Source organism: Bufo gargarizans, chromosome 3 (assembly GCF_014858855.1).
Source record: "Bufo gargarizans isolate SCDJY-AF-19 chromosome 3, ASM1485885v1, whole genome shotgun sequence".
NCBI lineage: Eukaryota > Metazoa > Chordata > Amphibia > Anura > Bufonidae > Bufo > Bufo gargarizans.
Genome location: NC_058082.1, coordinates 412,669,791 through 412,741,879, shown reverse-complemented (window position 1 = coordinate 412,741,879; position 72,089 = coordinate 412,669,791). Strand labels below are relative to the sequence as shown.

At 43.5% G+C, this 72,089-nt stretch overlaps 1 protein-coding gene across 1 annotated transcript; it reads right to left on the bottom strand.

Annotated features, from left to right (window-relative positions):
• Positions 1-17,888: 17,888 nt before the first annotated feature.
• On the bottom strand, positions 17,889-69,566 carry LOC122932234 (transcription factor ETV7-like). The gene is made up of 8 exons (XM_044286528.1): positions 69,305-69,566; positions 49,976-50,105; positions 46,865-47,029; positions 30,795-30,920; positions 28,106-28,255; positions 25,354-25,496; positions 21,136-21,236; positions 17,889-18,395 (listed from the first exon to the last, which is right to left on the bottom strand). Exons 1-8 carry the CDS (start codon positions 69,533-69,535, stop codon positions 18,314-18,316), a joined length of 1,128 nt encoding a protein of 375 aa, XP_044142463.1. The 5' UTR covers positions 69,536-69,566; the 3' UTR covers positions 17,889-18,313.
• Between the last annotated feature and the right edge of the window lie 2,523 nt (positions 69,567-72,089).

Genomic DNA, 72,089 nt, shown 5'->3' with positions numbered 1-72,089 from the left:
GCTAAGTTGGCGCGCATGTGCAAAATCTCAGCACAGCTGAAGAGACGGGAGCAATGGTATTACGGGCGGTAAGATGGGCGGCGCATGTGCATGCGCAGATCGGTAAAAATGAGAAAAAATGTACAAGACTGATCCGTCGGTCCGCATGACAAGCGGAGAGACGGATCCGTCCTTGCAATGCATTTGTGAGACGGATCCGGATCCGTCTCACAAATGCTTTCAGTCAGCTGCAGATCGGTGGATCCGGCGGCCAGTTCCGACAACGGAACTGCCTGCCGGATCACACTGCCGCAAGTGTGAAAGTAGCCTTATTGCTCTATTACTAATGTTGTTGAGAAACAAACAGCAACCAACTTGTCATCATATGTATCAGATTCAACAAGAGGCACAAGGCTGTCACCTATTGAGAGTTTTAATTTTAAAACATGACAGGAGGCTTCCTATTTTGCATTAACTCTCTTTACTAACTCCACAGCAGTAAAGAAAAATGTAAAGAGTAACAAGTAGATCACTGCGCAGCATAGTATATAAGGGTCATGCTGCCTGTACACTTCCTCTTTCTTTACTGCTCCATCACAGACAGGTCAGACTTTTTGCTCCCCTGGAGCTATATTACTTCTTGTACATTTATTCTTACTATATCGTATTATTATCATTTACCTCGGGTTCCTCAGGTCCCCCTCTAGCCTGGAGTGCCTCCTGGCTTCCTCCTTTTAGCGCCATTTTCGCGTCCGTTTTCCCGTCGTTTTCGCGGCCGTTTTTCGTGCCGGCCCACTTCCAAATCATGGCTGGCCTCAAAAATTTTGTCCCCGGCTTACGGCTATCTTAATTTTACCTCATAACATCTCATTGGGGATTCAGTGTGACTGTACTAATTAGCTGTACTCCCTCATTACTGGTTTTCACCCCTGTGCCTATCTCAGACTACTATTCAGTTCTCTCTGTGCCTCATGTGGCTGGGTCAGTCAGGTCAGTGCTGCTGCCTGTTTATTATTGTGACCTGCATTTAAGGGTTTCAACCCTGTGCGACCGGGGTGAGCCCCCACTATTAATACGCTGCTTATTGGGAGACTAGCTGTTGCAGTTCTCTCTAACTGGGTGAGCCCCAGTTTATAAGGTCACTACTTTACCCTGCTGGGGTTTATACTGGGCTTTGTTCCCATACTATTAAAACTGACCATACACCTGTTCTCAAGACCTGGGTGCCCGTTTATTACTGTACCTTTCAGTGACATACCAGCCGACCCTTATCATGGAGAATTCCCAGAATGTCCCTGTAGACTTCCAGGCTATGATTAATGCAGCTGTCGCTGCCTCTGTGGAGAAGGCACTCTCCAAGGCCCGAGCTTCGGCTCCTGACGTACCTAAAACTCGCAGACGTCCACGGCACGAGTCGGACTCCGACCTGTCCGACTATCAGACAGGGGATGAATCCCGCCCTACGAAACGCCATGACAAAGGCGAGGACTATACACCCAAAACACCCAAGGGTAAGGCACCTGCCAAGCGTAACCTGCCAAACTTCACACTCCGGCCCCGCGTCAGGAGTACTCTTCAGAAGAAGAACAGGACCCTACCCACTCCATGTCAGTGCTAGATGAGTGGCAAGCTGACGCTTCAGAGTCGGATTACGACGCATGGGGCTCGGACGAGAAGTCTGTTTCCGCTTTCATGCAGGAGACCCTCCTGGGTGCGGCCCAGGCAAGAGGTATCGAAGACACTGCTGACGCAGAACCTCCTCTTGACTCAGACACCATTATGGACCCCTCAGGTCAGGCGATGTTCGATCCTCGCAACATACGACACCCCAGATCGGGTGAATGGTCGCCTCCAGAACACCTTTCCAGGTTCATGCACCTGTGGCTCCGCAAACCTCTGGAGAAAGAGGTCCGCAACCGACTCAGGTCTGAATGCCCACGCCCTTCCCTGCCGGATAAGGTCGCTCAGACCCCAGAATTTGACAAAGTTATGACGACCTTTATGATGCGCAGTGGCAGAGACCCTCGACGGGGGGTAGAGAAAGGCCTATGGGGCGCCCAAGATAACCTACTGGATTCCGTAGGCCCCCTGGCTCGCATTATGTATCTGGCGGATGATGCCTACGCCAAAGCCGATTCCTTCTCCACCGAGGACTTCAGGGAATGGGCACATGACATTCGTGAGTGGGCACAACGTTGTTTTTGTTTCATCGGAAACGCCAATGTTACGCTCTCTTCGGAGAGACGAAAAGCAGCGTTATTCCGTATTAACGGTAAATTGGCAGACCTTGGCACAAAAGAGATTGGGCCCCAGGCACAAGGAAAACTTTTCGGTGAACCATTCCTCAAGGAATTAAACAAACATGTCAACGTGTTCACCTCCCTTAATAAGGCGCAATCCTCAATGCGCAGTGTCTTCAGGAGCAACCCTACCAGAGGGGTTTTTTGGAAGGGCTGGCCGGCAACGGGGCCGTGCCGCCAGCCGATTTTGGCCTTCAGGCCCCCGTACTCAACCAACACCATTTTATCCGACAAGGGACTATCAGCAACGACCCTTTTCCAGAGGCTCGGATAGAGGCCGTGGAATCCGCGGACGCGGACGTTCCCGCTTTACTGCAGGTAAGGACCCATATTCCTCCGTTGTTACCATGTACCCGCACTGCGGGCCGTATTTCCCTTTCTTTCCACAATTGGGCCGCCCTTTGCTCAGACGCATGGATTCTACAAACAGTGCAGGGATATATCATAGACCTAGTGGGAACCCCCTTTCAGGTTCAGCCCCCTCACCCCATCCACATGTCGTCTTTCGACCACAACCTCGTCAACGCGGAGCTATGCGAGCTTCGGGACAAAGGGGCTATTCAACCAGTCCACAAACAGGGAGGTTACTTCAGCAACATCTTCCTCGTGCGGAAGAAGTCGGGAGAATACCGCCCAGTTATCAATCTTCGCGCCCTCAACGCATACGTGGTCTACCGCCACTTCAAGATGGAGGGCATCCACCTTCTGCGGGACCTACTTCGGAGCAATGACTGGTTCGCCAGGCTCGATCTAAAAGATGCATACCTGTCAGTCCTGGTGCACCCGGACTGTCAAGCACTCCTACGTTTCCTCTGGCATGGTCGCCCTTGGCAATTCACTTGCCTCCCTTTCGGGCTCAGCTCAGCCCCATGGTGTTTCACCAAACTCCTAAAACCGGTGGTGGCCCACCTGAGGTCCAGGGGCATTCGATGCATCATCTACTTGGACGACCTCCTCCTGTTCTGCTCCGACGAACGCAGACTACGCCAACACACTCACCTGGCAGTATCCCTACTGGAATCTCTGGGCTTCGTGGTGAACCAACAGAAATCGGAGCTGACCCCTACCCAGACGATGCAATTCCTCGGCTTCGAGATCGACTCGACGACGTGCACTCTGAGGCTACCAACCTCAAAGATCGCAACCATTCGCAAGGAGATTCGCAGAGTTCTCCGACTCGATTCCATCCCTCTACGCAACCTGGCCAGGATTGTGGGACTCCTCTCAGCTTCCATTCAAGCCATATTTCCGGGTCCTCTCCATTACAGGGCCATGCAACGACTCAAGGCAAAATACCTTCGCCACAGACCTACCTACGATCAACCCGTCCCGGTGACGACAAAAGTTCGCGAAGAGCTGTCATGGTGGCTGGACAGCATGCAAGCCTGGAACGGCAAGGCAATATTCGGAGACACTCCAGATTTCATTTTAGAATCAGACGCCAGTTTGTGGGGATGGGGTGCCACTAACGTAACCATCTCCACGGGAGGAGCATGGACTACGCAGGAGTTCTCCATGCACATCAATTGCCTCGAACTCCTAGCAGGATCCTTCGCGATTCGCAGCCTGGCTCGGGAGAGCTCGAATTGTTGCATCCTCCTTCGCATGGACATTGGACAACATCTCCGCAGTCCAGTACATCAACCGCCTAGGAGGCGCTCGCTCACGCCTATTGTCGGATATCACGAGGGACATCTTCGACTACTGCCTCCCTTGCAACATCACGTTACAAGCGGAATACTTGCCGGGAGAAATCAACCTCGCAGCCGACTGGTTCTCTCGCCACTGGAGAGACGTCAGCGACTGGAAGCTGAACACGAGAATCTTCAGGGCCCTGGCAGCCCGAAGGGGTCCCTTTCACCTGGATCTGTTCGCCTCTCGCAACAATCACCAGACCCCGGAGTTCTTCAGCTGGCTCCCGGACCCGGAGAGCAAGGCGACAGACGCATTTCTCCAACAATGGCTGGCGACAGGAGCCTATGCTTTTCCCCCATTCTCCATGATTGCGAGAACATTACACCAGATGCGGACACAGCAAATCAAACTGGTTCTCATAACGCCCTTGTGGCAGAGTCAACCATGGTTCCCGGACCTCCTGGCCTCCTCCTACATGGATCCTCTCCTCCTTCCATCCTTCCAGGACCTGCTCACAGATCCCAAAGGATGTCTCCACCCGCTCATCCTGGAAGATCGACTACCCCTGGTGGCTTAGGTCTCTTTCTGGGGTTCCTGGCGAGTCAGCGGACTATCGCAGACTGCTAGGGACCTCTTATGGGACTCATGGGCCCCGGGAACTAGACGCTGCTACCTTTCAGCTTGGGCCTCCTGGTCTACTTGGTGCATGGAACGGGACTCCGATCCATTTACGGCACCTGTTCCCATGATTCTCAATTTTCTTTCCTCCTTGTTTTCTTCTGGCCGCTCTTATCGCTCTATTAACGTTGTTCGCTCTGCGATTTCGGCAGCCCATTCTCCCGTCGGGGACCTCCCGGTCGGCAAAGATCCTCTGGTCTGTCGCCTACTCCGCGGCATGCGGCTCTGCCGCCCCCCAACCCCCAAATACCATCACCTATGGGACGTGGGACTGGTTCTCTGTTTTTTCAGGGATTGGCCTCCGAATGACCGCCTCTCCCTTCACCAACTATCCGCTAAGTGCGCTTTTCTCCTTTGTCTTGTGTCTTTCCGACGGGTGTCGGACGTTCGGGCCTTCGATGTCGATGCCTTTGAGGTGACCCCTGAAGGAGTCACATTCCATATCTCTCGTCGCACTAAATCAGGTTCGACGTCGGTCTCATCCCTTTTTTCCAGACGACCCGCAGCTCTGTGTTGTGCCACCCTTCGCAGTTATGTTTCGGTTACCTCCTCACTCCGTTCCTCTACGTTGGGTCAACTCCTAGTTTCCTACGTGCGCCCTTACGCCCCAGTCTCTGTCACCACGCTGGCCCGTTGGATCCGCTGGATCCTTTCCCTCACAGGTATAGACCCCGCTTTCGGCGCCCACTCCGTTCGCGGAGCGGCGGCTTCATCAGCCCTAATGGCAGGGGCGTCCATTTCGGATATTCTCCGAATGGCGGACTGGTCTAGGGAATCTACTTTCCGTACCTTTTATTTTCGCACTCCCCCTTCTGCTGGGACATCTCTTCTTCAGCGTTAAAATTTCAAAATAGGAAGCCTCATGTCATGTTTTAAAATTGAAGATTATGCTAGCTTTAGTGTACTAATAATCTTAATTTTAATAAAGACAGGAGGCGAGTATTTTCCCTCCCTTCTATTCCCTACCCTGACTCTTTGGGGGAGTGAATCTCAAGGTGTCGGATATGGGGCTTGATTTTAATAATCTCTCTGTTTTGGGACCTATTCGGAATTTCTCACCCTAAGTATTGCCTCCCTGACGGACAGTTCTTAGTTGTATTACATACTTACACCTACCATACATTTAGCCACTAGATAATTTGCACGCTATTTGTAATGATTTACCTTTACACTATTCCGTTAAAGCCCATAAGCGTGAATAGTTACGATTCTATACCTAACCTATTTTATACTCTCCTTTCAGTGTAACCCTCTTCAGGTCCTCCACTGGTCGCTGGTTTGTTAATCTTACGACCCCATAGGATGAGATGAGAGCTTCGTTCGGTCTTACCTCCAACCTCATTTACCAGATGTCTCCTCAAGTTCTGCTCGCCAGAAACCGCTGTTACAGTTTTCGTTGAATTTCTGGATGTTCGAGCTCAACCTGGACTTTGATCTACTTGTTACTCTTTACATTTTTCTTTACTGCTGTGGAGTTAGTAAAGAGAGTTAATGCAAAATACTCGCCTCCTGTCTTTATTAAAATTAAGATTATTAGTACACTAAAGCTAGCATAATCTTCAATTTGTTTCTCATAGTGTGTTTGTTAAGGTTTAAAGGAAATTCAAAAATAAAAGTTAAGTCTTTATTATTCAAGTGTATAAAGATGTTCTATAATCAAGGAGGGACTAAGTGGAATTAAACTAAATAATATTGCAAAAGTCATACACTTTGCTGAGAGGTCCCTATATTTGTGTTAGTATGTCTTAATAATTGTGGCACATCTCAGGGTCAGTTTACAGAGCAGAGCAACTAAAATAACGGAAGTGATGGATTCGGCAGATTCATTGACTATATTGGGGTTCTTTCTCCAATGTTAGTGGTGAAAAATGTCCTGCATGCAGGACTTTTGTCTCTGCTGTTTTTTGGTGGCTGACATACATTTTGAAGCATTGCATGTTAAAATGCGATATCATGGGGTCAGAGAAGCAGTATTACTCTAAAAATGTTGACCATTTAGCTTAGCGCTATGGAGGATGTACAAATCCAATTTAACAGTTTTACACAGGAGACTGAAAAGGATAGCGTTTTAGCACTTTTGCTTAATGCCTTCCCAACCACACCACTTAAATTGATAGGCTGAAGAACTGCCCCTGTGACTTCAGACCATTACTTTACTTGGTCAGCTTGATGGCACTGTGCAGTTGTCACGGACGTACCGAGACATACGGACATCCCCGCGACGACCCGTGGGTGACAGAAGATCTGTGAGACTGGCAACACGTGACTTGATCAGACAGGTTTCCATGTGGATCAATAGACTTCTGTGTTGTTTCTGATACTGGCCAGACCTCTTACCTCCAGGTGTTGCTATTGTGGTCATTTAACTTTCCTTATTTATTGTTTCTTCTCCCACAATGCTGTGCGGTTTATAGCTTTAGTGGTATCTGTGGTCTGCTGGTTTTTGGTTCTTGGCTGAGTCCCTTTTGCTGCCATAGCTACTGAAAAGTTAAGTGTTTCCTTTCCCTTTTGCATTTTGTTTTGGTTTATCTGTATGTTCTTTTTCCCTTGCCCTTTGTTGTAGAACTGAAGGAGACTCCTGGCCGTCCTTCCGTTCTGGAGGAACAGGTAGTCTCAGTCCTGTGACTGTCGCCAGGGTATTATAGGATGAGTCAGGACTGTGACTAGGGCTGCAAACATGGTGGAGGAGTTGGTCTTCTCCTATCAGACACCTGCTCCTACAGCCCAACTCCACTGCCACCCTCCATTACGCTCACCTTATTTGAAGTACACTCTGTTCGCATCTACTCTCCCTCCAACCTTCAAGTAGCAGTCATTTACCGCCCCCCCAGGCCCAGCCACCATCTTTCTTGACCACTTTAACACCTGGCTACTACGCTTTCTTTCTGCCGACATCCCCACTATCATCATGGGTGACTTCAACATCCCTATTGACACCTGCCACTCAGCCGCCTCTAAACTCCTATCACTCTCTTCCTCCTTTGGCCTATCACAGTGGTCTTCAGCTCCCACCCACAGAGATGGTCACACTCTGGATCTTATCTTTACCCGCCTCTGCTCCCTCTCTAACCTTTCTAATTCGCCATTCCCCCTATCTGACCACAACCTACTCACCTTCTCTTCATTGGTCTCTTCTGCTGCTCCCCGGTCCACACACTAGCACCCCCCCTCCCCCCCTGCAGGAACCTTAAACATCTCGACTTTCGCTTGCTTTCTGACTCTCATCTCCCACTCTTTACCATCTGTTCCCTCCAAGACCCAGATGCTGCTACCACCCTATATAACACCACAATAAGTACAGCTCTGGACACTGTTGCCCCCCTCTCACACAACAAAACCCAAAAAATGTACAGACAACCCTGGCACACCAACCTGACCAAAAAACTCAGACAAGCTTCCAGGGCTGCAGAGCAGTGATGAAAGAAATCCCATTCTAAAGATCATTTCGCCACATACAAGCAATCCCTTCTCATATTCAAATCCTCACTTGCTGATGCAAAACAGGCTTACTTCTCATCTCTCATATCTTCCCTGTCCCACAGCCCTAAACAACTTTTTAACACTTTTAACTCCCTTCTCCATCCCCCAGTGCCCCCACCCTCTCCTCTCTTCTCAGCTGAGGACTTTGCCAAATATTTCAAACAAAAGATAGTCAACAACAGAGAGAGCTTCACAACACAGTCCCCATGGACCCTCTACACAACTGCTCGGTCCTCTTCTCCCAAAACCCGCTTCTCCACCATTACAGAAGAAAAACTTTCCACTCTACTATCCAAATCTCATCTGACCACCTGTGCACTTAACCCAATCCCATCCTACCTCATCCCTAACCTCACCACAGTGTTTATCCCAGCCCTAACTCATGTCTTCAACCTATCACTAACCTCTGGTGTCTTTCCCTCTGCTTTTAAACATGCTACCATTACACCCATCCTCAAAAAGCCTTCATTTGACCCATCTTATTTGTCCAGTTATCGCCCCATATCACTTCTTCCGTATGCCTCAAAGCTACTTGAACAACATGTCCATTCTGAACTGTCCTCTCACCTCTCCTCCTGCTCCCTCTTTGACCGCCTACAATCTGGCTTCCAACCCCACCACTCGACTAAGACTGCCCTTACCAAAGTCACAAATGACCTACTAACAGCCAAAACCAAGAAAAAATACTCTGTCCTCCTTTTCCTTGACCTGTCCTCTGCTTTCGACACTGTTGACCACTCCCTTCTGTTGCAAACTCTCTCATTTCTTGGCATCACTAACCTCGCCCTCTCCTGGATCACATCATACCTCACAGACCAGACGTTTAGTGACTTCCACTCCTGCACCACCTCCTCGTCTCACTCCCTCTCTATTGGTGTCCTACAAGGCTCTGTCCTAGGACCCCTGCTCTTCTCTATCTACACTTTTGGCCTGGGACAGCTCATAGAGTCCCATGGCTTTCAGTATCACTCCTATGCTGATGACACACAAATCTACCTCTCTGGTTCAGACATTACCACCTTACTATCAAGAATCCCACAATAGTCTATCTACTATATCATCCTTCTTTGCCTTTCGCTTTCTAAAACTTAACATGGATAAAACATAATTCATCATCTTTCCTCCATTTTGCTCAACCCCCCCAACAGACCTATCTATCAAGATCAATGGCTGGATACGCTCCCCGGTCAACCAAGTCCGCTGCTTTGGAGTGACCTTGGATTCTGCCCTTTCCTTCAGACTACACATCCAAGCCCTTTCCACCACCTGCCGCCTCCAACTCAAAAACATCTCCCGTATCTGCGCTTTCCTTAACTTTGAATCTGCAAAAATGGTTGTACATGCCCTCATCATCTCCCTCCTAGACTACTGCAACACTCTCCTCTGTGGCCTTCCATCTAGCACTCTCGCACCCATCCAATCTATCCTCAACTCTGCTGCCCAACTAATCCACCTCTCACCCTATTACTTCTCTGCTTGTCCCCTCTGCCAATCTCTTCACTGACTACTCATTGCCCAGCGAATTCACTTCAAAGTACTAACAAATACATACAAGGCCGTCCATAACCTGTCCCCTCCCTAAATCTCTGAGCTACTTTCCCGATACATCCCCACACGCACTCTCCGATCCTCACAATACCTCCCTTTCTCCTCTCATTGCCTCTTCCCACAATCGACTCCAAGATTTCTCCTGTGCCTCCCCCATACTCTGGAACTCGCTACCCCAGCATATTAGACTTTCACCTACAGTGAAATCCTTCAAAAGAAACCTGAAAACCCACCTCTTCAGACAAGCCTACAACCAGTGACCCTGCTGCCTCTACCGCCATGACCAACTTCACCCGCACCTACTGTGTCCTTCTCCCATACCATGTAGATTGTAAGCCCTCACGGGCAGGGCCCTCTCTCCTTCTGTACCAGTTTTTAACTTGTCTTGTTTATTATTAGTGCATGTCTTGTTAATGATGATGTATGTATACCTCTTCTCATATGTACAGCTGTATGGAATGAATGGCGCTTTAATAATAAATAATAATAATTTGACTAGGAGGTGTCCTTCTCTCTTCCCAAGCTTTCGGGCCTTGTTCCTTGTTACCTCTCCTTCTTCGTCCAGTGTGGTTTCTCCCTCCCACACATGGGCGTGACAGCAGTGCCCCAGAATAGGGTACTTGAAAATTGCTTATTGATATTTAAAGCTATTTGTTTTTATGTAATATTCTGTTGTATTACATCTTTAAACTCTTGTATGGATCAGTCGGGGTTAGGAGGCTAGGAAATGGACCCATGCCCCCCTCTTTCCCTCCAGTTCAGTCTGTGTTAGCTGCGGAAGAGGGAGTAGATTCAAGTTCAGTGCCCCAGAGATGTTGATTGATGTTTGCCATGTTGTGGAAGATTGACACAGCACCTACAGGAAGTTTGATGTGGATCCTGGATCTGCCCCTGTGCAGTATAGAGATTTCTAGTCTGGAGTTAGCATGGAGAGGAAACAACTCCATGTGCTCCATTCCTCACAGGACTGGAGAAAAGCTACAGAGACTCACTGATCTTTGCATGATCAGTAAGGTAATCCGTAGGCTATTTGCTGCATTGAGGGGAACAGTGTTAAGACACCCTTCACACCTGGATATGACTTCAAGTTGTATCTTGAAAGAGACGAGAGGAAAGAGTGTGATAATATCCATCTTTGCTCAAATCAATACAAAACCATGTTGGGAGATTCACACTGTATACTATTGGAACTGTGTTTTGCTATAGATAGATATATTACAGTCTTCATTCTCCACTTCAGTAAAGAAATGTATTCTGCTACATTTGGTCTGTACGCTGGCCATTGCACTCTACATGCTCTTCCTTGCACCCATACAAACACTTAACATCTTGGGAATCCCAACTACTATCAGGCAGGAGCCCTAACATCAGGGTGTGCACCCTCCTATCATTGCACGGCCCTAGGGAGCAATGGTGTGAGGAATACCACTGTAATTGACTGTTATAGCCAGAGCCACTACCACCCCTAGCCTCAGTCACTGCCCAGCCATAGGGAGCATTGGTATGAGGATTGCCACTGTGATTTATGTGACTAGCAGCCAGAGCAACTACCACTCCCATCCACCGCTCTGCTCTTCCCGTTCTGTGGCAATACAACTTCCTGCTATTGACAAGATAGGACTGTCACACTGCCAGCCCAGTCCTGTATTGTAAAACAGAAATTCCAGGGACCCCATGATGTCATTGTGAAGAGAATGCGGCTCTCATGCACATTCAAACGGCTGATCGGAGTCCGTCCCCCACCAATCTGATATTGATGACCTATCCTAAGGATAGGTCATCAATGAAGAAAAAGCAAAGAACCTCTTTAATACAGTCCAGTCAGGCAGAATAAATGTTACATCAAACATATAAAAATTAACCCAGGCAACCAGTTATTGACTGTTTTGCTCGGCTATATCAAATTTTTATGCCTTTGTTGGAAAATTTCTGTAACTGGAAAATTAACATCATCATATAAGGAGGCTGTGTCTAAAGCTTAGGGGGCTTAGAGAGTCACAGTATGTAAAGCTAAAATAAATAAGATTTTTTATTTTGGCCACTATAGTGATGTAGTATAAAATGTACATGTATTTGACATCTCTATGAACAGGAGAGATAGGGTGAGTTCACATCACCATTTCAAGAGAGAGAAATAAAAAAAACAGGATCCCCAAAAAATAAAATGGATCCAATTGCATCAGTTGTCATCAGTTTGAGCAATTTCCGTCTGGGATCCGTTTTTTTAGACGGAAACAAAAGGACTGCATGCAGGACTTTTTTTCCCTGTCTAAAAAATGGATCTCAGATGGGAATGGATCAAACGGATGACAACTGATGCAACAGGATCTGTTTTTTATAGGATCCTGTTTGTTTTTTTCTCTCTCTCTTCTTCTGACGGATCAGAAGAACGGAAAGCTAAACGGTGATGTGAACCCACCCTTAGGCAATTAAACATAGCACGGTAACTTGGGGAATAGTGTGTGTGGTTTTTTTTTCATTTCTGACCAATTTTTCCTAAGACCTCTAAAATTTATTGATATCCACTCCAGTTTAAAAAAAAAAAAAAGAAAGTCCCAACTGTCCCACACAAAAAAAGCAAATGCAAAATATTTTGGGGTGGAATATGAAACAAAAATAAAATAAAAATAACCTTTAGAATACTTAATTCCCAAATTAGAAATTTTGCTATGGTCATGAAGTTCCAAATGAACTAAGTTTTAGTAATATTAATTTTATTTTCACTTGTTTTTAGGGAAACTGTGCATCTTGGTTGCCCTCTAGTGATAAGTTATAATATAACTTCATTGTGTGACTGTAAAATCATAAGTGCAAGGCCATCTGTGGTGTAAACTCTGCAGATTTTGTGAAGTAGGAAAGTCCGGAGCAGATCTGGTAGAATTCCACAGCAGCGGAATCGGACACAAATGGGGTGCATTTTGTTGAAGGAATCCTCACGTAAAATCCAGCCTCTGCATTGCAAAGTGTGAAATGCATAATGACGTGCTACAAATTTAAAGCCAAGGCTTGGGGGAGGGGGGCTAGAGTGTCACAGCCAGGGAGAAAAAAAAGCGTACCTTCTCCCTGCCTGTGAGCGTCAGAAGGAGACGCCCATTGAGAAACCCGGCCGTCTCCTCCTCCCTGTACCAATGCTGCTTATTAGCATACCGCGTGGCAAAAGTGAATGGGGGGCACAGCGGGGGAACGGAGTAGCAAATGTTTAAAAAAAAAAAAAAAAAAAGTGCCCTGACATCTCCTAATAAAGCGCTACACTGTCAGGTAATAATATTGGGATGTTAGGACCAGTGATAGGCCCTCTTTAATTTAACAAAGTTTTTATTTTTTCAGTATTAGAACACAAGAAAAACTATAAAAATGTGGTATCTCTGTAACGGACTCAGAGAATGAAGGGAACAGGTCAGTTTTACCACACAGGGAACACTGTAAAAACTAAACCCATAAAACTGGTATGTGTTTTTTTTTTTTCCAGTTTCCCTCTACTTCTTATGCAATATAGAATGGTGCCATTAGAAAATAGAACTTGTTCCCACAATGAACAAGTCCTCATCTGCCGATAGGAACAGAAAAATAAAACGCCGGAACTAATAAGCAAAAAACAAAAAAGGGTTAAAGCCAACTTCAAGTGACTACCTGTATTTTATCGTCAAAAGATACTTCTCCCTTTAATGTCTGTACACACACTGTACATTATTTCTACAGGTTAATAATTTATTGTATAAAACGACTACAATAATGTGATATATTTATTTTACAATTTTCTTCCTGCCCCCAGGGGGTACTTGGCTTGAAAAGGTTGAGAATCACTGGTGTACCTTGCCCACTAATTTGTTAAACCACCCTTATCACATTATTTGAACTATGCTCAGTAATTCCTATTGTTCACTATGACCACATGAACTCTTTGGAAAGTACCTGAATGTCGCTTTTGTGTGTCTGACAGTACACTAGATCTTCCCTACATACCAGCAGTTAGGTAGGGATGATTTTGGGTTAATAAGTGCTGAATATTTTTAAGAGCCAGAAGATAAGATCAAAACAACATAAGGTAGATTTTTTTTCCCATGCACAATAATAACAGAAATATTGTGAAATCTGTATACACGAACTGCAAAGGTGCACATCAAAGTCATTCACTTTGCCTACACCCTCAATATAGAGTAATTGCGCATGAAATCTCTGCCAAGTCCAAGGGTGCTTACCTATAAAGCATCTACCGTGCATATGAAAAACTGTGGTCAAGGACTTCTTACAGACACCATAAGGCCTATTTCACACGGACGTCACGGATTTTGTCCGGATGTATTGTGGCAAACCCGCGCGAGTAGGCATGCAATTTCACACAGTTTTGTCTGCGATTGTGTTCCGTTGTTCAGTTGTTTCAACGCAAATGCAATGCGTTTTGCACACGCGTGTGATAAAAAACTGAATGTGGTACCCAGACCCGAACCCGGACTTCTTCACTGAAGGGTTCTGTTGATTTTATTATTTTCCCTTCTAATATGGTTACCTTCTATCTTCATTCAGCAGGAGCTGCGCTGACATCACCATGATCACCACGTGGTGAGCGCGAGGACATCGTTGAAGGTCCTTTTTCAGGTCCTGCAGGAAGAAGAAAGAAGACGATACTGGCTGCGCGATCAAGTCGATGAGGTGAGTTTATTTTTTAATTTTTTAACCCCTCAATGGACATTTTAGTAAGCATTCTGTATTAAGAATACTATTATTTTCACTTCTAACCATTTTAGAAGGGAAAATAATACAGTGAATTGACTTTAATGGGGTCCGGGGTTCCTCATCCCTATTTACTAACATCATCGCCTAGCAACCATGCGTGAAAATCGCACTTGCTTGTGGATGCTATGTGATTTTCACGCAGCCCCATTAATTTTTTGGGGCCTGCGCTGTGTGAGGAACTTAGAATATAGAACCTGCTGTGTGGAAAACAACGCTCATGTACACAGCCCCATTGAAATGAATGGGTCAGGATTCAGTGTGGGTGCAATGCGTTCACGTCACACATTGCACCTGCGTGAAATACTCGCCGTGTGAAAGGGGCCTAAAAGCAAATGGACAGATTCAGTTTTTACTACTTTTGGGTGAGAAAGATTTAGTCTGAAGTGAGTTTCCAGGACTTTAAAGGGGTTGGCCAGTTTATATTTCTAGCTGCACATGTCCTGCCATGCATTATAAGTAAGCATAATTAAACTATCAGCACCGATGTCAGATAGTTTACTATGAACAATTCATGTTTACATGCAGGTTCCTGACTTGTGTGCCGGGCCTGTGCTGGGAACACGCCCTTCATCAGCAGCCTCTATTCATTTACGCTGGGAACTAAGGATGAGCAAAATAGTTCGTACTGAGCCGGGTTCGGTCTAAAACGTTCCTATTTTTCAAATGGCAGACGAACCCGAATATTTTCCGCTATGTTTCAGATAAATCCAGTAAAACAGAGCGTAGCACCATTTTAGTGCACATGTAGGTGGGAAAAAAACACTAGAGAGGAAGAAAAGAGGTTCTCACATGACCCTGAGAGGAAGTAGGGGAAAGGGCTTGCCCTAATTGGTTCCCAGGCCGATAGACAGCCTGGATGAGCCGATCAGAGCTGCAGCAGGTAGGGAGGTGCCCTAGCAGAACAAGCAGAATGTCATTCTCAGCTGTGAATGAGGGTGGTTGGGTCTTACAGTGTTTGCCAGAAAAACCTTAGGGAGTCAGGTACTCCTTAAGTGAAAAATCAATCAGTTTGTATTCTTCTGCTGGGGACAGTGAAGGCAAAGGGTAGAATTACAAAGAAGAAAAATTCTGTGTGTAGAATAGGGACAAGCAGGGGATCTGTCAGCCAGGGAGTGAGAAGTGAGGAGCTGAGGCTGGCTGTGCCTGCTAGCACAACTGCAGCTGCAGCAAACCTAAAAAGCAGCTACCTGCAAGGACATCCTTTTTTTTTGGGGGGGGGGGGGTTATTAAATTTAATTAAACCAGTATATAGGTGATTAGTACACCAATATACAGGGTAGGGCAACAATTTAACTGTGAGTGATAACATCAAAGTAAGGGTCAGGCCTCAATCGTCCATTTCAGTTTATTCTATTTCCACATCGTTGGATTTTTTTTTTGGGGTGGGTTTAATTTAATTAAACCAGCATATAGGTGATCAGTATATCAATACACAGGATAGGGCAACAGTTTACCTATGAGTGAAAATGTGAAATTAAGTGTCAGGCCTCAATCGTCTGTTTATTTTATTTCCACATGGTTGGAATATTTTTTTTTTTTTTTGTGGGTTCTATTTAATTACACCAGCATATAGTACACCAATACTAAGGGTAAGGCAAAAAATTACCTGTGAGTACTTTTAGTGTAGCCCTCTCAGTCTTCACTGCCCCTTCCTAATGAAGCGTCTTTTTCCTAAGTGGGAAGAAAACCCTACCACCCCCTACAGCAGATAGGCAAGAGAGTCTCCCTGTTGACGACTTGTGTGAGAGCTGTCACCGTTTGAGCTGCCCTAAGGAATAGAGGGCTGGGACCCCTTGCATAGCTGTGTTGATGGTGTTGGTAATAGTGACACCTGTATCCACGGCATGTGGGGGCAGTGACAGAGATAGTTGGGGAAAACGCAGAGCAGGGTAGGGGGGGCCCAGGAGCCCACCATGATATCTCACAGTCTGATAAAAGCGTCAGGAAGGGTGAGAACACCAATGACAATTGTGCGCTGGACAGGACCTGGTTGCCGGGTCAGGGTGCTGAGGAGGAACCAACATCAGTGAAGAAGGGCATAAGGGCAATGGTGGCAGTGGCACCAATAAAGACCAGAGGCGATGTACCTCCCAAAGAACAGCCAAAGCCGCATCTGCATCAGCATCTGGTGATGCCGCTAACACTGTGTGTGGTTTAGGCTCAAAATGTGCCAGAGCTAAGCCCAGCTTGGCTACCTGTGTAGCTCTATGTAAGCAACTCCCATATAGCACTTTTTCTCCACAAGGCGAGCATACAAAACCACAGCGGTGTACAAGATCTGCAGAATTAAAATAAGCCATGGGATTTCAATCGCGATGATAGCTACTTGGGGTCTATTGCACCACATGATGCAGCATAACTAGATAATTTGGGAAAATACTAAAAACTGGCAGCAGTGTTACCAGTAAGGAAAAGTCTGTCCTTCTTTGCCTGATCATCTTTGTGGCAGCCAATCAGCATCCTCAAGCAATACAAAATCTTTGTCATCATCATTATAATCACCTTTTTATTCTACTGCTAAGACTCCTCCTTGTGAGACATCTATAACAGAATGTTTAGCCAAAAAAAAAAACTTTTCTGTATCATATGGTTGCTGCTTCAGCCACCACTCCTTTTCGCTGCTAATCCCCTACTGCCACCGCTATTAATGCAAAGCGTCTGCCATTACTACCACCACCACTACTTCTACTACTACTAATACCCATAGACAGCTACTACTGTGGTCGCATGACTCTACATTCGTACCGTACACTTTCCACATCCACATTTCACTGCCGCTGCTCCCAATTAAAAGGCAGATTTTTTTTTATCTTGTTCACAACGACCCACTTTTTCTTCTGACCATCAACACTTGTGCGTGTTATACATGCAGGCATTCTGACCCTGGAAAGGCATAATTTTTGGATGCTTAGTCGCCCCCAAGACACTTTTTTTTTAAATCAAATAACATTGTGTATGTTTGAACATCATATGCCCCCGATAAGGGACCATTTTTTTGAGGCTTTGAGTTGGAATATGAAAAAGCATAATACATGTGCTGGCGCATTGTGTTATTAACATGCTATATGTCAACGCCATCAAACATACATTTACCCATAGCTATGTATGTCAGTGTCCCTCAGACATCATTTACTATTGCTGTCATTGCATTCGAAAGCTTGGAGAGGGGGGAGGAAAAAAGATAAAAATCATAAAAAATTAACAAAAAGAGTTAACAAGTTTTCATAAAAATTCCTAGGAGGCTAGAGCAGGTTATATACCAATTTTCAGGGCAATTGGAACAATGTTTGCTTGGCCTGAACAGATTTTGGTTCAAATCGAACTCTTTAAAAAATTCTGAGAACCGGGACCGAAAGTACCGTTAAGTACCAGTGCTCAGTGTTGTACTAGTAAGTTACTGAACGTTAACGGGTTAAGTGGGTGCAATAGTTCCTGCTGAAGAATACTACTTTGGGCATCTTACAGAGGCTCTTTACCAGATAAATAACATCTTAAAAATAAAGATTCACTAGAAGAAACATCACAGGAGACTCCTTCCTTTAACAACTTTATTACTATTTATTTTTATTATTTTATTTTGTTAGCAGATAACACAATATACATTGCTATGTGAATATCATATGTTTTGTTCTGAGTTCATAGGAAATAATAAGTCACCTGTAGCCACCTTCACATGAACACTGTATTCAGTCCTTATAGTAGAGAACTGATATTTCACTAAAAATAAGGCCCCCGACATCACCTGTTATGGGAGAGTTAGGAGCTCCTCATTAGGGGTGCACCACCAATGAGGCGAGGTGAGGCAATTGCCTCAGGCAGCACTTAAGGAAGACAAGGATTCCCATGGTTTGTATCAGTGACCAAGTAGTGTAATAAATTAGTGTAGTCTGATACATTCACAGTCTGCTTTATATTTACGTACAAATAATTTCCAGACGTTAAACATTCACTAAAATATATCAAGATGAAAAAGTGATCACATCTTCATTGGGGTCACATGTGTCTTGAGATGCACGTCTTTCTCTAGGTGACCTAAGAAACCTAAAAATAAATCGTTTTTGGTATAATGTGTGAAGAAAATTTTAGATTTTATAATTATATGTATTCTAGATTTTTCTTGACATTTTTTACACATTAACAGGTATGGAAACATTTCTCAACATTACATATTATGTAAAATGATGTATACTTGATAAAATCTGGCTGATTTTTGGGGGTAGCAAACTAGACAATTACCCAGGGCTGGCCTGAAAATATAATATACTGTATGCAAGCATCATCTGGAAACTATATAGTAGTACAGATTTTTAAGCACTGGCAATCATTTTGGGCACCAAATGATTCTATTGTGAGATTAGTCTTCTTGGGTATTTTTTGCCATTCTATGACATTATTAAGGTTTAAACATGTAGATAAAAAGTTCATTTTTTACCCTACTCTTGTTTGGATATCTTCTTAAAGGTAGTGAGTCATCAGAAAATGACCTATTGTTTAAATTGTTATGATAAACATATTTTTTAGGATTTTTTGATGATATATTTATTTTCCATGTTAGTGACTATATTTAAAACAAATCCTGTCACTTCTAGGTCTGTACAGATCACTTTCTTGCAGCGATCTGCTTATCATTACAGGCAAGAACCACCGTTTTGTTCAGTCTCTTCCTCATTGTGAATTTTTGAACACTTGCTCTTTCAACGGTCTTCTTAAGTAGTTTTTTGAGTGCTCCTTGTTGTGTGTCCCAGGCTCAGGAACATGTAATAGTTACAGCCAACAGGGCATGTAGAGGGACACTGCCACTCTCTACATATTACAGAATAGGAATACAGACACCATGTAAAATATGATGAGCCTAAACTGACTCTGAGTATGTCTAAGAGAAGATAAATGGCTCTATCTATATTTACTTGGTGCACTAATGCAAGTTTTTAATGTGTATCATGTAGCGAGAAACATTACCAAGTGTTCCATTATCATACAGGAGGAAACATTTAATAATGGGCAAATAGTACATACAAAGGAGCAGAAGAAAACATTGCATAAAGGAGGAGTCTCTCTTATCTTGGAGCAGAGCATAGACAGAACTTAAGAATTCTGGTAGTTCTACCATAGTATAACTGCTCTATAATGCAGTAGCTGCAAACTTGTAAATTCACATATTTTTGTACATATTGTCTCAAGTTATTGAGATGAATTCACACACAGCTGATTTGTTACATGAATGTCTTTAACAGCCCCTTACGTCTAAATGGGCCTTGCAGAAAACGTATCAAGCCCTGCACTTTAAAATTCTGCTTCAAAAAGTTGCAAGAGAGGGCTTTTTGTGCCATTGCTTCTTTTTGGGAAAGTGGGCATGGTTAGCTGGTTGAGCTGATGCAAGCCAGAATTATCATCTGTAACCTTTTAAAAGTCACAAAAATTGTGGCAATCTTAAAGGCTATGTACACCTTTGGAGGCAATTTGTTTTATGATTTCATGTTATTTATTTTTGGCTAAAAATAGTTTTTTCAATTATTGAGCTGTTCTGTCCCAAAGGGTTAACTGTATTTTTTTTAGCTGTGTGACTGGTACTTTCACTTTGTGCCGGTCATCAAATAAACATTATCTCCAAACTACTGAGAGGTCATAAACACTTATTTAAGCCACATTCTTATCAGTAAGATAAGAACTGAGCTATAATGAGTGTTCATAAGGGCAGAGAGCAGAGATAAGGAGCCTGTCAGCTCCTCAAATGACGGAAAAGACAGAAAATCTAGAGGCTGCTACTAGAGCATCTCAGCACTGTACAGAAAAAAGGGTTCTATAATTGAAATAAAGACCAATTTAAAAATAAAAAATGTAGCTCAAAATGAGTACAATGCAAAAATCTTCACCCCCTTATCCATTATGATATTAGCATCGGAGCATTTCATGCTCCAATGCTCTCCCTTGGCCTGCACTGCATCACGCAGGGAAAGGGCTTTGTTTAACTCTGTGCACTGCTAGGCGGAGGCTTCCGTCCAGCAGTGTATTCGGTGACGTCACTGGCACTGATGGGCTGGCTTTAGCTCTGACCTTGCCGTTTTACAGGATAGGGCATCGTTAAAAGCCGCCCATCAGTGCCAGTGACGTCACCGGGCTCAGTGCATGGCTGAAGCCTCCACCCAGCATACACTATACACTATATAGAGCCCAGTACGTCATTGGAACCCTAAAAAAAAAGACTTTTCCCTGCACAATTCAGCACAGGGCAAAGTAGGGCATCGGAGCATGAAATGTGTCTGGGTTCAGCTCTGAACCCGGATAACCCTTTTAAGTCTGTGTTAGACCTGCCGATGGTTGGCCAGATCATTGCTAATGAGTGTTTCTGCTTAGAGCAGAAACAACCCCATTCCAATTAATTAAACTTGATTTTTTTAAGTTGCAGAAATTGCTGAAGCAGATCTGCATATGAATTTTCCCTAAAGGATTTTCTTTCTCCTTCCTTTGGATCAACAAGTGCAAATTAGGAATTTTTCCCGTCTGGTTGAAGGTAAAGGATATAGGTCTTATTTTCACATGGACTATTGAAATGTCATATCAGTGTGTTATGTTAGTATGTTAAAATATGTTGTAATCCTTCAGTGAGACCCAATATAAGTGCCCATATGTGGCTTGACAAGCTGGAAAATATTGTTTGTTGTTGCATTACAGGTTCCAAAAGGATTTGTTTTTAACCTTTTAATGTATAAATTCCAGAATCAGCATACACAAGACCCTTAAAACTAAGGGGTGAAGTCTTATGTGTTTAATAAGTACTTACCTAAAGGTTAGCTTCTTTCCAGATTCTTTTTTCAAAAGGTTTATTTTGTAGTACTGTCGCAGTGCTCTTGACATATTCTCATAGGTCATATTTGGGCGGTTCTGCATGGGTAAATGAAATGAATTAAATGGTTAAATCATTTATTCTCTTTTTTTTTTTTTTAACCTTGTGATCGTCTGATGCACGAAATGCTTGCTTTTAAAATTACATAAAAAATATGAAGAACAATGGATCATGTTCAAGATCATGGAAACCATGAAAACCAATATGATACTCATAATTCGGAACATCTTTAGACTGATCACGAGACAGTACTTACTGGTATAATTCCATATATGAAAGTCTCTTATATGACCCATTTTCTTTGCTTGTGGTTAGTGGTTTTGTATGAAAATATTTATTATGTAAGATGAGGGTATGAGAGGGCGCGAAATAACTGCAGCTCCTTAATATCTGCAGCTGTCTGCTGGCCACTGCAGCTGTGCTGGCTACTGCTCTTGGCCCTTAACCAATTACTTCTGTCACTGTATGATCCCTCAGCTTCAGCAGGTTTCATAGGTGCACAATTCCAGAAAGGAATGAGTGCTAGCACTCCGCCGCAGGAATATGTCCCTCGACTCTCCTAGGTAGTGTCCATTGTCCACTTTAATGTGTCTCCTCTTGCAGTGTCTCATCAAACGCTAAATCTCTAAATAATGCATATTTAATAGGGGTTTTTGTTCCCTAACATATTTCTGAGGTTTTACACTATTTTGCCTTTATTTACAGGAAATTCTGCACTGTAACTTATAAATACTGTGTATTGCTGAAACTGAAAGCAGGAGTTGACCAAGCCTTTGAAATGTGTTTTCTAGAAGGGGGTGGAGATTAGTCCTTAGTCTTTCCTCTCTTTGTTCACTAAGTTCATCTAGGAGACTCCACACAAGGTGTGCACCAGGGGAACTACTACTACTAATCCTAACATTTAGTGCGGTCCCCTCAACTCTGTGGGTCATCAATACCATAGTGCAGCACAAAATACCATCCCAGCAGAACAAAATACCACAGTGCAGCACAAAATAACTCTCCAGAAGCAACAAAGTTCTGTGCTCATCCTCTAGTTGTCTCTAACTGAAAAGTAGCAGGGATATGAGGAGGTGAGTTGCCAGCTACAGCTATAAGTCAGACCTACCTTCAGCACGCTGCCTGGTTTTTCAGAGCTACCAAACTCTAGAAAATTCAAGAAAATACCTATTATAGCCAGTCATGTTTCCTCTGATGTAGAGACAGTTTTTCCTTATCTTTTCCATTCAGACCAGACCACCATGACAATGTCTTTTACACTCATCTCAACAGAGTTTGCAACACAGATAACTTGGACTCCCCACTTTCCCATAATCCTCCCTACCTTGTCAATACAACCTCCCCATCCTAGGGCCCTTAACTATGCCATCTTGTACCCCAGTAGTAGAAATGTCCCACTACAGTGACCCCTCTAGTAATAATGTCCCCTATAGTGCCTCCTGTAATAATAACTCTTCCTACAGTGACCCTAAATACCCCCTATAGTTCCCCAGTATTAAAAATGTCCTAAAATACACCCTACAGTGTTCCTACTGCTGTTCCTCAAGTGACAAAAAAAAAGGAAAAAAACCTAAGTCCTGTTCCATGCCACTGTCAGGCTGAGTTCACATCAGCGTTTAGCCTTTCCGTTCTTCTGCTCCAATATAGGAGCAGAAGAACGGAAAGGCCGAATTTGGCACATAACTGAGCCGAGCGGAGTCTACGGACCCCATAGACTATAATGGCATCCGTTAGGTTTCCACTCAGAGGAAGATTTTTAAAGTGGAGACAAAAGTCATGCCTGCAGGACTTATGTGCTGAATCTATTCTTTCTGTTCTTCTTCTCCTATAATGGAGCAGAAGAACGGAAAGGCTGAACGCTAATGTGAACTCAGCCTTAGTGGTGCAGGCCACAGGCCTTTTCTAACAAAAACGATGGTCAGACAGGAGCAGGCAAAGAATGCCTCCCTGAGTACTGCTCAAAAAACAATCAGGAAAAAACTAGGAGGGGCAGTATACTAAGTAAAATGTCACTTTTATTAATTATCGGGAGATAAAAACGGCCCCTACAGACAAACAACATATACAGCATGCACACGAGAGTACACTAGTAAGACGACGGGTACAATTAGTGTACCAGTCAGGTCTGGGTGTACTGTATATAGTGGGCTGGGCCACTAGCGGTAGGCCAGGCACGGCTGTGTCAGTGAAGGTCAACTAGCCCTGTTGCCTCCCTACTTGGCCTGGTCCGCCCTACTCAATAATCCACGGGACGGGGTCCAAAAAACCCCGCAAGGGGCTGCCCCGACTGGAACTCTCGTCCTGTGTATGTGACCTTATCAAGGCCCTAGACACAGGAAAAGCACAAGCTGCCCGAGTGGACAGACAACATACACTATACAAACATACAGTATACACAAGTAACCCCACCAACAAAAAACCTGGTTGAGGGATAGAGTGATGGTGATACTTATGCGTCCCGACGCGTTTCCTCCCAGGAAGGCCCAGGATTCATCAGGGGACACTGCAGGCAGAATATGACTGAGTGTATACAGATGGCAGCGGTCGGCGTATGGCTTCAAAGACCACCAACAGACTAGGAACCAGGCTTTTGTTACTGGCAAATTGGGGGGGCTCTTGTTACTGGCACATGATGGAGGGGCTCTTACTGGCACATTGGGGGCTCTTGTTACTGGCACATGATGGGGGGCCTTTTCTAGCCTGCATCCTGGGATGATTGTATGTCCCATTTGTACACTGCCTCTTACAGTGGCCTATGAGGGTGAATAGCATAGCAGGGAGCCATGAGCTCTGTGCCCCCACAGAAGTATTCAACTGCATAACTGTACTGAGAACAGTGATACAGTTAAAATCAGGAGTGGGACCTGTAACCGCTAACCAGATACATAGGTACCTGATGCTCCCGGCATTAACCAACACTGAGTCCTTCAGATCATTAAGTACCTGGCTGGTGGATGTGAGGAGATCTTAGGCAACCCCTTAAAGGCTTCAGCCCACCTGGAAATTTCCCTGTACAGTCTATGGCCAATCCACCCCTGAATACTCCACCCCTTTTTTCAAGGACATCAGGCCGCGCTCCAATGCACAAAAGCAAATGGTAGCAGACACAAGAGGTCCAGGCCACCCCCTCACAAATATATTGTACTGTATTTTAGTTATTCAAAGAGGGTCTAATACTTTTTGGGAAACCTCATAAAGTAATAGAAGATAAAATAAAAGGTTTTATACTTTATTTATGTATGTATGTATGTATGTATGTATTCTGTCAAAAGTAGTGTGTGTATTTGTTTCTACCTCTTGACCCAACCCAAGATGAATGTGAATGTGTAACTTAGCGGTCATGTGCAAGAATGGCACATCACTGGTCGTTTGATGTTTTTATACATGTGACCACTGAGGACAGTGATGGGCTTCAGCAGTCACATGAATGAGAACAGCCCATCATCACTTCCAGTCTGCTGGGATCTGGAAACCGCAAAAACAGGAGCCACAGACCTTGAACGGAAGGACTTTCAAAAGGTGACTTTTATTTTTATTTTTTTATTACACACCCCCTGCCTCTGCTTAAAGGGGTTGTCCAGGTTCAGAGCTGAACCTGGACAGCCCTCCATTTTCACCCAGGCAGCCCCCCTGACATGAGCATCGGAGCAGTTCATGCTCCGATGCTCTCCTTTGCCCTGCGCTAAATTGTACAGGGCAAAGGCATTTTTCTGAGTTCCGGTGACGTACCGGGGCTCTCTATGGGGCTGACAGGAACCCCGGTGATGTCACTGGCACTGATGGGCGGGATTTGGCTCTGCCCTAACCAGTAAAACGGCTAGGGCAGAGCTAAAGCCCGCCCCTCAGAGCCAGTGACGTCACCGAACACACTGCTGGGCGGAAGTTACCGCCCGGCAGTGTGTTATTGAAAACACAAGAGCCTGTGCCCTGCGCGATCTAGCGCAGGGCACTGGAGCGCATCGGAGCATGAGATGCTCCGATGCTAGGCTCAGGGGGGCTGCCGGGGTGAAAATAAGGGTATGTGCAGGTTCAGCTCTGAACCCGGACAACCCCTTTAATTTTTCTTTTTTGGTTGGACAACTCCTTTCATATGTGAATTTGGTAACAACCAGTAATCAATGCATTGTTCTGTTAAGATAGATCTGGAAAAAATACCTTGTGATTTCCCCAGAATGTAGCAAGCTTCTTTGGATCCACCACTCTGAAGATTTTCAGTTCTTTATCTTCCCACCTAATGTATGATTCATAGCGCTTGTCATCAAGAAGTTTGTGCAAATAGTCCCACAGGAACCTGCAACCTGGATTGGCAATAGCATACTATTTCTTTAATAAATTAAGATGTAATCACATGATACTTACATTTATTTGTATGCACAATAAATATTAATATATTTTTGCAATTAAAAGCACCAAGTGTACACCACAGGCCCAGACCCTATTTACAGCAAGGCATATCTACAGTACTGTAAATACAATCAGTTTCTGATAGGTGTGAGCAGCACCACTGGCAGGATGAGTGTTCCCTTTCCCTCAACCCATCTTTTGAGATAGCTGCCAAGCTTGCCCAACTCTTATAGACCAGAATACAGAAAGATGCACGTGTATAGCAACCTCTCTATTCATTTGCCAGGATGCAGTGGCTGACAACCATCTCACTAGGCATGTTGATACGCCATCATTGTCTATAGCAGGAATTACTCTTTCTAAGGCCTCATGCACACGACAGTTTTTTTTCACGGTCCGCAAAAACGGGGTCCGTGGGTCCGTGATCCGTGACCGTTTTTTCGTCCGTGGGTCTTCCTTGATTTTTGGAGGATCCACGGACATGAAAAAAAAGTCGTTTTGGTGTCCGCCTGGCCGTGCGGAGCCAAACGGATCCGTCCTGAATTACAATGCAAGTCAATGGGGACTGATCCGTTTGATGTTGACACAATATGGTGCCATTTCAAACGGATCCGTCCCCATTGACTTTCAATGTAAAGTCTGGAGTTCTTTTATACCATCGGATTGGAGTTTTCTCCAATCCGATGGTATATTTTAACTTGAAGCGTCCCCATCACCATGGGAACGCCTCTATGTTAGAATATACTGTCGGATATGAGCTACTTCGTGAACCTCAGATCCGACAGTATATTCTAACACAGAGGCGTTCCCATGGTGATGGGGACGCTTCAGGTTAGAATACACTACAAACTTTGTACAAGACTGCCCCCTGCTGCCTGGCAGCACCCGATCTCTTACTGGGGGATATGATAGCACAATTAACCCCTTTAGGTGCGGCACCTAAAGGGGTTAATTGTACTATCATATTCCCCTGTAGGAGATCAGGGCTGCCAGGCAGCAGGGGGCAGCCCCCCCCCTCCCCAGTTTGAATATCGTTGGTGGCACAGTGTGCCAACCACCATCGGCCCCCCCTCCCTCCCTCTATTGTATTAAATCGTTGGTGGCACAGTGTGCCAACCACCATCGGCCCCCCTCCCTCCCTCTATTGTATTAAATCGTTGGTGGCACAGTGTGCCAACCACCATCGCCCCCCCCCCCTCCCTCTATAGCAGTAACATTGGTGGCAGTGTGCGGTCTCAACAGTAGAAGATTCATACTTACCGGCTTGCTGCTGCGATGTCTGTGTCCGGCCGGGAGCTCCACAAGTGAAAGGTCTGTGCGGCGCATTGCTAAAGAACTGTCACTTACCAGTAGGAGGAGCTCCCGGCCGTTCACAGACATCGCAGCAGCAAGCAGGTAAGTATGAATCTTCTACTGTTGAGACCGCACACTGCCACCAATGTTACTGCTATAGAGGGAGAGGGGGGTGGCGGGGGGGGGGGCGATGGTGGTTGGCACACTGTGCCACCAACGATTTAATACAATAGAGGGAGGGAGGGGGGCCGATGGTGGTTGGCACACTGTGCCACCAACGATTTAATACAATAGAGGGAGGGAGGGGGGCCGATGGTGGTTGGCACACTGTGCCACCAACGATTTAATACAATAGAGGGAGGGAGGGGGGGCGATGGTGGTTGGCACACTGTGCCACCAACGATATTCAAACTGGGGAGGGGGGGGGGTCTGCCCCCTGCTGCCTGGCAGCCCTGATCTCTTACAGGGGAATATGATAGTACAATTAACCCCTTTAGGTGCCACACCTGAAGGGGTTAATTGTGCTATCATATCCCCCTGTAAGAGATCGGGTGCTGCCAGGCAGCAGGGGGCAGTCTTGTACAAAGTTTGCAGTGTATTCTAACTAGAAGCGTCCCCATCACCATGGGAACGCTTCTGTGTTAGAATATACTGTCGGAAATGAGTTTTCACGAAGTGAAAACTTAGATCAGAAAAAGCTTTTATGCAGACGGATCTTCGGATCCGTCTGTATGAAAGCAACCTACGGCCACGGATCACGGACACGGATGCCAATCTTGTGTGCATCCGTGTTCTTTCACGGACCCATTGACTTGAATGGGTCCGTGAACCGTTGTCCGTCAAAAAAATAGGACAGGTCATATTTTTTTGACGGACAGGATACACGGATCACGGCCTCGGCTGCAAAACGGTGCATTTTCCGATTTTTCCACGGACCCATTGAAAGTCAATGGGTCCGCGAAAAAAAACGGAAAACGGCACAACGGCCACGGATGCACACAACGGTCGTGTGCATGAGGCCTAAGGGTTTTGAAAAAGTCTAGATATTACACAAGTATAGTTTCAAAAAAAAGTAATAAAATTCACAAATGTATCTGAAGATTATGAGTACTGGCCATGTGTGAGATAAAGTGGTTATCATGAGGAACTGTTTCTGGACTTCCTGACAGCAGTCTCAATAATGAGAACTACTTGGCAACTTCTCAAAAGCTTGAAGTAACTGCTGTGAACTATTTAAAAACTTTTTGACATCACTCATTTTCTGTTTTACCCTTTATTTTCCCATCCATATAGTTAATGTGTTCTGCAGAGCTTTGCTTATTTTCTGTTCCTTGTGTCCTTTGGCAAAGATTGAGAGGTTGATCATCCTCTGTAGCAGCCGGATGTATCGTTTTTGAAGGTAACTGAGACTTTTCTGTCACTGAAGACACAAGTGAATATAATTATAGGAAACACTTTTGTGCATTATTGTTGCTTATTTGTATATGCATTATTCATATAGTGCCTATAGCCTCTAATTAACATTTCCACCTCTGCTGGATTGCAGGGTGATCGTAACCCCTGGATACAAGCAGTATATAATGTAATGTAAAAATTTATGAGTCCATTGAAGGAGGCAATATGGACAATCACAATACATTAGTAAATGCATTGTATTAACTTTGTGTACATGATAAATGCCATTTGCTGAAGGACAACCCCCTTAAAGTGTTATAAAGTGTGTTATTTGCAATTACAAACTTGTATATTAAACATTTAAAAATGTTAAAGTTTTGCAAGAATGTGTGGACCCACTCTGTTGCAATGAATTTGACTTTAGGCTAATCCTGGTAGTGGAGTTAAAGGGTCTCTCTGGTATTCATGCTTTAACCTCTGTACAAGGATCTGGACTTTGCTGTAGGGCATCATGAAGTCATATCTATAGCACTAGTCTCTATTAGAAACAGCAGATGTGATTCTAACATCTAACACCAGGATGTGGTGCATAATCGAAAATCAAAAGTCTTAGTCAGGTGGGCAGAGGTAAAGGCACATGAAGTTTGGGCAGCACAGTAAGCAGGTAGAAGGCACAAAAGTTAGCAAAGTCAAAAGACAAGCTGGGTCAGGAGCCAAGAATACAATATTGAAGGATACTTTAGCAGAAACAATGCAGGTGTGTGCTGGCCTTTTAAGAGCCAGGATTCAGCATACATGATGTAGCTGCAGAGGGCTTGATGGAAGAGAGGAGGTGGCAGAACCTGGTGGCCCAGACAGGAGTAAAGTAGGAACAAATCAGATGCCAGACATGCAGAGGAGAGCAGAACACGGCAGCGGGAGGTGAATAAGACTGAGAGTGGAGCATGACTCATTTCTTTTAGAACATCAGTCTAATGTGTCCAGGGTTGGAAGAAGCCTCTTCTAGTGCTTATTCTTATTGGTTGACCTGCACAATAGAAGGAATCCCTCTGCTGCCCATGTACAAGAGGATCCAGATCGTGGGATTGAGTTACTAAGCATGTGTGACCACCAGCCTACATTAGGTGGATGTTCTGAGAGGAAATTAAAAAAGCAACAGGAGGCACCATAACATGTAGCAGCAATATGTTGACACAATAGCATATATATATATATATATATATATATATATATATATATATATCCAAGAGAAAGGGCTCCTACAGAATACATTAAAGGTGTTTCAGGTGCAAAAATATTTCTTCTGTGACCGGGCACCTGGAGCAGCCTAGGCGGCTGGTTTATTGCTCTGTCACCCCTAACCAGAAGGGTTTCATTAGCTATGGACCACAGTGTCTCCCGTCTCGCTCAGGACTACCCCTCCTGCGCAACACTGCATCCTACCCCAGGATAGCAGAGTACAAGCCTTCTGGCTTGCTTTCCTATCCAGTGTGTATTCAGCCCCAGGGTAGTTACCTGCGGCTCTATATATTTTATCTTCCTGCAGTCTCTCCCTGAAGAGTCATGGACAGAAACGTGCCACATCGGGGGACCATTGGAAGTAACTCTATATTCCATTCACTGGCATAACTTCTGTAGTTTCAGGGCTAGGTCCACCATAGGGACAGGCTACCGGACGGGGTCGCCTTTTCTAAGGCGAATGCTCCATGTAGATAGGTAGAAGCATAATAGCCCCTTTCACCTTGTTAGGGCTATACAGGATTCACCCCAGTGCTCCATCTACGTGGCTCCACAGTGAATGCACCCATTCCCGCACGGCATGACCCAAGTGTCTCCTACCTCCTGTATCCGAGGACCTCTCCCACTACCTACAAAGGGTCTGGTAAGACTGTTCGCGTCTCCCCGGACGGAACAGATTTTTGTTCATACCAGCCAGGCACCATTCATTTGGTTGTCTATGTGTATGTATGTTTAATACGTGTTGTGAGTTTTCTTATTCTGATATCATTGATCTCATTAAAAGTTATATTTTAAATCAGTATACTCCCCCCTCCTGCTTCAGGGGCCCATTGTCTACCTGGAAATTTGGAGTGTCTTCATAGCCTGAATTGTTTCAGTGCTCTGATCATTTTTGTGCTAGTTAATGGGGTGAAAGAAGAACTTCTGGCAGCAGCTTATATCCCTGAAGAGCAAAAGGATCAGGTGAAAATATTCATTTCACCCGATCCTTCTCTTCTCTGACATAATCTGTCAGGGAGAGTCAGGCTCTCCCTATACACATTAAACTGTTGGTTAACCCCCCGAGAATGACGGGTTCACACAATAATGTGTATGGGGACCTTTAAAGAAAAAGTAAAACATAAATAAATGATTAAAAAAATGTGGATATTTTCTTAACCTTTCTAATCTGGCCAAAGACATCAATGAGTATTTAAGAAGGTATGAAATAGCATTACAAAAATATTTAAATAGATAGATGTACACCTGGGCAATGCCAAGTATATACATTAGTAGTATAATAAGTACATATGAACACACAGAACAGTGTAGAATGAATATCTTACTTGTGTTTATGCAGGTCTGAAGTTGAAGAAGGTGACTTTTACGTATACACTGGCTGAAGAGAGATTGCCCTACCAACCCCTGTCTGTGATTCTTAACGCACTGCAGTAATTCATACAAGACATCTCCTGTAAAGAAGAGAGATTGGTTATTAGTCTTCACAATGGTGTGCTGACCTGTGGGACTACAAACTATTCTGTTCACAGTACATGATCGAATGTGTGACACAGAAAAACAGCACCTGCGCTGATGGAGAATGCCTCTAATAATATATTGGGCACATCCCACAGCAATCCATGCTCCTAAACAGAAGTCTACAACAGCTCAGAGCTGCCGTAGATTTCAGTCTTTATTTGCGTCAGAAAACTGTCAAAAATGAAGACCAACTTGTCACGGCTGCTGACCATGCCTCTCCCTTCCACGCCCTCTTTTGAAAAATTGTCGAGGGTGGTGTAAAAATGCCACACCACTTGCAACAATATTTTTATAATGGCATCTAAAAATTCGCAAACATGAGGTTTGTGACTTTTTTACCCCGGAAATAGGGAGAAGATAAATTTCCCCCGAAGAGTGTTTCCTATCATTCCACTTTGCTGGGCTTCAATATACCAAAGTTTATGTCCTAGCACCATAATTAGTTGTCCACCAAGGATAAACATCATCAGCCTATTTGAGTACCCTTTAAGGGGTCTTCTGATTGTTAGAAAACCATTTAAAGTTCTTTAAGCATCCCCAATCCTCACGTCATCATCATCCTCTAGTGCTGTAGAAGGTCCTTTGGACTCACTATGGCACCAGGATTTGGGTGAAACTGCAAACTCTGCACTCACGTTTGCTGCACTACTGGTGTTACATGATCAACTCATGTACAGTCCTAGGAAAGAACTGATAAGATAGCTCTCCAGTCTTCCATTTATGACTGAGATGAGAATACCTGTCGTATGCAGTGGCCGGGGTTATGGACACAGCCAAGCAGGCTGTGCTAGGTCTTTTCTGTAGCTTTCATAGAAGATTCTGTAGCTCCCGTTCACTTAAATGGAAGCTATGGAAACAACATAGCACAACCTGCTGGGATGTTAACGTAACCCTGGCCACTGAATACGATATTCTGATCTCAACTGTAAATGTCTGACTTGACAATATCCCTTTAAATCTTTAGGTAAGTGTTATGTCCCCTACCATTCACTCAATTAATCTTTATCCACTTTAAAATTCCTAAGTTATTTATACAGTTCTAGCCCCCAAAATTCCCATTTTTAAAATAGAGGCATTTTAGGCCATGCACTCAACATTCCTTGTAACCCTTGAGAACCACTTCTAGAGCAGCTGAGCTTCACTAAATTAAAACGTAAGTAAAAGAAAATGACATATTGAATAATTAGTAGCTATGCATTGCACAGAGAATACATGAGCTACAGTAAATATAAAGAGTTTTTATGTAAAGGCTTTCAATAGTCTTAGAATTCTTTACACACCTCTCACAAAAGACAAAGGGAATGTAGACTGACTATAGACGGAATGATTAACCACCAATGTAATGAATATTCTGTTATTTTTGTAAAAACGAATATCATGTTGAAAGCACACACAAACATATATTGCCTAAAAAATTCACTTGTATTAGGAGAAACATTTGGCTTTTGCATTGCCCCTTATGCGTTTTTATCAGAGGTAAAATAAACAGTACATAAATAAACAATGTGTGCCAACTTGTGGGGCAGATTTTCATTTGTCACAACTTGAGATAAGCAAATCGATTCTAAAGGAATCAAATTTGTTACAAATTCCCCAAAAACTTCAGTTCCCAACAAATCCAGAGTTTATGGGATTCATTCCAATTACATCAATCATAATGGCTTCTTTCATTTTACAGTTCAAAAGAGAGAGAAATACATTTTTGTGCCATTTTTCAACTTCATGTTGCCATCACTTTGATATTGCTAATGTTTTCTTGGCATTAAAGAGCTTGAAAGGGTTTGGATAGAGTCCTAGGAGAAGTCAGTGTCATACACAGTATATTGCATTAGAGTCAAATTTATTAAGACTGGTCTGATTTGGCTGAACTGGACCGTATGTTTAACTGCCTGAATAAACGCTTAAAGGAAACTTTATTGAATATATATTAAAAATCATGGCGAAGAAATTCTTGCCCATGTAAGTATACCCACGACAGCGGCCAGCACAGGAGATCAGACAGAGCGGATCAACAGGACGCTTCACCTCCTTTCTTGGCGACGTCACCGCCTGCCGATGAAGCTCCGCCCAGTGGGAGTGGCGATTTTGATATGAGATCGGCGGCCAAGCGGCCGAGAGACAGCTGCAAACAAGTGCCGGAGGCTGTGTCTCTTTGAGCTGCGCGCGCGCAAACAGAAGCGTGCAGCGTTCTTCTATCAGTGAGCATAGTGCAAGTTTCTGAGACTAAACTGCACTAATGCTTACTGTTACTCTGCTCCTGAGGACAAGTCACTGGTTGTACAGTGACATAGAAACGCGTCGAGCAGACGCATGAGTAGGCAGGGACGGTCTTTTGTGAGATAGTGATGGGATATTAGAGATCAAGACTAGCAGGGTTGTAAGTAGAGCTTAAACAAAAAAGCTCTCACCCGCAACTTATCTATCCCATTCACTATCATCCATACTCACTATTTGATATACACTGTTGCAGCTTATTATTATAAGTTGCTACTAGTGTTACAGCTGGTGTTTTTGATACATTTTAAGCAGATCCAGCGCACCTAGTGAGTATCATCAGTGCGTCTGGGAACTCATCAGGAGATATATATAGACAAGATAACCCTGATATATCCAGACCTGCACGTTTTGGAAGCGTGGAAATAGTGGCTGCACCCATACAATTGTGGAGTGAGCCACCTTTCCAGGCTTAGCCTGACGAATTCATTATGTGGTAGATTCGGAACGATTTTTAATATATATTCAATAAAGTTTCCTTTAAGCGTTTATTCAGGCAGTTAAACACACTTTTCGCATATATACGCAAAATTTAGTTATATCTTGAACTGGACCCTAAATGTTCTCATCTCTAGTCAGAATCAATTGTTTTTCACACCATATACATTGTTGCTAACATTTATTATGTTTTAAATAGCTAATTAAGATCATTATTAGTGATAAACGGCAGGTAAATTATTCGAATTTGCGATATTTCGCAAATATTTGGTAGAATAGTCATCAAATATTAGCAAATTTTAGAATTCGCAAATATGGTCTTGATTGTGAAAATCGGCAATGTAATATAAGTGTAATGCGCGCGCAATACAGGCATGGGTCACTATAGCTACATATTTCAAGCTGCTAGAAGTTTCCTGAGACTGGAGAAAATGGTTGGCACGGCAGAACATTACAATAGCTGTATATGCAGAAAGAGTGCTCCAATATATTTGCAATTGCGAAATCGGCACTAATGATGGAAATATTTTGGCGCAATACGTGCAACTTCACATTTTAACAGGTTTGACTACTTAGTGATTGGTGCACTAAGTATTGTTGTGAACTTGTGTCATCACAGCACTATGTCTGTAGCATACATACAGTGAGGAACAGAAGTATTTGAACACTCCGCGATTTTGCAAGTTCTCCCACTTAGAAATCATGGAGGGGTCTGAAATTCACATTGTAGGTGCATTCCCACTCTGAGAGACAGAATAAAAAAATAAAAAAATGCAGGAAATCACATTATATGATTTTTTAAGAATTTATTTCTCTTGCACTGCTGAACATAAGTATTTGAACACCTGAGAAAATCATTGTTAATATTTGGTACAGAAGCCTTTGTTTGCAATTACAGAGGTCAAACGTTTCCTGTAGTTCTTGACCAGGTTTGCACACACTGTAACAGGGATTTTGGCCCACTCCTCCACACAGATCTCTTCTAGATCTGTCAGGTTTTTGGGCTGTCGCTGAGCAACACAGAGTTTCAGCTCCCTCCAAAGATGTTCTATTGGTTTTAGGTCTGGAGACTGGCTAGGCCACTCCAGAACCTTGATATATTTCTTACCGAGCCACTCCTTGGTTATCCTGGCTGTGTGCTTCGGGTCGTTGTCATGTTGGAAGACCCAGCCACGAACCATCTTCAATGCTCTGACTGAGGGAAGAAAGTTGTTGCTCATAATCTCACAATAAATGGCCCCATTCATCCGCTCCTTAATACAGTGCAGTTGTCGTGTCGCCTTTGCAGAAAAGCACCCCCAAAGCATGTTACCACCCCCATGTTTCACAGTAGGGAGGGTCTTCTTGGGATGCAACTCATCCTTCTTTTTCCTCCAAACACGATGAGTGAAGTTTAGACCAAAATGTTCTACTTTGGTCTCATCTGACCACATGACTTTCTCCCATGCCTCATCCAGATGGTCATTGGCAAACTTCAGACGGGCCTGGACATGTGATGACTTGAGCAGGGGAGCCTCCCGTGCAATGCATGATTTTAAACCATGACGGCGTCGTGTTCTACCGACAGTGACCTTTGAAACTGTGGTCCCAGCTCTCTTCAGGTCATTGACTAGCTAATTCCTTGTAGTTATGGGCTGATTCCTCACCATTCTTATCATCAGTGATACCCAATGAGGTGAGATCTTGCATGGAGCCCCAGTCCAAGGGAGACTGACAGTCATCTTTAGCCTCTTCCATTTTCTAACAATTGCTCCAACAGTTGAGCTATTTTCACCAAGCTGCTTGGCAATTGCCCCGTAGCCCTTTCCATCCTTGCGGAGGTCCGCAATTTTGTCTCTGGTGTCTTTTAACAGCTCTTTGGTCTTGCCCATGGTAGTAGTTGGCGTCTGACTGACTGTGGGGTGGACATGTGTCTTTAAAGAGCTCAGAGAGGTGCCACTAAGTTAGATTAATGTGTGGAGTAGAGGTGGACTTTTTAAATGCACAGTAACAGGTCTTTGAGAGCCAGATGTCTTGCTGTTTCTCAGGTGTTCAAATACTTATGTTCAGCAGTGCAAGACAAATACATTCTTTAAAAATCATACAATGTGATTTGCTGATTTTTTTAAAAAAAACTCTGTCTCTCAGAGTGGGAATGCACCTACAATGTGAATTTCAGACCCCGCCATGATTTCTAAGTGGGAGAACTTGCAAAATCGCAGGGTGTTCAAATACTTCTGTTCCTCACTGTACATACATACAATGGATATCAATAGTTTACACACCCCTGTTAAAATGTCAGGTTTCATGCTGCTGCCACATCACCACTCTGTGGTCTCATCATGCTTCTGCCAACTCAACACTGTATCATTGGGCCACTCTGTGGTCTCCTCATGCTGCTGCCACATCACCACTATGTCATTAGTCCACTTTGTGGTCTCCTCATGCTTCTGCCACCTCACCACTATGTCACTGGGCCACTCTGTGGTCTTATGCTGCTGCCACCTCACCACTCTGTGGTCTCTTCATGCTACTGCCACATCACCACTCTGTGGTCCCGTCATGCTGCTGCCACCTCACCACTATGTCACTGGGCCACTCTGTGGTCTCCTCATGCTGCTGCCACATCACCACTCTGTGGTCTCCTCATGCTGCTGTCACATTACCACTGTGTGATATCCTCATGCTGCTGCCACATCACCACTCTGTGGTCTCCTCATGCTGCTGCCACCTCTCCAATCTGTGGTCTCCTCATGCTGCTGCTACCTCAACACTATGTCACTTAGCCACTCTGTGATCTGCTCATGCTGCTGCCACCTCACCACTCTACGGTCTCATCATGTTGCTGCCACATCACCACTCTGTGTTCTCCTCATGCTGCTGCTATCTCAACACTCTGTCACAACGCCACTCTGTGGTCTCCTCATGCTGCTGCCACCTCATCACTGTGTCACTGGGCCACTCTGTGGTCTCATCATGCTTCTGCCATCTCACTACTCTGTGGTTTCCTCATGCTGCTGCCACATCACCACTCTGTGGTTTTATCATGCTGCTGCCAACTCACCCCAGAAGATATGTGAGACTGGCAACACGTGGTTTGATCTGACATGTTTTCTTTTTGGATTAAATGATGTCTGTGTTGTTTCTGGTGCTTGCCACACTTTATATCCCCAGGTGTTGCTTTTGTGGTTGTTTAACTTTCTCTATTTATTGTTTCTCCTACTATGCTATGCAGTTTATAGCTTCTGTTGGACTTGTGGTTAGCTTGGGTTTTTGGCTGAGTTCCTGGTGCTACCAACGATTTATTGAAGAGAATTGTTTCTGTTCCCTTTTGTATTTTGTTTTGATATGTGTGTGTTGCCTTTCCCTGTTGTTTGTCATTAGGCCTGAGGGAGACTCCTGTTTGTCCTTACCTTTGGAGGAACAGATAGACTCACTCCTGACATTCGCTCCAGGGTCCTATAGGGTGAGATAGGATTCTAGGTATCTGGTGTATGAACTTGCCTGCTTTTGGGGCCTGTTCATACTGTTAGTCTGTTAGGACTGGAGTTAGGGTTTTCTCTAGGAGGTGTCCATCTTCCTTCCCTAGTTTCCAGGCCTTATTCCAGTGTCCCATTTTCCTGCTATGCTCAGTGTGGTGTTTTCCTCCCACACACGAGTGTGACATTAGGTTACTGTTCCACTCTTTGGTCTCCTCATGCTGCTGCCACATCACCACTATAGCAAGTGATGACCACAAGGAGAGAAAGGCGCTCATAGGGTGAGTATGTCAAATAAACAATGTCCTTCAAACACAGGTGAGTTAATTATGCTCACCTGTTCAGGTCGCACCAATATTGGGTGCAACCACATTGAAGGCCAACTGGAGAAGTTATAGGTGACTGGTTGGTGCTGCCGGTTCTGTCCGAAATCTCCTTTGGTGGAGGTCAGACCGCTGACTGGTTAAAGATTTGTACTGGAGCTCCACTGGACCATAAGAGTCAAGTTAGCGTGTGGACCCAAGGTGCAAGATCACAACCAGATGTTGAATATAAATAAATATAAAATAATGTGACGCACTGGATAAACCTAAGATCAAGTCAGGTGCTCTCAGTAGAGTAGATTCACCCAATCTATTCAATAGAATCGCAATATAAACAACAAATGCACTGGGCAACTCACAAGACTACGGTCGAATACATTGAAAGACCAATGACTAGAGCATCGCATGGGCATTTGTTACATCGAATGGTAAGACTGTTCAAATTTTTCATTACTGTATCTGTGTTGGAAATACAATTTAAGTATTTCAGCGGGACGCCGCTGAGAACTTAACATAGCGGGACGCCGCTTGGACAAACATTGGGCGATTAATCCACCACAAGTTACATTTAGTTCTAAGAGACACTTTTGTTCATTCAAAGTTTTTCATATGGGACTGAGATTTTTGTCTTCCTATATTTAGTTCAGATCGAAGATTTGAATGTTATAAATTCACACCCTTGAATGTTGCTAGTGAATGCGAACATTTATATAGGCAATACAACTAGCAATTTTACTCTATGATCTTATATCGAATATTTATCGATTTTATTGTCACGATTTTATCATGATTGTGTATGTTTATTTTTTATTGTGCCTAGCACATACGGTAGTACGCAATATTTAATAAACTAAATATTGGTCGTATTATCCAAGAGTGCCCAGTGCATTTGTTGTTTATTCAGATGTTGAATATAGTAAGGTTTATTGGGAGACAACGCGTTTCGGGGCTCTACGGACCCCTTTATCAAGTCTAAAAAAAAGTATAAAATAGAAGGTAGTGTGCAAATAAAAAATGGTAATGAAACCATAGTAATAGTTGCAATAATCCAACATTTAAAAGGGTGCTAACATATGACTGAGACGAGAGAAAAGTGACACATAATAAATATGAGGAACAATGGGAAAGTGAAAAATTATATATATATATGTAAAATAACTTAACCGTTCAAATATAGGTAAACGATAAATAAATAAAATAAATAAATTGATACATAATTCAAAGAGCTTGATGATCAAAATATAAATAAATAATAAATAAATCAATGCATAATTCAAAAAAGCTTGTGGCTCATGTTATAAATAAATAATTAAAAACCATGGATGTGCACTTCATATAAAACCAAATCATAGTAGCTCTAGTGTTGGTTTCAGCTCAAGGGCTTACTGGAGCAAGGATATACCAATAAGATATATATATATATATATATATATATATATATATATAAATATGTATTTATATTGAACCAGATTATGGGGGGAGTCTGTATGTGTATGCCTATTCCAATGTAAATATTGAAATTAGCCCAGCCTGTACCAGAGATTAAAAATAGGGGCTTAGTATGTATATATGCACACATACTTATATATAAATGAGGGGTTAATAGTAATAATCAAACTGCACAAACTGAAACGAGGGAGCGTAATGATGAGTCTAGCTGGGAGGAAAAAAATTTTTTTTATAGTGAATCGGTTAACCTAGACAAACACCAGGACCTGTGAGGCTGCAGAGGAAGGGTCACAGAGCACGGCCGTTCGCTGTCGGCACGTGGGGCGTCTGATTTGCTGTGCACTCAGAGCACGCGCTTACAGTGGAGATTTAGAGAGGTGGAGTGGGTGGGGACCAGGAGTGCTGATTGGACAGCGTCTCTGGCAAGGCGGTGATAGTAAGGAAGATGCTGAATGAGGCGCTCAGCGAGTGGAGCGATGCAGATGGTGGCTGGACAGGGAGAAGATGGAATTCAGAAACAGATAAAGCTGTGATTGGGGGAGTATATAATGAGAGAAAGGAACCTTTGTGATATACAGGAGATGGGTGATATATGGGTGGTATGTATCGCTCACAAGAGGAGAGGAATCTTAATGTGTAGAAGTGAAGTGGAGATAGAAATAAAACTGCTATATGAGTATTGGGATGACTGCACTAGAGCTTGCTGGAGTTGTATGTACTAAGAGTGACTGGGGGTGTATAAGAATGATGTGCTATAGAAATGAAATAAAATGCATATAATATATAAAATGAACATGGCATCACTGTGTATTAGAAACAAAATAGAGATATATTTAGAGAACCAGGAATGACCAAGTTAAATGGCCTTGATAGTGTGGAAAAGATCTATTGGATGCACCAGTCAAAAGCACTTGTTCTTGAGGCTCTCATTAAGACCATATGGTTTGAGCGTCTGTAGTTTGAAAATCCAGAACATATCTCTCATTGGAGTGTTCTAAATCTATCAGAGCAACTGTCAGAGATGTGTTCAATAGGTGCGATGGACTTCCTAGTGGGATCTTTATCATGGGTAGCGAGTTCAAACTTTTTGTAGACCTTAACACCTTTATTCGAAATATTACATTACAGAGGTATTTTGCCATCGAGAGTAGACAACCCAATTCTGATACACAAGGGGATCATCCAGGAGATACAAAAGCTACGACTTCGGTCCACACCAATTTGAAACCGAAATCTACATTCAACCCTACCTACCATAAAGGGAACCACATCAACACTTTTTTCTCTTTTAGTATCAAAAGAGGTCAGAGGCATTAATAAAGATGTGAAGATCAAAAGCAACCTCACTAAGAAAGAGAGGAAGGCACTATTGGAGCTAAGTAAAAATGACACGCTTGTCATTAGAAGTGCAGATAAAGGAGGAGGGATAGTGCTTCAAAAGAAAGAAGACTATATCACAGAGGCTAATAGAAACCTAGATGATCCTCTCTACTACGAACCCTTCCCCCTCAATCCACTCAATGAAGATAAGAGAAGCCTTATGTTGCTGTTAAAAGAAGCTGAAGAGAACCACATCCTCACCAAAAAAGAAAAAGAATACATAACAATTGATCATCCCAATATGGCAATGTTTTACCATCTACCGAAGGTCCATAAAGTTGTGAAGAATCCACCAGGAAGACCCATTATTTCAGGCATCAATTCCTTGACCAGCAATCTCTCACATTATAGAAACATGTTATAAATCTCCGCTCTCATTTAAGGGATTCATCCCAACTCATCTGACTATTAAAATAATTTTACTGGGACCCCTCATACTGTTGGTTGACATTGGATGAGGCGGCTCTATATTCCAAAATCCCACATGAGGCAGGCATCAGCACGGCAAGCCACTATCTGGAAACAGATCACCAACTTTCACCAAGACACAAACTGTTCATTTTAGATGTGATCCGGTTCATAACGTATTCTCTTTCGAGGGTAAAATTTACAGACAGCGTATGGGAACCGCGATGGGGACGCGTTTCACACAGAGTTTTGCGAACCTCTACATGGGCCGGTTCGAAGAGGAATTTATTTTCAACGAACACTATTGGAAGGATATAATTATTATTTTTTTTTATAAATGGTACATTGATGATTTGATCTTGATTTAGAAAGGCATTGATGAGGAGGCTCAGGCCTTTATTTCCTATCCTAACGATAACACCTGGAACCTCAATTTTACAGCAAAAAGCTCAACCGCTATAATTGAATACCTGGATCTAGTCCTATACTCAGAAAATAAAACAGTTATGACCAAGACTTTTTTTTTTTTAAGTCAACGGCAACAGCTACCTGGACTATAAAAGTGCACACTACAAGAAATGGAAAGACAACATACCTTTCAGCCAATTTAAATGGATACAAAGAAATTGTTCGATGATGAGTTATTTTATTGCACAGAGCCAGATTTTACATTCCAGATTTTATAATAAGAAATATCCCAGAGGCACTATTGATGGTGCTTTTATGCGAGCAAGTAGCCAAAGCCAAGAAGAATGCTTGGTGACCAAAGAGAAGCCAAAGAAAACAGTAGACCTGAAGAAGTACAAGTCTGCTTTTATTACCACTTATAACTCCAATCATGAGGTTTTAAGGAGCATTTTAACCAAACACTGGCACATTTTAGAGACTGATCCCTATCTTAAAGAGACCATCCCATCCAGGCCACGTATTACGTTCAGGAGGGCGAGAACATTGAAAAACCTATTGGCCCCAAGCAAATTGAAAAATAAAAAATCCATCACCATGACTGCGGCCAACTGGTTTCCTGATCCTGTGGAAAGTTATAAATGCAGCCATACTCAATGCAAATGCTGCACCAACATTGCCCACCAGACCAACAACTTCAGGAGCAATGTCACGGGTGAAGAGTTCCCCATAAAAAGCTTTGAACTGCTCCTCATCCTATGTGGTCTACCTCTTGGAAAGTGATTGTGGGCTGCAATATTTTGGCCACACAATCCCGGCCCTGAGGGAACGCCTGAATAAACACAGATGGAACATCACACAGGGTTTTCTGAAGCATAGCATATCGCAACATTTTCTCGTTACCCATGATAAAGATCCCACTAGGATGTCCATCACATCTACTGAACACTTCTCTGACAGTTGCTCTGATAGATTTAGAACACTCCAACGGAGAGAGATGTTCTGGATTTTCAAACTACAGACGCTCAAACCATATGGTCTAACTGAGAGGCTCGAGAACAAGTGCTTTTGACTGGTGCACCCAATCGATCTTTTCCCCACTATCAAGGCCATTTACTTGGTCATTCCTGGTTCTCTAAATATATCTCCATTTTGTTTCTAATACACAGTGACGCCATGTTCATTTTATATAATATATTATATACATTTTATTTCCTTTCTATAGCACATCATTCTTACACACCCCAGCCACTCTTAGTACATACAACTCCAGCAAGCTCTAGTTCAGTCATCCCAATACTCATATAGCAGTTTTATTTCTATTTCCACTTCACTTCTACACATTAAGATTCCTCTCCTCTTGTGAGCGATACATACCACCCATATATCACCCATCCCCTGTATATCACATAGGTTCCTTTCTCTCATTATATACTTTTCAATTTGCTCCCCCATCACAGCTTTATCTGTTTCTGAATTTCATCTTCTCCCTGTCCAGCCACCGCCTTGCCAGAAACGCTGTCCAATCAGCGCTCCTGGTCCCCACCCACTCCACTCCTCTAAATCTCCACTGTAAGCGCGCGCTCTGAGTGCACAGCGAATCAGACGCCCCACGTGCCGACATTGAACGGCCGTACTCTGTGTCCCTTCCTCTGCAGCCTCACAGGTACCCAGATGTTTCTCTGCGTTAACCAGTTCACTATAGAAAAAAAAATTTCCTCCCAGCTAGACTCATCATTACACTCCCTCCTTTCAGTTTGTTCATGTGTCTGACACTGATCAGTACTATTAACCCCTCATTTATATATAAGTATGCGTGCATATATACATACAGTACTAAGGCCCTATTTTTTATCTCTGGTACAGGCTGGGATCATTTCAGTGTTTACATTGGAATAGGCATACACATACAGACACCCCCCCATAATATGGTTCTATATATATATATATATATATATATATATATATGTATACATATATTATTGGTATATCCTTGCTCCAGTAAGCCCTTGAGCTCAAACCGACACTAGAGGAACTATGATTTGGTTTTATATGAAGTGCACATCCATTGTTTTTAATTATTTATTCATAACTTGATCCACAAGGTTTTTTGAATTATGCATTTATTTATTTATTTAATTATTTTTTTATATTTTGATCATCAAGCTCTTTGAATTACGTATCTATTTATTTTATTTATTTATCGTTTACCTATATTCGGACTGTTAAGTAATTTTACTTTCCATACACACACATATATATATATATATATATATATATATATATATATATCTCCAAAGGATGGCAGGGCAGCACTCCTCACTTCAAGTGATGCAAATGATTCAGGTGCCAGCGTTTTACCCTCACTTGGCTTGATAATGGCTCTGTGAGACAGCTGAAACGTTGCCTGCATCAACATGTGTTGAATAAATTTTGCATTTTTTCACTTTTTATCTAAGTAGTGCTGTGTTAAATTTATTTGGATTTTATATATATATATATATATATATATATATATATATATGTGTATATATAATTTTTTACTCTCAATTTTTCATCATATTTATTATGTATCACTTTTCTCTCGTCTCTAGTCATATGTTAGCACCCTTTCAAATGCTGGATTATTGCAACTATTACTTTGGCTTCATTACCATTTTTTATTTGCACACTACTTTCTATTTTATACTTTTTTTTAGACTTGATAAAGTGGTGCGTAGAACCCCGAAACACGTTGTTTCCCAAAAAAACTTACTATATTGAACATCTGGTTGTGATCTTGCGCCTTGGGTCCACACGCTCACTTGACTCTTATGGTTCAGTGGAGCTACAGTACAACCTAACCACTATGTCATTGGGCCACTCTGTAGTCTCCTCATGTTACTGCCACCTCACCACTCTGTGGTCTCCTCATGCTGCTGCTACCTCAACACTGTGTCACTGGGCCACTCTTTGGTCTCTTCATGCTGCTGCCACCTCACCACTTTGTGGTCTCCTCATGCTGCTGCCACATCCCTGCTCTGTGGTCTCCTCATGCTGCTACCACATCCCTGCTCTGTGGTCTCCTCATGCTGCTACCACATCACTGCTCTGTGGTCTCTTTATGCTGCTGCCACCTCACCACTCTGTGGTCTCCTCATGCTGCTGCCACAATACCACTCTGTGGTCGCCTTATGATGCTGCATAATCACCATTCTGTGGTCTCCTCATGCTGCTGCTACCTCAACACTATGTCACTGGGCCACTCTGTGTTCTCCCCATGCTGCTGCCACATCACCACTCTGTGGTCTCCTCATGCTGCTTCCACCTCACTGCTCTGTGGTCTCTTCATGCTGCTGCCACCTCACTACTCTGTGGTCTCCTCATGCTGCTGCCAAATCACTACTCTGTGGTCTCCTCATGCTGCTGCCAACTCACCCTATTTCAATGGGCCACTCTTTGGTCTCCTCATGCTGCTGCCACCTCACCACTATGTCGCTGGGCCACTCTGTGGTCTCCTCATGCTGCTGCCACCTCACTACTCTCTGGCCTCCTCATGCTGCTGCCACATCACCACTCTGTGGTCGCCTCATGCTGCTGCCACATCACTGCTTTGTGTTCTCCTCATGCTTCTGCCACATCACCACTCTGTGGTCTCCTCATGCTGCTGCCACATCACCACTCTGTGTCCTCCTCCCACCGATGCCACCTTACCCTATGTCACTGGGCCACTCTGTGGTCTCCTCATGCTGCTGCCACCTCATTACTATGTCACTGGGCCACTCTGTGGTCTCCTCATGCTGCTGCCACCTCACTACTCTCTGGCCTCCTCATGCTGCTGCCACATCACCACTCTTTGGTCTCCTCATGCTGCTTCCACCTCATCACTATGTCACTGGGCCACTCTGTGGTCTCCTTATGCTGCTGCCACCTCACCACTATGTCGCTGGGCCACTGTGTGATCTCCTTATGCGGCTGCCACCTCACTAATCTCTGGCCTCCTCATGCTGCTGCCACATCACCACTCTGTGCTCACCTCATGCTGCTGCCACATCACTGCTTTGTGTTCTCCTCATGCTGCTGCCACATCACCACTCTGTGTCCGCCTCTTGCCGATGCCACCTCATCACTATGTCACTGGGCTACTCTGTGGTCTCCTCATGCTGCTTCCACCTCACCACTATGTTGCTGGGCCACTCTGTGGTCTCCTCATGCTTCTGCCACCTCACTACTCTGTGCTCTCCTAATGCTGCTCCTCGTGCTGCTGCCACCTCACCGCTCTGTGTTCTCTTCATGCTGTTGCCACCTTACCACTCTGTGGTCTCCTCGTTTTGCTGCCACATTACCACTCTGTGGTCTCCTTATGATGCTGCAAAATCACCATTCTGTGGTCTCCTCATGCTGCTGCTACCTCAACACTATGCCACTGGGCTACTCTGTGTTCTCCCCATGCTGCTGCCACATCACCACTCTGTGGTCTCCTCATGCTGCTTCCACCTCACTGCTCTGTGGTCTCTTCATGCTGCTGCCACCTCACCACTCTTTGGTTTCCTCATGCTGCTGCCAAATCACTACTCTGTGGTTTCCTCATGCTGCTGCCAACTCACCTTATTTCAATGGGCCACTCTGTGGTCTCCTCATGCTGCTGCCACCTCACTACTATGTCACTGGGCCACTCTGTGGTCTCCTCATGCCGCTGCCACCTCAACACTCTGTGGACATCTCATGCTGTTCCCACCCTCCTCACTCCATGACTGGGCCATTATTTTGCCTTGACATCATCATTTATTTGACCCTGAACAATAAGGGGAAGTAAGGAAAAATGAGATGCACAACGGATCTTTTCTATGTAGCAACTGTAAGGCCTGTATGACATGGTCCCTATTTTGCATCAGAATTGGCTTATGATTTGGTAGCCAAAAGCAGGAGTGGGTACAAATCCACTCTTGTTTTGTTTTTTTGTTTTAGCAATACTGATGGATTACTGACCGAATGCTGACTGAGTGAATGCAGATGCTCAATCAGAAGCCAATATGCACCAGAAACTAAGGCAAGGTCCTGTGATAGGACCGAAACATTGGCCAGCTTATATTATTTATTCCTGGATGGATTTATGATTGATTAAAAGTACAATTGATTCAACCGCAAAAAAAAATTGTGCCGTGGTTTATCTACATTATAGTAGGATCTTGGACCTCTGTACGGTTCTATATACCTGGCTGGCGCTAACATTGACCTGTAAGGCTGAATTCACACTTGAGTTATTTGGTCAGTTTTGGCCCCGTAATTGACCAAATGAGTGAAGTGTGAAGTAATTCTAAGAGCGACGCCTGTCATCTGCGAGTCATACTGACTCACAGTATTGTTTCACTACCACAGCAGACTCCCTATGCGTGTTACTGCAAGGCACAGTGTTCTACACCACTATAAAGGCTCTCTGCAGCCAGGAAATAGCTGTTTTTTAAGGCAATTCACCACAAATAAACTTGACTTGAATCTTTTTTGAAAATTCGGCAAACCGACCGAATCAAATTTTTGAGAAATTTGCTCATCTCTAGAAACTGCATTTTATGGGAAGCTGGACTTCACCGTAATTTTTTCCATTCAAGTTGTACCACAGCTGAGTCCAGGCTGTGTCTGTGCTTCCTTGCCACGATGCACAGGTGAGCGCTGCATTACCGGACTTTAGATTACTTACATTTTATCTGTATTAACATGGCAAAAATAAAGTACACACAATGTCAACCATGGATAATGTAGTACCTGAACTAGGAGAACGGACTTTAAAATCAAACTTTGTAAGAATACACAGAGCTCTTCCATTCATTACAAACTTGCTGTCATCTGTTTTCTGTAGTGAGTATTCTTCTTCGGCCCATCGTAGCCACTGAATTACATCATCCTTGCTCCACAGGGATGGATGTATTCCTGAAATCCATAATATAATGGTCAGAATTCCAAAAACATAAAGGTAAAATTAACTTATGCCCTCTCCAAGTGTGGGCTGTCAATCATTATAATTTTCTGCATGCAGTCAACCAAAGATCACAGCTATGACACATTGGGGGACATTTATTAAGCATGTTGCACCATAATTATGGCGTAAAATGCACCAAAAAGAATGGCATTATGATTTGCACCAAATATATCAACTGTTTTCTCCAGAATTTTGACCATAAGGAATATATCATGCCAGAAATAAGTTCTAAATGTCAAAGTGGATGGGGCTATGAAACTGGTGCATATTACGCCTCATTTATCATCCTCTTATCAGCAAAAAATTATCAGCTTAATGGCCAATTATGGCCTAAAGATGCAAAAAACAAACCTGTTGTGGGAACAAGTGACAGGTAAGTATTAAACAGGATGATATAAATAAGCTAAACGGCAGGGTTTTGTCAGTAAACTGGAAATCTGTGCATGAAGGAGAACGTTGGTGGTTGTCACACACACCTTTAGCATTTATAACATTTACATAGTTGACATCCTATACTGTTACCAGTAAAGTTTAAAGGGGTTGTCCAGGTTCAGAGCTGAACCTGGACATCCCTCCATTTTCACCCCGGCAGCCCCCCTGACATGAGCATCGGAGCAGTTCATGCTCCGATGCTCTCCTTTGCCCTGCGCTAAATCGCGCAGGGCAAAGGCATTTTTCTGAGTTCCGGTGACATACCGGGCACTCTATGGGGCTGACAGGCAGCCCGGTGATGTCACCGGCACTGATGGGCGGGATTTGGCTCTGCCCTAGCCAGTAAAACGGCTAGGGCAGAGCTAAAGCCCACCCCTCAGAGCCGGTGACGTCACCGAACACACTGCTGGGCGGAAGTTACCGCCCGGCAGTGTGTTATTGAAAACACAAGAGCCTGTGCCCTGCGCGATTTAGCGCAGGGCATGGGAGCGCATCGGAGCATGAGATGCTCCGATGCCAGGCTCAGGAGGGCTGCCGGGGTGAAAATAAGGGTATGTCCGGGTTCAGCTCTGAACCCGGACAACCCCTTTAATGCATGTCCAAAGAATAGTGACCTTAAATAGTGTAAGGGTAGCACGGCTATGGTCACCTTCGGGGAAATTTTTTTAATGATTGCATTTTACTAATTTTAGGCAAAAAATCATTTTTTTCAATTGGCTTTTATTAACCCCTTAGTGACCAAGCCTGTTTGGGCCTTTATGACCAAGCATTTTTCTTCCTTTTTTTATGGTCTCGTTCCAAGAGCTATAACTTTTTTCTTTTTTCATCTATATAGCTTTTTGAGGGCTTGTTTTTTTACAGGACAAGTTGTAGTTTTCAATGGCGCCATTTTGGGATATACATAACTTTCTGATTAACTTTTATTAACTCTTTCTGGGAGGGAGATGGGGAAAAATAGCAATACTGCCACTGCGTTTTTACATTATAAATTTTACGGCGTTCATTTTTCGGTACAAACTAACAAAATATCTTTATTCTCTGGGTCAGTACGATTACAGTGATACTAAATACTTATAATTTTTTCACATTTTACTACTTTTTTTCAATAAAACCCTTTTTATTAACCCAAAAAATGATTTTGCATTGCAACTTCACAAGACCAATAACTTTTTATTTATTTTTTTCTATGGAGTTGTGTGAGGGCTTGATTTTTTAGGGATGACTTTTTCATTGGTATCATTTTGGAGTAAATGCCGCTTTTTGATCGCTTGTTATTACGTTTATTTTGGTGGAAACTAAGAATAAATTAGAAATCCTGTCTTTTATTTTATAGCGTTCACCATAGGGTATAATTTATGTAATATTTAAGTCGTCCGGGTCGTTACGGACGTGGCAATACCAAACATATGGGGGATATTTTCTTTTTGCAATTTTTTGCATTGAAAAGTGTATTTTCAATGAAAAAAACGCATTTTTTTATTTTATGGAATTTTTTTGATTTATTTAATAAATGTGTATTTTTTCTATATTTTTTACTACTAAATAGTCCCACAAGGGGACTATAATATACAGTATTTTGATTGCTTTTAAAATGTAATGCATTATCTCTATAATGCATTACATTTCAATAGCAATGCTATTCAAACATTGACCAGCAGGCTGCGCCAGATAGGCACAGCCTGCTGGAGATAACGGAAGACAGGTTTGAGGCCCTGATCGGAAGCAAGGTAAGCTTCCCAACACATCAGCACCCCGCAATCGCATTTTTGGGGTGCTGATGGGAGACAGAGGGAGTGGCAGCGAGCGCCATGGCATGTAAATAGTTAAAAAGCTTGGATCGGCACTCCTGTCGGTCCGGGCTGTTAGAGCAGGGCCCCGTCTCTCATGTGAGAGCCAGGTCCGCGCTCATCGCTGCACTGGGCCGTCGTAAAAACGCGGTTGCCCAGCCTAAGGCCCCTTAGTGACCGCCGTAAAAAGGTGTATGGGTGGTCACTAAGGGGTTAAAAATGGTCAGCCATTTCTGAGATACAAGAGTTAAAAATCAGTCTGGCTGCAAGCTGTAACAGTCTTGTTTCTTTGAATCCCGTCACCTGGCAGCTCATGTGTAGCTTTTATCTCTGACCTCATAAATACTCATTATAGCTCAATTCTTATCAAACATGTATTAAACATTAATGTTTTAATATTAAAATTTTGCTTAAAGGGAGTCTGTCATATCTTTTTCACCAATATAAGTAACAGCATTGCCCCATAGACGTTTGTAAACGCATTGCAAACATACTTGTGTGTACTTCCAGGAAAAACTGCTGAAAAACATCTCCCAAGGGGCCAACTGGGTGGGGTTTGCAGTTTCAAGTGCCCAAAGCAAAGCCCGCCCAGTTGGGCACTTGGAGCCCCATTTATACACTCCTTTGGGCTCTTTTTGCATCACATAACCCTTTTTGCATGACATATGTTCTACTTACTGAGACTTCCGGGAACTTTACAAATCACTTCTTGAATAAAGGAACAATGTGATTGACAATAGTCAAGTGCATCCTGGTTGTGCTGGGAAGATACTGCAGTGGTTTGTGGAGGGATTGCCTTTATTCTCTCCTGCAAACATAAGAGGCATAATAATTGAAGGATTTCTCAGGGACCATACCATTGCTTGGAGGAACATAGATTTGGTATGGAGTGCTGTGGTTGTGACTTTATTTGCACCTGGTACTGTTAAGGAGCTCCAGTTGTAGGTTTGTAAGTAAGGCTAGGTTTACATCTCAGCGTTTTACAGCGTGTACGAACGCGCTGTAAAACGCCCTACGCCCCAAGAAGTACAGGAGCTTCTTTGGGGCGTATTGTCGTGAGTATTGTGGCAGTATTTCATTGGATGTATCTGTAGTTAATCACACAAACGCGCGTATTACGCGCATTTCCAATATACAAAAACGCCCCAAAATACGCCTCAAAAACGCCTGATAAAAACGCCTGTAAAAAGAGCTTATCGAATACGCTCAGGTGTGAACCCAGCCTTAGTGCAGAAGCAGGACAAAGAGAGTTCAATTACACATAACTACATGTGAACAGAAACGTATGTGTTCTCAGTTTTTAAAGCATAATTACAAGGAAAAAAGTATAATTTTAGCATCTTTTTTCTCTTACCTGAAGGGCGCCATTCTTCTACTAGTCTGTGCTAAGTAGGACAGCGGGACATCCGTGCAAACATAGAACCTTTATTATAAGTATAATATACTTTATATGTATAATGGGTGACAAGCTCGTGAGATCACCAAAGATCAGCTGATGTGGAGATCTACATCAATTATTTCCCTGCAGCTCCACCACAGGCAATTGAAGCAAATAATCCCTGTTAAAAGCAATGTGTTTTTAAGGGACTCAATGCTGCCTGAGGTGATCACCTCACCTTTTCTCATTGGTGGTGCAACCCTGTATAAGGCAGCATGTTGGTCTGCACAAGACAGTTCAAAACCGGATCCCTGGCAGCATGCTTGCATCTCATTAGCAAATTCATCATTTGAATAGTTTTCTCTTACGAATGTTATTTATGTCTTATATGTATTAGCCTCTTTGATTCTTAGCTTTGTTACTCACCCTGTGCCTGACTTTATACAACCAGGGGCGTAGCTATAGGGGGTGCCACATAAGAAGACACTGGTATTATGGAAAGTGCATGCTGGCCAAGTTATATCTCTGGCCGCAGGGAAGGGGTTAGGTCAAGAATTTGTCATGAGGGGGGTTGGGGGGGGGGGGTCGTTTCAATTTTTTTATGTTTGCCTCCCTGGTCACAAAGCACTGAGGGAAGGGGGGCCCCAAGCTGAAATCTTGCACCACGGCCCATGAGCCTTTAGCTATGCCCCTATATACGACCCTATGGCCAGCAATTAGCTACTCTTTTTGTTCTTTGTTACTGCATGCCACTGCTTTTCTGCCTGGTGGTGGGAACCACCATCATAGTTTCACTTTCTTGCTACTCATGTTGTATTGCTGGCATTTGTTGTTCCTTAGAATGATTAGAGATTATAGCTACAAGCAGGGGCATACACAAATCTCATAGGACCTCATAGCAAAACTTAGTATGGGTCCCCTGAACTTATTTTCCCATTGTACAGTTGCAAGAAAAAGTATGTGAACCCTTTGGAATGATATGCAACAATTGGTCATAAAATGTGATCTGATCTTCATCTAAGTCACAATAGACAATCGCAGTCTGCCTAAACTAATAACACACAAGAATTAAATGTTACCATGTTTTTATTGAACACACCATGTAATCATTCACAGTGTAGGTGGAAAAAGTATGTGAACCCTTGGATTTAATAACTGGTTGAACCTCCTTTGGCAGCAATAACTTCAACCAAATGTTTCCTGTAGTTGCAGATCAGATGTGCACAACGGTCAGGAGTAATTCTTGACCATTCCTCTTTACAGAACTTTTTCAGTTCAGCAATATTCTTGGGATGTCTGGTGTGAATCGCTTTCTTGAGGTCATGCCACAGCATCTCAATAGGGTTGAGGTCAGGGCTCTGACTGGGCCACTCCAGAATGTGTATTTTCTTCTGTTTAAGCCAGTCTGTTGTTGATTTACTTATATGCTTTCAGTCCTTGTCCTGTTGCAACATCCATCTTCTGTTGAGCTTCAGCTGGTGGACAGATGACCTTAAGTTCTCCTGCAAAATGTATTGATAAACTTGGGAATTAATTTTTCCTTTGATGATAGCAATCCGCCCAGGCCCTGACACAGCAAAGCAGCCCCAAACCATGATGCCCCCACCAACATACTTCACAGTTGGGATGAGGTTTTGATGTTGGTGTGCTGTGCCTCTTTTTCTCCACACATAGTGTTGTGTGTTTCTTCCAAACAACTCAACTTTGGTTTCATCTGTCCACAGAATATTTTGCCAGTACTGCTGTGGAACATCCAGGTGCTATTGTGCAAACTGTAAACATGCAGCAATGATTTTTTTGGACAGCAGTGGCTTCCTATGTGGTATCCTCCCATGAAATCCATTCTTGCTTAGTGTTTTACGTATCGTAGATTCGCTAACAGGGATGTTAGCATATGCCAGAGACTTTTGTAAGTCTTTAGCTGACACTCTAGGATTCTTCTTCACCTCATTGAGCAGTCTGCGCTGTGCTCTTGCAGTCATCTTTACTGGACGACCACTCCTAGGGAGAGTAGCAGCAGTTCTGAACTTTCTCCATTTATAGACAATTTGTCTTACTGTGGACTGATGAACAGCAAGGCTTTTGGAGATACTTTTATAACCCTTTCCAGCTTTATACAAGTCAACAATTCTTAATCGTAGGTCTTCTGAGAGCTCTTTTGTGTGAGGCATCAATCACATCAGGCAATCTTTTAAAAAGAAAACCCAGAACTGGTGTGTGGTTTTTTATAGGGCAGGGCAGCTGTAACCAACACCTCCAATCTCATCTCATTGATTGGACTCCAGTTGGCTGACACCTCACTCCAATTAGCTCTTGGAGATGTCATTCGTCTAGGGGTTGTCACCACCAGACATCTGAGAAGCTCTGAGAGATGCCTTTCAGAACCTCCTCCTTGAGCTTCCTTTGTTTTGCTTTCAGTTCCTCATCTTGTTAGCCTATCTCAGCTGTCATGTAGTTGGACCGATTGCATCCCTTTAAATTCCTCCCCATAGTGCATCAGTGTGCGGTTTATATTACTTCCTGGAGTGTGTGTGCATGCTGATCCTACTTCCCAGTCTTCTACAAGATAAGTGTTGTGCATTCATTTGTGTTTTTCTGTTTGCTGGATCCCAGGTGACCCTGACTCCCTCCGTATCTAGTGTAGGGAGCCGGTGGTCATGTCCCCTCACTATTATAGGGTGTTCAGGTGTTATACAGTCGAGGTACGAGGATATGCGATCATCTACCATTGGGATTTTCACATAGGATGAGCAGTAAGGGAGAGAGCCAGGTTTGATGCAGGGGTCTCCCTTTTGTTCCTTAGTTTTGGATCCATTGAGTTGTATATGCATTCTGTGTTGTCTTGTTTCCTGTACACTTTCCGTGACATTATAAACCGCCAAAACCGTCTTAAGCATGAATCCGGTTTCAACCTTGATTGACCGCATGCAGGGTCTTTCACTGGAGGTAGAAGATCTCCGGAAAACTGTCTCTCAGTTTGAGGTGACATTTTCTGCTTACGTTCATGGAGTTTGTTCTGAGCCTAAGATCTTGCTTCCGGATACGTTCTCCGGGGGTAGTGAGAATTTTGTTTGTTTTAGAGAGGCTTGCAAACTCCATTTTCGTCTACTTCCCCATTCCTCTGGTGATGAGGAACGGAGGGTGGGGATCATTATATCGCTGCTCAGGGATAACGCTCAGTCCTGGGCCTTTTCGCTGCCGGTGGGGGCACGGCCCCTCCGTTCAGTGGATGAATTCTTTTTAGCCCTGGGTCAGATATATGATGATCCGGATCGTATTGCTTTGGCTGAGTCTAGACTACATCTTTTATGTCAGGGTAAACAATCCGCAGAGATATACTGTTCAGAATTTCGGAGATGGGCAGCTGATACTGGTTGGAATGATGCTGCACTCCGAAGTCAATTTTGCCATGGTCTTTCAGAGGGATTGAAGAAGCATTTACCTTTCATGAGAGGCCTACCTCCTTGGACTCTGCCATGTCTCGGGCCGTTCGTATTGACAGATGTCTTAGAGAGAGCGGAGAGATCACTCCTTCCTGTTATACTCAATCCCAGGACAGTGCAGCGGTCTCATTCTGTGCGCAGGGGTCTCAGTCACTGTCAACCCCTTCTGAGCAGGAGCCCATGCAGCTGGGGTTGATTGCCTCTGACAATAGAAGATTCAGCCCGCATGGGAAGGTTTGTTTTTGTTGTGGAGGTATAAATCATTTGGCAAATGTTGTGGCAGTTTTTTGGGAGTAATAAAGAAACAAAAATGAAAAAATCCTTTAAAAATGTTCCATCTGTTAACATTGGCAGGGTTGAGGCGGAAATTGAAGGTTTTCCGTTTGCTTGTAGTTCCCGTTTTGTCCTGCCTGCCAGGGTGGCGCTAGAGAGCAAGAACATTTTTTGTGAGATTTTTGTAGATAGTGGAGCAGCTGTCAATCTCATTGATAATCAATTTGCGATAACTCATGGTTTCCAGGTATGCACTTTGGGAAAGGATATTCCTGTTTTTGCTATTGATTCCGCTCCACTTTCTCAGAAATCATTAAAGGGCATAGTTCACAATATCCGTTTAATTGTGAGTGATGCTCATGTTGAGGATGTGTCATGTTTCGTCCTTAGCGGATTGCCTACTCCTCTAGTGTTGGGGCTACCCTGGCTCACTAAACATAACCCCACCATTGATTGGCAAGCGAGGCAAATAAATGGTTGGAGTGACTTTTGCAGAGAGAATTGCCTCACGACATCTGTTTCTGAGGTTTCTACTAAGACTGTACCATCTTTTCTCTCAGAATTTTCAGATGTCTTCTCTGAGAGTGGAGTTCAGGATTTGCCCCCGCACAGGGAGTACGATTGCCCTATTAATCTCATCCCAGGCGCCAAGCTGCCTAAATCTCGTTTATACAATCTCTCCCAACCTGAAAGGGCCGCTATGCGTGCTTATATCTCTGAGGGTCTGAGAAAAGGACACATACGACCCTCGAAGTCACCTGTTGCCGCTGTTTTTTTCTTTGTTAAGAAAAAAGATGGTTCTTTAAGACCTTGTCTGGATTTCAGGGAGCTGAACAGTATCACAATTCGTGACCCTTATCCGCTTCCTCTGATCCTGGACCTGTTTAACCAGATTGTTGGGGCTAAAGTTTTTTCCAAATTAGATCTAAGAGGGGCATACAACCTGGTCAGGGTCAGAGAAGGAGACGAATAGAAGACGGCCTTCAATACCCCTGAGGGTCATTTTGAGAATTTGGTTATGCCTTTTGGTTAGATGAATGCTCCAGCCGTTTTTCAGCATTTCGTGAACAGCATTTTTTATCATTTAATGGGGAAATTTGTATTAGTGTATTTGGATGACATTTTGATTTTTTTCTCCTGATTTCAAAACTCATAAGGGACACTTACGTCAGGTCTTGCTCATCCTGCGGGAGAATAAATTATACGCGAAACTGGAAAAATGTGTGTTTGCGGTTCCAGAAATTCAATTTCTGGGGTTTCTTCTCTCCACTTCTGGTTTTCGCATGGACCCCGAGAAGGTCCGCGCTGGGCTTGGGTGGGAACTTCCTGAGAATCAGAAGGCGCTGATGCGTTTTTTGGGCTTTGCCAATTATTACAGGAAGTTTATTTTGAATTATTCCTCTGTTGTTAAACCACTCACTGATATGACCAGAAAGGGGGTAGATTTTTCTTCCTGGTCGGTAGAGGCGCGTAAGGCCTTTTCTAATATCAAGGAGAGTTTTGCTTCAGCTCCCATCTTGGTACAACCTGATATTTCTCTACCCTTCATAGTTGAAGTTGATGCTTCTGAGGTGGGTGTGGGTGCGGTCTTGTCTCAGGGTTCCTCTCCTGCCAAATGGCGACCGTGTGCCTTTTTCTCGAAGAAACTCTCCTCCGCAGAGAGGAATTACGATGTGGGAGATAGGGAGTTGTTGGCCATCAAGTTGGCTTTTGAGGAATGGCGCCATTGGCTAGAGGGAGCCAGACACCCTATTACCGTGTTTACTGACCATAAAAATCTGGCCTACTTGGAGTCAGCCAAGCGTCTGAACCCGAGACAGGCCAGATGGTCTTTGTTCTTTTCAAGGTTTAATTCTGTTGTCACGTTCCGCCCTGGAGTTAAGAATGTGAAGGCAGATGCCCTGTCACGTTGTTTTCCGGGAGGTGGGAATTTTGAAGACCCGGGTCCCATTTTGGCTGAAGGTGTGGTGGTCTCTGCTCTTTATCCTGAATTGGAGGCAGAGGTGCAGGTAGCCCAGTCAGAGGCTCCTGATCTTTGTCCTCCTGGGAGGTTGTTTGTGCCTCTCGCTTTAAGACACAAGATTTTTAAGGAACACCACGATACGGTCCTTGCTGGGCACCCGGGGACAAGAGCCACAGTGGATCTCATCGCTCGGAGATTCTGGTGGCCGGCGCTTCACAAGTCGGTTGAGGGTTTGGTGGCAGCCTGCGAGCCCTGCGCTCATGCCAAAGTCCCTCATTCACGGCCATCAGGTCCTCTCCTTCCCTTACCCATTGCTTCCCGTCCTTGTACACATTTGTCCATGGACTTCATAACGGACCTGCCTCGTTCCTCGGGGAAGACTGTGGTTCTGGTGGTGGTGGACCGTTTTAGCAAAATGGTGCATTTCATCCCTTTTCCTGGCTTGCCCAATACTAAGACGCTGGCGCAGGCATTTATTGATCACATTGTCAAATTGCATGGTATTCCTTCAGACATAGTCTCTGATAGGGGCACACAGTTTGTTTCCAGATTCTGGAAGGCTTTCTGTTCTCGCTTGGGGGTTCGGTTGTCATTCTCTTCTGCTTTCCACCTGCAGTCGAATGGCCAGACAGAGCGCGTCAATCAGAATCTGGAGACATATCTGAGCTGTTTTGTGGCGGAGAATCAGGAGGATTGGTGTTCTTTTTTGTCCCTTGCTGAGTTTGCTTTAAATAACTGTCGTCAGGAGTCCTCTGATAAGTCACAATTTTTTGGTGCATATGGGTTTTATCCACAGTTTGGGACATTCTCGGGAGAGGGGTCTTCTGGTTTACCTGATGAGGACAGATTCTCCTCGTCTTTGTCATCTATTTGGCAAAAGATTCAGGATAATCTAAATAGCATGAGTGAGAGATATAAGCGTGTGGCGGATAAGAGACGTGTGCCTGGTCTGGACCTGAATGTTGGTGATCTGGTGTGGTTGTCTACTAAGAATATCAAATTGAAGGTTCCCTCCTGGAAGTTGGGTCCTAAGTTTATTGGGCCTGTCATCAATCCTGTTGCCTACCGTCTTGATCGTCCTCAGACTTGGAAGATCCATAATGTTTTTCATAAGTCCTTATTAAAACCTTATGTCCAACCCATTGTACCCTCGTCTTTGCCTCCTCCTCCGATTCTGGTTGATGGTAATCTTGAATTTCAGGTCTCTAGGATTGTGGATTCTCGTGTTGTCCGCAGTTCTCTCCAGTACCTCGTTCATTGGGAGGGTTATGGTCCTGAGGAGAGGATGTGGGTCCCAGTGACGGACATTAAGGCCACTCGTCTCATCAGGGCTTTCCATAGGTCCCATCCTGAGAAGTTGGGCTCTGAGTGTCCGGAGTCCACTCGTAGAAGGAGGAGTACTGTCACCACCAGACATCTGAGAAGCTCTGACAGATGCCTTTCAGAACCTCCTACTTGAGCTTCCTTTGTTTTGCTTTCAGTTCCTCATCTCGTTAGCCTCTCTCAGCTGTCATGTAGTTGGACTGATTGCATCCCTTTAAATTCCTCCCCATAGTGCATCAGTGTGCGGTTTATATTACTTCCTGGAGTGTGTGTGTATGCTGATCCTACTTCCCAGTCTTCTACAAGATAAGTGTTGTGCATTCATTTGTGTTTTTCTGTTTGCTGGATCCCAGGTGACCCTGACTCCCTCCGTATCTAGTGTAGGGAGCCGGTGGTCGTGTCCCCTCACTATTATAGGGTGTTCAGGTGTTATACAGTCGAGGTACGAGGATATGCAATCATCTACCATTGGGATTTTCGCATAGGCTGAGCAGTAAGGGAGAGAGCCAGGTTTGATGCAGGGGTCTCCCTTTTGTTCCTTAGTTTGGGATCCAGTGAGTCGTATATGCATTCTGTGTTGTCTTGTTTTCTGTACACTTTCCGTGACAGGGGTTCGCATACCTTTTCCACCTGCACTGTGAATGTTTACATGGTGTGTTCAATATAAACATGGTAACATTTAATTCTTTGTGTGCTATTAGTTTAAGCAGACTGTGATTGTCTATTGTTGTGACTAAGATGAAGATCAGATCACATTTTATGACCAATTTGTGCAGAAATCCATATCATTCGAAAGGGTTCACATACTTTTTCTTGCAACTGTATGAGTGTCAATCACTCCCAGGCAATGCACAACATTGGCAAGGCAACACATTTCTGACAAATTTAAGTCTTTGTTTTTTTAATCAAGTGGAAGAAATGATAACGAAATACAAATTGTAATAACAAAAAGTTGCCTTTGGCCTTACCCACTTTATCTGACTTTTATGTCCAAAAAAGTGAAAAATGTGCTTCAAATATATTGCACTCATTCTAAACACCATATTTCTCAATGTATTTGCACCAGAAAACTGGAAAATATGCATTGATAAATCTCCTGCTTCTCTTCCATTACAAAGCTTTCTGGCTGCCTGCTGCTGCCACCGTGGGGAGCTCAGTAAAGAGGAATGAATACAAGTAGAAGTTGTAATAATCTCTTTAAATTGACCTCCTTCTAGTGGCGACTGCGTGAAAGTGCTGTGTTTTCACCAGGGTAAGATAAGAACAAGTTGGTCTGCATCTATTGCTGGTACGCCACTGGCTACAAGTTCTCATGTCATCCAAGTACCCATGGGTGCAGCAATTTCTACGGAAAGGGTATGATGATTGATCATGGGAATAATATAATCCACTATGCTATAACCACTCACTTGTTTTGCCAACATAATATAGAATTGTGTCTGTATTGAATTATGTTATAATATGTTAATTGCTATTGTTCAATCTGATCAGTAAACTAGATTCCTTATAAAGTCTCCCTTTCCAGTAATCAGACCTGGGTTTAGTTCTCTTAACAAGCCCACTATTCTTTTACATATAGCCCTTAGCAAAACTTATGGCAAAAGTATGGTCCCCATGCCCCACCCAGGTGCGTGGAAGTTCGGGTTCGTCTGAACTTCAGGTCAAAGTTTGGGTTCCAGACCCGAACTTGACCCCAAACCCGGACCCCATTAAATTCATAGGGGACCCAAACTTCACTTTATTATTTTCCGTTATAACATGGTTATAATGGAAAATAATAGCACTGTTAAGACAGAATGCTAAATAATTAAAAATAATAAAAAAACTCACCTCCTCCACTTGATCACGCAGTCCTTCTTTCTTCAGGACCTGCGATGAGGTCACCGCGCTCAATACGTGGCGAGCGCGGTGATGTCACCACAGGTCCTGCTAAATGAAGATAGAAGATTATATCTTCATTCAGCAGGACCTGCAGTGCCGTCACCTCGCTTGCAACGTGGTGAACGCGGCGACATCATCGCAGGTCCTTTCGCAGGTCCTGGAGAAAGAAGACGTGTGTGATCATGGCTGAGCGATCAAGTGGATGAGGTGAATTTTTTAAATTATTTTTAACCCCTCCATGGCCATTTTATTTAGCATTCTGTCTTAAGAAAGCTATTATTTTCCGTTATAACCATGTTATAACAGAAAATAATAAAATCACCCGAACACCGAACCCGAACTTCAGTGAAAAATTCCGAGTTCGGGTCCTCTCAACCATACAGGTGTATCAATCACTCTCAACAATGCTGAATGCAGACGCAATGCCCAAAATTTCAGATTTTTTATTTTTTTTTTAAAGCAGAATAAAAAATAAAAAAATATTAATTTGTCACACCTGACCCCACTTTTACCGACTTCTATATCGGAAAAAGAACAGGTACTTCATAAACATTTCAACAAACATGTTCATGTTTATACCAGGCAACTGGGAAAAAATCTCCTATTTCCCTCCTATTCTAAAGCTGCCTGCCTGCAGCCACATCTAGGGGGAGCTCAACGTATAGGAATTTATGCAGTTACAACTGACTGAAATGGAAGCTGTAATAATCTGTTTGCAGTGAACTCCCCCCAAGTGATTGCTGCTTGAAAATGTAGTGATTTACATTGGGAAAAGAAAGAAGGAGTTGAGAGCTGCCCCCGCAATCCCCCCCCACCCCCTGCTCCGTGTAGCAATCACATGGTCTGCCTCTATTGAATATACGCCACTGTACTCAGATGTAGCTGTACTTTGCAGAATCTGTGCTGCACAACTTTGCCAGATTTTTCTTACATATTTGCAAGAAACTACAGTGAAATTGCTTTCATTTTCTGATTAGTTTTTATCCTTAACACTGGGCTTTATATAAAGTGCCAGGTATGTCCACACATGGCTGAAATGCTGCAGATTTGCTGTCTTGGAATTATTGCTGCAAAGTTGCTGCATTGCACAGTACCAGCAAAGTGAATGAGATTTTAGGACATCCACACTCTGCGTAAAAACGTTTCAGTTTAAATTGATGTGCGGTGTGGATATGAAATCTGCAGCATGTCAATATATACTGCGGCTCCCCATTGTGCATTTCTCCATGTGCAATGGAGGTGAAATCCACAGCCATTTCCTAACCTAAAACATTCAGACATTTCTGCTGCATATTCCATCAGTGTGGATGGACCTTAAAAAGGACATTGCTAATTTTCTTAAAGGCTATGGACACCTGGTTAAAAATCTTTAAGTCTTTTTGCAAACTGTCACTTTCTGTTTTCTTTGAATCCTGTCATCTGACGGCTCATGTGTAGCTCTTATCTGTGATCTCCTGTTTATGAGGTTTATGAAGATAAGAGACAAGAGCTACACATGAGCCATCAGATGATGGAATTAAGAAAGTGACAACCTGATTTTTAACCCTGAACATTTTTAATAAAGACCAATTGAAAAAATGATTTTTAGACCAAAATGCATAAATTGCGATCATAAAAAAATGCCCCTGTATGTGTACATAGCCTTTAGAGCAGTAACCTTGAAAATACTGTATACGTGTATGTAAATTAATATATTCAGGTATTACCTGCAATTTATTATGCTACAATTTATTCACTTTCCCTGTTTTCACTTCTGTGCTATATAGTATTCATGCACATAGGCATGTAGTCTGTATGGTATTTCATTGAGGCGGTTCTAAACTAATAGAAACTAAGGGGGAGATTTATCAAAACTGGTGAAAGTTAGAACTGGCTTAGGCTACTTTCACACTAGCATTCGTCGGTCCGCTCGTGAGCTCCGTTTGAAGGGGCTCACGAGCGGACCCGAACGCAGCCGTCCAGCCCTGATGCAGTCTGAATGGAGCGGATCGGCTCAGACTGCATCAGTCTGGCGGCGTTCAGCCTCCGCTCCGCTCGCCTCCGCACGGACAGGCGGACAGCTGAACGCTGCTTGCAGCGTTCGGGTGTCCGCCTGGCCGTGCGGAGGCGTGCGGATCCGTCCAGACTTACAATGTAAGTCAATGGGGACGGATCCGTTTGAAGATGCCACAATATGGCTCAATCTTCAGGCGGATCCGTCCCCCATTGACTTTACATTGAAAGTCTGGACGGATCCGTACGAGGCTATTTTCACACTTAGCTGTTATATGCTAAAAATAATGCAGACTGATCCGTTCTGAACGGAGCCTCCGTCTGCATTATTATGATCGGATCCGTTCGAACGCTAGTGTGAAAGTAGCCTTAGTTGTCCATTGCAACCAATCAGATTCCACCTTTTGTTTTCCAAAGGAGCTCTGAATGATGAAAGGTGGAAACTGATTAGTTGTTATGGGCAACTAAGGCAGTTCCGCTTTACACCAGTTTGATAAATTTCCCCCTAAATGGCCAGTGAGAAAATAAAGTTTTATACAATTACCTCATACACACTAACAGTGGCGTACACAGAAGAGAGGGATCCCAGAACAATGATTAAAATGGACCTCCAAGTAATGAAAAACATTTTTTTGCCTTATAAACATACTACCCTAGTTTTAGGAATCGTTTTCAGGGAACATTTTGAGCCGTCTAAGACCATGCCAAGAGTGTTTCCAAAAACCAACACAGCCAGTAGTGCTGCATGTCCATGTCATCCAAAGCAACCAGTCAGATTCCAAAGTTCATTTTTTGACCGTAGGCAACTGAATTAGTCCCTATGGCCACAGAATTCTCTTTCATTAAAGGGGTTCATACTTGATGGCCTATTCTATCCATCAACGGTAGGATTCCTACCTCTGGGACCCTTGCTGACCATCCTAATGAGGGCGGCATGGGCATCCTCTTGATGGCTGACACAGGCACGGTGGCTCATCTGTATAAACAGTACCAGACACAGTCACTTGTAGGGATGAGCTGCCAGTGATTATGGAAGGAATGAAGGGGATGAAGAGCTTGCAGGAACACTGCAGCCCCTGTGATGATCGGCAGAGGAGTCCTGTTCGTCAGACAGCCGTGATCGAACACTGATGACATCCTTTGTCATACTTTTAAACAAATAGTTTATGCAATACATACATATAAAGTTTACAAATCCTTAAGATATCTCTCTATATCAAATCAACCCCTGGCACCCTGCGAATCAGCTGTCTTAAGGAGCTGCAGTGCCAGAAACATTACCTTGAATGGGAACAGTAGCCAGTCACAGCCACTACACAGTGTACAGAGATGATCTCCTGAAAAGAGCGGATCTGATATTGACGACCTATCCTAAGGAAAGTTCATCAACAGTTATCGTAAGTCCTGGAAAACCTCTTTACTTCCCCACCCACTCGAGAGAGAAAGTTAACTTTAGTTTTGTTTTTATGCGTGAGGCCCCTTGTGAAGTTCAGTATACCAGTATCCATACAGGATGGTTTCTATTAACCTATTTGTATGGTGACTCCTAATTGACGTGGCAATAAGCATGTGAAATATTCTTCCACGGGCTATGTATCCTGCCTGTTTACACAGTCCACGTGATATAAGGTCTTAAACAACGAGTCTTCTTAATTTCACTTTCAGCCAAGAAGTTTTTTTTTTTCTAAAAGTAGAGAATATTCTCATGAAAACTTGACATGATGCTTTCAGAAAAAAATATGGTAAGATTTATTAATATTGTGTAAATTCCATTGCCCCTTCGCAGAAAGGATATACAGCCTGATAAAGGGCACTAGTACCTGAAAGTTCAATGAAATGATTACACTATGGTAACTCTGGATCATTATAATAAAAACCTGACTGAATTGCATAATTTCTGTATGGTCCCTTCTTAAAGTGTCCCTATACTTACAAAAATTGCTAAAATTAATACTAAAATGTTTATAGCGATAATGAGATAGAAGCCCTCAAACAGAGTGCTCTCTCTCCTTGATGCAGGGAACGGGCTCAATAGAAAGTCTATGAGCCCATGTCAATTCTGTCTCCTGCATCGAGGACAGACAGCGCTCTGTGGGAGCACTTCTTTCTCCTCGTTCTAGTGATTGTGGGTGTCTCAGAACTCAGGCCCCCATCAATCAACACTTTTGATATTTCACAACAATTTTTTTTTTTTAAGTACAAGGTACACTTTCAATTTAGACACCTTAAAAGTAGACCAGGAATCAGAAGATACTTCAGGTTTATCACAGTGGTACATGTTGTGTGGTAGAATTGGTGCATCTTGCTAGACATGTAAGGCTACTTTCACACTTGCGTCTTTCTTTTCCGGCGCCGAGTTCCGTCCTAGGGGCTCACATCCGGAAAAGAACTGATCAGTTTTATCCTAATGCATTCTGAATGGAGAGTCCGTCCCTCAGGATGCATCAGGATGTCTTCTGTTCAGTCTTTTTGACTGATCAGGCTTTTCAGAAAAACGTACCATGCAGTATTTTTACCTCTGGCCAAAAATCCTGAACACTTTGACTGAACGCCTGATCAGGCTTTTTTCCCATTGACTTGCATTAACGCCGGATCTGGCGCCGTGTGTTCAGTCAAAACGGATCCGGCTTTTGCATGTTAAACCCGAAAAATAGGAAAAAAAAGTTAAAGTCCATAAATGGCGGATCCGTTTTTTCCAATGCATTTTTCCATTGTGATCGAAAGCCTGATCAGGATTCAAATGTAATCAGTTTACACACGTTTTTCCGGATCCAGCGGGCAGTTCCGTTGTCGGAATTGAACGCCGGATTCAAACAACGCTAGTGTGAAAGTAGCCTTAGACACATTTCCTTACACCACCTTATGGTTAGCTTACTTTAGACCAATATTGTTCAACAAAATTTCCCACAATTTGCTACACAGTGACATTCCTAATCTTTTACAATAATTGTCTGCGTCCCCCATAACCTCCATGGTGATATAAAGAGCAGATACATTAAGTGCAGATAAAAAAAACAAAAAAAACGTATTACTCCACAGTGCACCGATAGGCTCCTGAGGTGTAAATCTGGTACTGCTGGTAAGTAAAGTGATCCAGCAAAAGCTAAAAGATATGAGGAAGAAAGAAAAAAAAGAGGTTTTTCAGGATTAGAAAAACCTGGCTGTCATCTTAGAGGAAGAGTGCCACGCCGAATGTGTGTGGTTTTGCAGCAGCTCACCTCTATTACCTTCAATGCAGGTGTTTCGATGGATAAGTGTGATGCTTTTTTGGAAGAAAGCAGGCATATGTTCCGAATCCTGGACAACCCATTTAAGGCCTCATGCACACAACCGTTTTTTTAAGGTCCGCAAAAACGGGGTCCGTAGGTCTGTGATCCGTGACCGTTTTTTCGTCCGTGGGTCTTCCTTGATTTTTGGAGGATCCACGGACATGAAAAAAAAGTCGTTTTGGTGTCCGCCTGGCCGTACGGAGCCAAATGGATCCGTCCTGAATTACAATGCAAGTCAATGGGGACGGATCCGTTTGACGTTGACACAATATGGTGGAATTGCAGACGGATCCGTCCCCATTGACTTTCAATGTAAAGTCAGGAGTCCCTTTTATACCATCGGATCGGAGTTTTCTCCAATCCGATGGTATATTTTGACTTGAAGCGTCCCCATCACCATAGGAACGCCTCTATGTTAGAATATACCATCGGATTTGAGTTACATTGCAAAAACTCATATCCGACAGTATATTCTAACACAGAGGCGTTCCCATGGTGAATGGGACGCTTCTAGTTAGAATATACTACGAACTGTGTACATGACTGCCCCCTGCTGTCTGGCAGCACCCGATCTCTTACAGGGGGCTGTGATCCGCACAATTAACCCCTCAGGTGCCGCACCTGAAGGGGTTAATTGTGCGTATCATATACCCCTGTAAGAGATCAGGGGCTGCCAGGCAGCAGGGGGCAGACCCCCCTCCCTCCCCAGTTTGAATATCATTGATGGCCAGTGCGGCCCCCCCTCCCTCCCTCTATTGTATTTATATCATTGGTGGCACAGTGTGCGGCCTCCCCTCTCCCCCCCCCCATCATTGGTGGCAGCGGAGAGTTCTGATCGGAGTCCCAGTTTAATCGCTGGGGCTCCGATCGGTAACCATGGCAACCAGGACGCTACTCCAGTCCTGGTTGCCATGGTTACTTACCAATATTACTTACCAGTAGGAGGAGCTCCCGGCCGGTCACAGACAGCAAAGCAGCCAGCAGGTAAGTATGATGCTTCGGGGGAGGGAAGCCCACACACTGTGCCACCAATGATATAAATACAATAGAGGGAGAGAGGGGGGCCGGGGGGGCCGCACACTGTGCCACCAATGATATAAATACAATAGAGGGGGGGCCGAGGGGGCCGCACACTGTGCCACCAATTATATAAATACAATAGAGGGGGGTCCGCACACTGTGCCACCAATGATATAGATACAATAGAGGGGGGGCCGCACACTGTGCCACCAATGATATGAATACAATAGAGGGAGGGGGGCCGCACACTGTGCCACCAATGATATAAATACAATAGAGGGAGGGGGGCCGCACTGGCCACCAATGAAATTGAAACTGGGGAGGGAGGAGGGTCTGCCCCCTGCTGCCTGCCAGCCCCGGATCTCTTACAGGGGGCTATGATACGTACAATTAACCCCTTCAGGTGCGGCACCTGAGGGGTTAATTGTACGGATCACAGCCCCCTGTAAGAGATCGGGTGCTGCCAGGCAGCAGGGGGCAGTCATGTACACAGTTCGTAGTATATTCTAACTAGAAGCGTCCCCATCACTATGGGAACACCTCTGTGTTAGAGTATACTGCCGGATCTGAGTTTTCACGAAGTGAAAACTCAGCTCTGAAAAAGCTTTTATGCAGACGGATCTTCGGATCTGTCTGTATGAAAGTAACCTACGGCCACGGATCACGGACTGGGATGCCAACCTTGTGTGCATCCGTGTTTTTTCACGGACCCATTGACTTGAATGGGTCCGTGAACCATTGTCTGTCCAAAAAATAGGACAGGTCCTGTTTTTTTGACGGACAGGTCATGTTTTTTTGACGGACAGGTCATGTTTTTTTGACGGACAGGTCATGTTTTTTTGACGGACAGGTCATATTTTTTTGACGGACAGGATACACGGATCACAGAGGCAGATGACAAACGGTGCATTTTCCGAGTTTTCAACGGACCCATTGAAAGTCAATGGATCAACAGAAAATCACGGAAAACGGAACAACGGCCACGGGTGCACACAATGGTCGTGTGCATCAGGCTTAAAGGGGTTTTCTGGGATTTTGATATTGATGGCCTATCCTCAGTCGTCCAATTTACAGCACCCACACCAATCAGCTGTAAGAAGAGGCTGTGGTGCTCAGTGAGTACTTAGGCCTCTTCCGAGGTCATAGGACGTCACGTTCATCGGTCACATGGCCTAGGTGCAGCTCAGTCCCATTCAAGTGAATAGGGCTGAGCTGCAATACCAAGCACAGCTGCTATTCAGTGGACAGAGATGTGCTTGGTAAGGTGTGAGAAAGCAGTGGCGCTCACCAGAGCTCCAGTAAGCACAACAGCTTGCTCTGATTGGAGTAGGACCCTACTGATCTCATATTGATGGCCTATCCTGAGGATAACCATCATTGAAAATCCCAGAAAACCCAATGTAGAAAAAACAGGCATTAAACTTTGAAGAGCAAAGAAAATTGATAATATGGTAAGAGGTGTACAGGATTGGATTGGAAGAAGAAAGAGAGGAGCCACCTTTGATAGAGAAGATAGAAAATAAAGAAGTAGTATAAGGAGAATCAACTAAAGAGAGAAGTAGCAGAAAATAGAAAAAAAGGAAGCAGAATGAAGTTCATTTTATACGGACTAGCAGACTCTATGTGATTGTAGAGGTTGTCATAAAACAAATTAAAAAGGTTGTATGTACAGTATAAATCTCCCATAGCAGGTGACCTCAGTGGTCTTCACAGAATCACCTCTGGCAGCAGGGCCTATATAACTAATTCAGTAGGAGGGTCTGTCTAACAAGAATAATGTTTGCAAAGGTAACTATTGCCTTTGGGAACTTGCTGGGGTATAGTTAAGAAGAAGAAGATGGCCACTTCGGAAATTGTGTGGGGTGGTAGTGAGGCATCGGCTGTCTGTCAGAACTATTTCTGTTGGATGGTGTGCAACTGCATCGTTGAGGAAATCCCGCGCCTGCGCCGTTCACCTCTGTATTTAGCGCAGACACAGTGAGTGAAGGCCGTGCTCCTGGTGCCGGCTTCCTCACTGTGACGTAGTAGGTGCCTGCACCAAATACTGAGGTGAACAGCACAGGCGCTGGATTTCCTCAACGATGCATGGAACTTGGACATCAATCAAGAGGGGCGGTGTGGGCAGAACGGAGGACTTGGGCGGGCTAAAGGGTGAGTGTACCGAGCCTCTAGGTGCTGAATCTACTCCCACATAGCACCTAGAGGCTCATTAGCATAGTATAAAAGTGTGTATTTTAGCAGAACGGGGACAAATGTAAAAAAAACACTGTTATGTAGTGCTGACATTAGCACATCGCTAATGTCAGTCAGCTACATAACACAAATTCTGATGGTAGAAACCCCTTAACCTTTATGGTATGTGTTAAGATTAATTTACCAAAAAACTAAAGAAAATACTGATTCTCCCTCTCTTGATATACCTGATTTCGTTAAACAAGTCACAGCCATGCAATGATTGGACTGATACCATCCAGAAGGATAATTAACATCAGTAACCCAAAAATAAGGTGACCGAAAGGAAATATCATCACAAGAAACTTGATAAGGCAATCCCCAGATACCAGAGCTTTCTAGTTTGTTTCACTTGCGGTTCTGCTGTATCAAGGCATAGGTATGTCTTTGAGCCCCCAAAAAGAGGGTTGTGGTGAGAGTAAAAATATCTGCAGTAATCCCTGCCTAAAATCAAAGCACCTGCCCTGAAAGGGGCAACCTCACTTATCGTTGGCTAAACCCTAGAATGTCACCTAGGCGGCTCTAGTAGTTTCTTTATTGTCCCGTTACCAATAAGGTCCTGAATTTCCTCCAAACACTATATATTGTATTTGGCCCGACGCGCTTTCCCTTCTTGAATCATTTGCAACTAAAGTATATATCGATCGGCTAGCTCCTCCTGCTCCATTACATGCAGCCTGCAGATTATACTGCATTTCTTGGTGTCAGGTTCCCTTTGACTACAGAGAACATGTTTGTAGTGTTAATCACTGGCAGGCTATAATTACATAGTTACATAGCTAATACAGTTGAAAAAAAGACATAAATCCATCAAATTCAATCAAGGGATAGGTGGGGACGTGAATCCCAAAATAATCAGCAAGAACAGATCAGCGCCATATATATAACTGACGGCTGCTTTAGTATATCATGCCGTAGATAAGGGCTCCTGATATATCTTCTGGGTGTAGCATGCAAGTCTTCCAAAGTACACAAGTTCTGAAAGACTGCATTATAGTAATAATGGAAGTGATGCTGTTGTGAATTGTGTTCTCATTATTATTAATATTTATTATCATCATTATGTGTTTTATTTGCTGCCTATTTGTTTTGTACCATTCAATTATTCTACACAGACCACTGTACAATCTATTCATCCTTGTCCCAGTGAAAGCCACAATGTATTTCTTCAAACCTAAAGCCCACCCTAATCAATATCATTATCAGTATATTTAAATTCCAAGAGGAACATACCTGATGGTCACATGTAGTTCGGTAGGTGCCCATCAATGACATATCCACAAAAGAGGAAATGAATCTTCTAAAATGTGGTGAAAGCGTTTTCTTAAGGTGTTTTTTTCCAATGTTATTTTCCGGTAGTAAAGACAAGACCACGGTAAAGTCTAGGGCGCCTCTTTTGGGTCTACAGGGACCTTTCAATGCAGGGACAGAAGTTAAAATCCTGTATATAAAAGGCTGTGTCATTTCTGGACGGAGCTTGCAAAATGAAAGTAAATGTTTCCTTATTCTGGTGCAGAGGAAAGTGAAAGTGACATGGAAACTGCCAAGCAAGGAAATGAGGTGACTAGTGAAAAGTATATATACAATGCATTCATTTTGTAATATATCATGATGTAAATTGGCGGTCCATGACTCCACTAAATCCAGCCATGAATTCCATGGACACTTTGCATACTTATTTGATGCTGTTTGCAAATAGTATCTTATTGTGGCATAAAATTAACTTTGATATCCCAACGTAAATCAGTGGTCTGTGTGAGAAAATACTCTGTATAAGGCCTCATGCACACGATCATTCCATTTTTTGCGGTCCGCAAACCGCGGATCCGCAAAAGACGGAAGTCGCCCGCGTGCCTTCCGCAATTTGCAGAACGGAACGGGCAGCCCATTGTAGAAACGCCTATTCTTGTCCGCAAAACGGATAAGAATAGGACATGTTTTATTTTTGCAGGGCCACGGAACGGAGCAACGGAGTGCTGTCCGCATCTTTTGAAGTGAATGGGTCTGCAGACCCAAACAACGGCCGTGTGCTTGAGGCCTTAACACTTAAAATATCTTTTTATGACAGATTATATATGTTACAAAGTTTCAGTCTGAGCTACAAATTTCTTTTCTCTATTCCAAAATGGTGGTGTCTCCCTGTGTCAAAACTCTCCTTCACCCCAACTGTGCAAACTGTAGTGCCAAAAACGATGGCGTGAATTTATCAGGTAATATATTATTTGCGCCAGATTTATCAACTGTTGCATGATGTTTGTACGCTGCTACTCCAGTTTTCTACACGACTATGGCCACTACCACTACCTAGCAAAAGAAACGCAAAGATTTAGACAAATGCTTAGGTTTTGAATGTCAAATGGTTGGATGCACTTGAAGGGTTTGGTTTATTTTGCCAACTCTCCATAGCCATTATTGTAACAAGAACCATCTATGAATACTTATTAAACCTGAATGGGTTCAGCGCTTGTTTGCATTGGACTATTTTACTGACCCATGCATAGTACATTAGGGGAGGAATTATTGCCATTGAGATGTAATCGTTATTGGCAGCATATCACTCCAATGCCACATGCCTCCAATAATCATTCATTTTCATCTTTTATTCTGAATGGAAGGTGCACTCAATCCACAATTGTGTTTGCTTGTCTGTTGGTTGATCATGGCCACAATTACATGGGCTAGTTTTCATGCGCGAAAGAACTCCTATTCCCAATAATTGGCCTGAAAATCGTTCAGTGTAATGGGGCCTTAAGAGTCGCTTAGATTTGAACCTGGCTTTTTGGATGTATATACAGCTGTAGAGCTAGCTGTGTAGCTCAGAGGCTTTGGTGGATAAAAGTACAATGGTGTCTTTCTGCTATTTAGTACTTTTATGTGGGCTTTCCTATGAGCAGAAGATCTGGTACATTACACTACCATAACTATATACGCAACCATACAATCGTTATGTTACTGTTTATATGACTACATTTTTGTTCACTGTCAATAAGGTTTGCAGTAGAGTCCTGTGAATTGCAGTTGCTCCATTGCATGGGACACAAGCTTACTGGCTTAACATGGTGAACTTTTTTTTTTTTTTTTCATATAATTGCCAGGAAGTGTCGTCAGAAAATGGCTAATTGTTTAAATAAAATTTTTATGTTAAACTTTTCTTATATAATTTTTGATGATATTTTTCATTTTCCATGTCACTATCTGTATTTAAAAAATAACTAAAATCCTTCAGTTTTGACTCTGGCCATTAGGACTAATAATATGCTGAAACTTCCTGTTCTGTACAGGTAACTTTTCAGTAGTCTTCTCATTCTCATCAATGCAGAATTGCAATGACAGATATCACCTATACACAGAGAACACATGATCCACCGTTCACAATAGGAGATATCACGGCTTATCTACTTCCTCCTGACCTCTGCACAGGTCACAGCATGCCTAGAAAACTCTGTCATAGAAGTCAATGGGTCCTTTCCAGTCTGTTGTGTCTATGGCCCATTGGCTGCTCTCAAAAAACATATGTTGGGCCTAGTGGCTAGTGTGAGAACTGCATGATTTTATTTTATTTTTTTAAATATAGATAGGGACATGGATTTTTTAATTTATTATATATTTCAAATAGGTCATTTGGTTATGAAACATTCCCTGAAGCTGAACTGAACAGTGTACATATTTTGAAAGTGTATTGAATCTACAAACCGGATTCAAAAAAAGTTGGGACACTATACAAATCGTGAATAAATACTGAATGCAATGATGTGGAGGTGCCAACTTCTAATATTTTATTCAGAATAGAACATAAATCACAGAACAAAAGTTTAAACTGAGAAAATGTACCATGTTAAGGGAAAAATATGTTGAATCAGAATTTCATGGTGTCAACAAATCCCCAAAAAGTTGGGACAAGGCCATTTTCACCACTGTGTGGCATCTCCCCTTCTTCTTACAACACTCAACAGACGTCTGGGGACCAAGGAGACCAGTTTCTCAAGTTTAGAAATAGGAATGCTCTCCCATTCTTGTC

Excerpts from the sequence above, each read along its gene's own strand:
- LOC122932234 (XM_044286528.1), bottom strand. The coding sequence starts at position 69,535 with ATGACACAGCCTTTTATATACAGGATTTTAACTTCTGTCCCTGCATTG. Across the intron at positions 50,106-69,304 it reads GAACTACATGTGACCATCAG|GAGAGAATAAAGGCAATCCC; the intron begins GTATGTTCCTCT and ends TTATGTTTGCAG. Across the intron at positions 21,237-25,353 it reads CATTCTGGGGAAATCACAAG|AACCGCCCAAATATGACCTA; the intron begins GTATTTTTTCCA and ends TTACCCATGCAG.